Source organism: Harpegnathos saltator, unplaced genomic scaffold (assembly GCF_003227715.2).
Source record: "Harpegnathos saltator strain DR-91 unplaced genomic scaffold, Hsal_v8.6 scaffold14, whole genome shotgun sequence".
Taxonomy (NCBI): domain Eukaryota; kingdom Metazoa; phylum Arthropoda; class Insecta; order Hymenoptera; family Formicidae; genus Harpegnathos; species Harpegnathos saltator.
The window spans coordinates 1,052,526-1,124,614 of record NW_020229917.1 but is presented as its reverse complement, the minus strand read 5'-3'; the positions used below and the strand labels follow the sequence as shown (position 1 = coordinate 1,124,614).

General features: G+C 43.4%; 1 protein-coding gene across 1 annotated transcript; it reads left to right on the top strand.

The window, feature by feature from the left end:
* Positions 1 to 47,344: 47,344 nt before the first annotated feature.
* Positions 47,345 to 48,488, top strand: LOC112590735 (circumsporozoite protein-like). The gene is made up of 2 exons (XM_025308151.1): positions 47,345 to 47,777; positions 47,845 to 48,488. Exons 1-2 carry the CDS (start codon positions 47,345 to 47,347, stop codon positions 48,486 to 48,488), a joined length of 1,077 nt encoding a protein of 358 aa, XP_025163936.1.
* The last annotated feature ends 23,601 nt before the right edge of the window (positions 48,489 to 72,089 follow it).

Below are 72,089 nucleotides of genomic sequence, written 5' to 3'. Positions count from 1 at the left end.
TAGAAAATCGCGCGGTGCGATTTAAGGCTCCTTCAAAGTATTACAAATTATGTCCTAATAAAATTTCTGTAAAATCGATAGTTTAGAAGTTATGGCTATTTGAATGTCTCGACTAATCAGGAAAAGGCATGTTTTTCTCAGTAACTATAAGGCCTAGAAGAAAAATCTTAATTGCTAACAATAGCATTAAAAGACCTCTATTTAACGACCATATTAACATTTTGAAAAACATTAACAATTAATAAGAAACCAACAATGTTACTTATCAGTAGACTTCAGAAAATTCTAAAATTCATACGCAGGGACTATTGGGACATCAGTAATGCGTACCTTCCGTGAAAATTAAGAAAAGTCAATTTAAAATATTTTTAACACCTACGTACATAGAGAACATTTTAGTGAAACATAAGCAAATGTCAAAACCTCAGAATATTAATTACAAAAGGAAATAATGCCAAACGAAAACAATTAATTCTTGCCCACAAACAGAGAATCCTTCTGACAGTACATTCTCAAAATTTGGTAATTTTTACTTAAAATTTAATAAACCTCATTTATTTAAGTTCAGGGGTCGTTTAAATACCCTATTTAGCTTGGAAATCCACCATTTTTGCCTTGGTCACGTTTAAATACTTTATTTAATTTAATTTAAGCCTTCTGTCCACGTTCAAGCTCCTCTTAAATATTGCACTCTTTTAAATTCGTTCGTACAGTACAACGGCTTGAATTCATCACTAATAATAAAAATTAATTGTTCATCGAATCTTCTATTACCATAAGCTTCTATAAGGTCTAAAAGTCGGCAATTTATACATAAGAACCGTTTATAACAATTGTTAATTAATTACCGACGCCAATAATAACGAAACCTACCCAAGGGATCTATCTTACCGACATACGTAAGTAGAGAGCCCTATGGTAGAACTCAGCCTTGCCGAGAAACATTAATTTAACAACAGTAATAATAAGGATCCCTGTAATAAGAAATCCTAATTTTCCAGTTAACAATATTATAAATCTCTACACTCTAAAACCCACTGTTAACAATATGCATTTCTTATAATAATTCTTAATAACCACATTTAAACATTAATAACAAATATCTCTTTTATTATAACACATGCATATTGTCTTTATAAAAATCATAACTAATTAACATTATAACTTTCTATTACACTATTCATATAATACTAAATTAGGCGTATATTATAACCTTAAGAACCACACATATATAATATTAACCATTTCTTTTTATTAAATTATAATATTATAAGGCATAAATAATTACGAGCACATATAAATTAATAAGTCAGACTGGCGACAGGAAGTCTCAAAGATAAGGCACGCACGCAGCCGGGCCACCGAAGGTGCTCTGGAATCCCCGAGTAACCCGAGCCCATATCAGGTAACATAGGGCATCCTGTTGACCACGCTCCTTATCACATCCGGCGGCGCGCCGAGATGTCTCGATGCCCCGTCAGCATCACGCCACTCAGTCCCACTCTGAAAAACCTTGAACGCTCCTACTCTGGATCCCTCTCGTATAATCCCATTACTCCTACCATATAGCCTACCCCACTCTTGAGTTCCATTGTCCGGACCGAACGAGGCCCCGGGAGCAGCTCTCACCGCAGAGTCGACATCGGAAGTTCATACAGTACAGACGTGCCTCTTAGGAGAGCCTCCAAGACATCTTTGTTAATTTGACGCAAAGAGGAAAAGTGTCTCTGAGCGACCGTGCCACCACGGACAACGGTCGTCTCGCATAAGAGCCTCTTCCTACGCTCCTTCAGAGCCTTTGCCTTGTGCTATTCAAAATCTGGAAGATTTCTTAGGAAACTTGCCAGAACATCCACGGTGTTTTATAATACTCAAAGTGTGCGGATAAGTCGACTCCCCGCTCGAGTTGTGCCGTGGCTAGAGTGGTCCCAACAGTACTGAGAGTATTCTGGAATAAAAAAGCCTGTTCTTTGAGATTTCTCTGCAAAAGTCTGAGCTATTGAAATAAATAGTAAGTATATAATATTTTAATGCACAACACTCACATACACCGCGTTTCGCGCAAGTGAAATACAATCGCGATCTAAGCCTTAGGAACATTGTTACGCGAGTGAACCAGTGACGTTTCACCATACGCCAAGTCGAATTATTTAACAGATACCATAGCGTCACGCTGAAATTTTCGTTCATGTCGGTTCGTAACTGCCTTACATAAGGACCATTCATTATAATCCGAATAGTGTATTATCTACGTTTAGTTTGTCAAACCGCTCTTAGAATTTCGTTCCGATTTCCTTAGGATACGCTATACAAGCTAGGATATATATAAAGAGAGAGAGAGAGAGAAACAATCTTCAGATTCTTCTTTTTCTAAATCGTGATTACGAAACCCCAGTGTCTGTCAACGCAGTGAACTACCCTCACACACTTATTATTCCCTTTCCATTCCTCCTTGCGGGCGCATGACATCGGTGCTAAGCACAGGGTTACGCGCGCACGGCATCGGTGCCAAGCACAGAGCCGTATTGGTATAGTCAGAATCCTTATCAGCAGTGGCATCCCACCACTCTGACATCGTCTCCAGGCGAATTCCTTACGCCGGAGACTCTGCTTTGAAAATCTGCTTACTCCAACCTCCTAGGCCTTCACCTCGTTAATAGACATTGAATAAAAATAAAAATTACAATTATCTCGTAACAAGGACCCACAGAGACGTTCCTTCATGTTAGCCTTCTATCTATCTCTCTCATTAGCTATTTTAGTTATAAGACATTTATATGCCTTTATAATTTCATGTATAATTATGTACTTGATATAATATTCCCACTGTTTCCACTGTAACCTGCACTTGCACATATAAAATATACTGCGTTCTGCTATTACCATTATCCGTAAAGACTATTCTATATTAAACAATCAAGTTACTAAGGTTTCAGATTAATAATATTTTTACAATCTCATTGTTTATTTAGACGAAAGTATATTCTTAATAACGACAAGATCTTGACATTATCCATTATAAAAGCTGGAATAATATAAATCATTTCATGAAGTGCATCCTTCCCCACCCACATATATATATGTATATGCATTTATTGAATTGTAACTGATTTTATTGTGTATGTGTAGACGTGTGCCATTGCATCGGCATACGCCTTAATCACCTCACTGTGTTACTTGCTATTGTACAATTCCATTAAAATCACCGATTCTCTTGTACAACGAACATATGCCATTGCATCGGCATACAATTCTTCAATATTTTCTACTAAGCATTTTAATTTTATGCAGCATCCTTGTTTTATCGGCAGCCTTTTTCCTCTTATTCGAACATTTTCTTGAAAGGAAGATATTAAGCATTCATAAATCTTTGTCCTTTTTATTCAGTTACTTAAATCAATTGGTGCTATAACATCTCTTGTCAGCGGAATTTATAGTTCATTAACCATTAAATCTGAATCTTACATTATTAAGCATAGATCTTGCTCACTTTTAGGGAAGCGCCTTACTGGAGCTACCCGCCTCTATCCTTGTCCAGACTGAGGAGCGCCTTACGGGTGCCTCTCGGCTCAAGCATCCTATCCATCCCGTCCAACTCATAAGACCACCCCTTTTCCATCAAGATCAGGAAATTTAACTTGTGAATTAATAACCTGTACAGTGCTTAGCATCCTTCAATCTCAGGGGCGCAGCTGACAGCCGCCACCCGCCTCAATTATCCTTCTCCTACAATCCGCATAACCTAACCCTGCCAAAGCATGGTAGTAAGCATTAATTATTAGTACTTTTACAGTACTCTGGCAACGGATAACTAAAGTCACAAGAGTCCTTTTCACTCAATAATTAATTTTATCAATTGCTATTTTAACTTGTCCAACCAAAAATGTTATTCTTAAACTCAATCCGTTAGATGCCAAATAAACATCGCGGGGGCGTTAAACAGAAGGCAAGGCAGCTACGTAAGGAAGCTTGCCGACGAGCGGCCCTGTTGTCTCAACACATGGACCCCACCAAACCCCGTATAATACAAGATATCACGGGGCACGATCTAGTTCCTCCATCGTACATCAAGTTTTTATTACAAAACAGACTCATAAGCACATTTAAATACGCTCCACGTCCATTACATTCCGCACAAAGACACTTCATTCCGGATTCGCATTCTTTACCAAGCTCTTACAGGGCTCACACGCGCAACCCTCGGCTGGTTAAACAGCGTTCGACGACAGAAACTCTAGACATAGAATTGATAGATTTAACACAGGACGACACTTTCAACAACAAGACAGCCACCTACATTTACCAACTGGAGTCCTATTCTCTCACTGGAACTCCTCGCAAATTACCGTACCACCTTCATTACTTCCACCGGGCAGGATAACTGTACATTTTCTCAACACTTCATTGTAACTCATTACTAGCAGCTATATAATGTAAACCACATTTGTATTCATTAATTATATAACTATAAGTATTATCACTCATTTATATTACACTTTTAACTATCATATTGTCTCATTGTTAAATAAACAATTGTTTAGTCTCTATTCCTATCAATAGCCATAATCTTTATATCACCTACAATCACCATATTTCCCCCCTTTCACCATCTGTCCGGAAAAGCTCTCGGCATCCCAGGCAGTGCCGGTGTAAGCAGGTAGGCCTAAATAAATAGAGAGCAGGCGGATCACGATCCCTAGGGAGACGCGAGACGTTACAACACCTGTCCCTGTCCCAGTTATAGAACCACCCAGGATACACACTCCTGTTACACTACAAAATACCCACGTCATACCAGAAATCGACACTGACGACGAATCTTTATTATCGGACCATCTGGACGACAGCTCTGATTCTAGCGAAGAAATATTTGATGCCCTCTCCATACCCGCCGAAATAGGCGACGTCGTAAGAAATCCTACCCTATTAAAAGTTAAACTCACTCGAGATTCCCTGATGTCACAAAAGGACAATCACGTAGTATTTATAAAAGGTGACAGTACACCTTCCGATAATGGCTCAAACGAGTACGAGAAAACAAACAAACTGCCAAGTTATACCAATATTATCCTTGAAAGAGCTAAAGTAAACTCTATAGGGAAAAATGTTCTCATATCTTTACCAGTAAAGCTAGATGACAGAATAATGATAGAGCACGAGACATAAAGAATTGTATAAAATCTCTTGTAGATGTAGTGAACGAAATGCAACTAAAATCTTTTTCTATCAAACGAACACATTATTTAAACGCGATCCCTTGGGATTATGTGCAACGACAAATTTTGAAACACTTTGAAGACACATCCTTGCGAATTACAATATGCGAAGGAGTAATACAGACACCCAAGTTAGAAGATAGGGAAAATTTAATTCTGGAAAATCACGCGAGCGCTTTAGGCGGACACAAAGGTGTCACCAAGACTTACAACAGGCTACGAATGTCATACTATTGGAATACGATGAAAAGGGACGTACAAGCTTTTATTCAACAATGTCGTACATGCCAACTTAAGAAACTTACCCGCGTAAAGATCAAGCAACCTATGGTCATCACCGACACTCCTGGTGCTGCCTTTGACAAAATTTCCATGGACATTATGAGTCCTTTGCCTATTACCGATACCGGTAATTCTTATATCCTTACTATCCAAGACCTCCTCACTAAATACTCTCTTGCCATACCTCTTGCTGAAACTTCATCAATCACAATAGCTGACGCATTTGTTAAACATTTCATTTGTATTTACGGAGCGCCGCGAGCTCTTCTAACCGATCAAGGTTCCAATTTCCTAACTTCCCTAATGAAAAATATTGCCAGAAAATTTGGGATACAACAATACAAAACAACCGCCTATCATCCACAATCCAACGGATCAATTGAACGATCGCATCATGTGCTAATGGAATACCTCAAAACTCAAATCACTCGCGACACCAACTGGGATGAACACTTACATTTAGCAATGTTTTCATATAATACAAGTTGTAACGAGGCGCAGATGCACCTCGTTACTACCGGCCCGACCGACCACCTGTCGGGCCGAAGAACGGCACTTTGCGCCACCCTAAAAGTACGGAAACGATCGCGCCGCTGCTATCACGCGCCGCCGCTATCGCGCGCCGCGGCGTTCACGCGCTGCCGCTAGCGCGCGCGGCCGCGATCACGCGCCGTCACCGTGCCTCGCGCCGATAGGCGCGCCGCTCGATCGCCGCCGTATCAATCGTAGCGCGATTAACTATAAAACGGCAGCGTTCGAGCTTCTAGTCACCAGACCGATCCGTACCGCCGATTCGATCTAGAGGCTTCATGCCGAAAGAGAGAATATCCGGACCGTTTTGCTCTGCTTTCCGTATTCCGACTACCCGACCGGCGACTAAGCAAACGGGATTGTGCGTCCGCAGTCTCGATCGAGCGTTCTCGATACTTGGCCGTCTCCCGTCTTCCTGAGTTCGTGCGTGCGCGTGCTCAGTCGAGCGTACTCGACAGTCTCTCGCCTTTACCCGCCGCCTTGAGTCAGGGGTTCGTCCGTCGGCGAACTCCGCTGAGCGTACTCAGCCTTTAAGCGATCCGTCTAGCGACCAAGAGCCCGGGACGGTGCGTCCGCCGTCTCCGCTGAGTGTCCGCAGCACTTGGTCGCTTCCCTCCGCGAACGTAGGGAAAAGGGAAGGTCCATACGCCTTCTCTGTCGAGAGTCCTCGGCCCCGACGGACGAAATCATTTCGCGTATCCCGCAACTTGCGTGCGTGCGTTCGACCGAGAATCGAGATCTCCGATCCGGCCACCATTTATACGCGAGCGATTTCGAAGCAAGTATTGGGCGATAATTGTTAGAGACGCCCAGCGTCGCGCAGCGTGACCGATCACCGCATCGTTACCGTCGTTACCGTCTACACGCGTCGCATAATAGGCCCCGCCTTCCGCACGGCCTATCCGTTTATACGAGCGCCTGTACCGCTCACCGCACCGCACCGTACCGTACCGACGCGCCTTATAGACGCAACCCGCGACAACGCCTTCGGGGCCGAACTCTTGTATCTCAATAAGCACACAATAAAACTAAGTTATTTTAATTGCCGTTATCAAGTGTCCCGCTGCTTTATTCCTCCTCGAATCAGGACTCCGACGAGCCTTATCCGCGCGAAACGCGTAGCAGCGAACGAACCGCGGAGTTCGGCCGTTATAAAGTATTCACGAAAATACTAAATATTCACCTTTTAAATTAATTTTTGGTAAAATACCTAGGCTTCCTTCCTCTTATATTTCTATTGAAGATTACTCCGAGCCAACCTACGCCTCTTACCTCACTGACCTTTTTAACAGACTTCAAGACACGCAACTAGAGGCTAGAGAAAATCTAACGAGGTCAAAAGAGAAAAATAAATATTACTATGATAAGCGCTAGAAACCCTGGAATTTTAGGGAAGGAGATTCAGTCTTTTAAGAAAGAACTTAATAAAAGAAAACTCAGCGATCAATACACAGGCCCTTACAAAATCGTACAAATACTCCCTAATAATAATGTTAAGATACTTTATAAAAATCATTTTAGAATCGTGCATGCGGACAAACTCAAGGTCTCGCACATTGACCTGGGATGAATACTAATATATTGCATCTGTTTCAGGATGCATTGGATACGAGATAAATCTAGGTGCGCCTCAGAAAGCACCAAGGAACCACAGCAGTTACCCAACCTCCGCATACCTGTGTGCCATAGGGCAAAAGGATATTCTAACTCCCTCCTCAACATCATATTATGCTCATCCTGCTACTACACCGCCAATCCTACTGTCAATGACGATTATTACTCATTTGCTATTCTACACGCTTTTGTTGATGGGCAAGAATACGAACTTGAAATATGTCACATGTGCTTCGCCCCCATAACAGAGACACAGCCAATCCTAAACTGCTATTATTGTACAAGAGCTTACAATCACTTGCTAGAATTACTGCGACAACGCGGTAAAACGCTCGACGATCTTGAAGACCCCATAGTTCTCCAACATTCACTACGTACCTATTGAACCATATCACGACTAACTCCAGCCCACAAAACCTAACAAAATCATAATGTGTACATGCAAAACCTTTAAACAAAAGGTACACCCCTTATTAATCTTGTTCTCGGGAATATATACAAGCCAGTGTATGATTACAGTCGCACATACTAACTACAACGGAACCACCGTTTACTGTACCTCCTGCTACTCTAATCTAAAGTTTCCACTCGGTTATTCGTACGGCACATTTCACGGTTTTGTAGAAGGCAGGCCAAACCCTCACCATTGCTCGCGTTGTCAAACACTAATCACCAAATTCAAACCTGTCACTCAATGTGCCGATTGTTCATCTAAATATTTAGAAGTAATTTCCGGATTGCGCATACAAGGCTTCGACTTAAATAACCTATCTCACTTATGTTATGATCATATAAAAAATCTTATTGTAAACTTAGTAATAATTGAAAACGACGCACCCAGAACTATTATATATCCGCTTTCCACAGCTTAGCATTATACGATATCCTACTCTACAATATACCATTTCTTTTTATACTACATCTTTTACATATCTATTATGTGCATTCATAAGCGATTTACATATAATCCACACGCGCTTATACATACATGCTCTAGAATTACTATCAGTATGTGCATGACTGGACGAGGATATTCCTCCAACAGTACAGGATGTTTCTATTGCGAAAAACGTCACATGGAAAATAAAAGTCCTTATGACGCAAAATTGTCTCATTTTCATGGATTTATTGACGGCAGAGGTTGTGTGGCAGCATGCCAAGTCTGCGAAAAGATAATGATCAAATTTCGTCCCGTCATGGACTGCGTTGAATGTTTTACCAGCTACTTATTAGCCATAGGAAACCTACTTAACCAGGGGCATGAGCTCGCTGATATACGATTACTCGTGTTCGACGTCATACGTGATCGCTTACTAATACTAGAATTATGGCCCAGCGAACGGGAATTCTTAATTAATGATGAATACATCGAGCAATTGTAATAGCCTCGTTTTAGAGCTTATATATATATTAATCTACATATACTACAATATCCATGTATTATTATAGTAACGCCGACGAAAGCTTAGGCCAGTCGACGTACATTATATATACTTATTACATTAATCATTGAAAGCGTTTATATACTTACCCAATTTTACTTTTCTCCTGCGAAATACATATTTTATCTTTTGCTTTACAGACTATGTTACTACTACTTTTATTCGTATTCATAACTACATCGCATGCTTTGATCGGATTCGATTGCAGAGGACAATCTTTGAATATAACAACAGTCTCCCTATTAGAGGCTGGAGCGTGCGACATACAAGTAAAAACTACAAACAATACAAACGTTCATATACAGCTATTACAGCTGTCTGAATATAATTATGCTGAAGTTAAACAATGTAAAATCGAGATCAAGCGTACGATCTATCATTGCGGTATGCACTCTCATATATCTGTGGTGCACAACGGGCACGGTGAATACTTACAATATGTGACTAGTTATCGGTGCAACCATATGCAGAAGGATGGAGTCGCGGTCCTAGGAAACAATAACGTCATCCCCGGACACAAACCGAACTCTATGGAGAGTTACAGCATCACCCTGGCAGGAGAAATAGGAGTCGATGGCCACTGCAAGGGCAACCTCTACTCCGACCCTTACGGCTCATGGACCGATGTCGTTGTCCAGGGAGTCGCTACTGCTGATTAGCCAGACCATGCGTCATCGAACGGAACAAGTAATAATCGGACGGCGCAATATCTGGGGAATATGGCGGGTGGGGTAGGACTTCCCATTTGAGCGTTTCTAAGTAGGTTTTAACGGGTTTAGCAACGTGAGGCCGAGCGTTGTCATGCTGTAGAATCACTTTTCGTGCCTCTGCTCGAATTGTGGCCGCTTTTCGCGCAGTGCTCCGCTTAATCGCATCAATTGAGTTCGATACCGTTCCCCAGTGATGGTTTCGTTCGGTTTCAACAGCTCATAATAAATAACACCGCCCTGGTCCCACCAAATACACAGCAAAACCTTCGCAGCGTGAATATTCGACCGAGCCGACGACGTAGAAGCATGACCGGGCAGTCCCCATGATTTTGTTCTCTTTGGATTGCTGTAATGAATTCATTTTTCATCACCCGTAACGATGCGATGAAGAAAACTTTTCCTTTTTTGCCGCTGGAGCAGTTGTTCACAGGTGAAAAAACGACGCTCAACGTCTCTTGGCTCCAAATCATAAGGAACCCAAGTTCCTTGTTTTTGAATCATTCCTAACGCATGCAATCGCTTGGAAATGGCTTGGCGGGTATCTCCTAATGGTGAAGCAAGCTCATTTTGCGTTTGGCACGGATCCTCATCGAGCAATGCCTCCAATTCAGCGTCTTCGAATGTTTTTGGTCTTCCTTCACGCGAACGGTCGTCAACATCGAAATCACCGTCTTTGAAGCGACGGAACCAATCACGGCACGTTGTTTCACTTAGAGCAGCATCTCCGTAAACTTTTAGGAGTTCTCGATGCGCTTCAGCCGCCGTTTTCTTCGAATGAAAGAAGAAAAGCAACACTTCCCGCAAATGACGATTATTTGGCACAAAATCAGACATTTTCACACAACCAAAAGTATATGACGCAAAAACAAAATCACTAATGTGTCAAAGCGGTTTGTTTACCATATGTCTAAGCTTGGTTCATGATGTTTTGGTTATGTCACAATCGACCAGCACTTACTACTGGAGCCATCTCTTGAAAAACAGCGGGAACTTAATTGCGCACCTAATAGAATTATAGCCCAGTGAACAGGAATTCTTAATTAATGATGAATACATCGAGCAATTGTAATAGCCTCGTTTTAGCGCTCATATATATTAACCTAATCCACATATACCAGAATATCCATATATTACTATAGTAACGCCGACAAAGGCTTAGGCCACTCGACGTGCATTATATACACTTATTACGTTAATCATTGAAAGCGTTTATATACTTACCCAATTTTACTTTTCTCCTGCGAAATACATATTTTATCTTTTGCTTTACAGACTATGTTACTACTACTTTTATTCGTATTCGTAACTACATCGCATGCTTTGATCGGATTCGATTGCAGAGGACAATCTTTGAATATAACAACAGTCTCCCTATTAGAGACTGGAGCGTGCGACATACAAGTAAAAACTACAAACAATACAAACGTTCATATACAGCTATTACAGCTGTCTGAATATAATTATACCGAAGTTAAACAATGTAGAAACGAGATCAAGCATATGATCTATCATTACGGTATGCACTCTCATATATCCGTGGTGCACAACGGGCACGGTGAATACTTACAATATGTGACTAGTAATCGGTGCAACCATATGCAGAAGGACGGAGTCGCCGTCCTAGGAAATAACAACGTCATCTCCGGACTCAAACCGAACTCCACGGAAAGCTACAGCATCACCCTGGCAGGAGAAATAGGAGTCGATGGCCACTGCAAGGGCATCCCCTATTCCGACCCTTACGGCTCATGGACCGGCTCGTTGTCCAGGGAGCTACCCTATTTCTACGACCCTCTTATGTATCAGTTCATATCAACACGGGGAAAATTCATCTTAAGTCAGGAACCATTTGCACCCTGAGCGACGGACACTGCGTCGACTCAGAACATGGCTACACATACTGGCAGCCAATGCCTACATCCAGCTGCGATTTTCATCAGTACGACATTCTATACGAGGGATAAGCTATAAAAATTCAGGAGGACTCTATCAACCAAAGGGGCGACATCCCGATTGTCAATCCCTCCACCGTTTATTTTCTCACCACACAGGACATCACGTTTGCACTAACTACCACTAAGGCTCGACAACTCTGCGGATATACAATCCTACAGACCGAGCATCCCAAGCTTTTTATTGTGGAAACCACTAAAGGAGATACTGTCAAGCCACGAGGAAGCGTCCCTGTGGACAATCTGGACATCTTCTCGTACGTCAATTCCAAATTTGTATACGTGGAGAAACACGTGCGTAGCCAAATCATCAGCCTTTATTACAACGTCATGAAGCAGAGGTATGACCTAGAGCAGGAAGTTCTTAAAAATACACTGTCTCTGACAACTCTTCTACTCAACGAGTTCGCCTATCGTTTAATGAAAGGTCCAGGATACATGGCCGTTACAGCAGGCGAAGCAATTCATGTCATCCAGTGCATCCCAGTCGAAGTAAAGATCAGGAGAACTAAAGACTGCTATGCCGAACTTCCAGTCACTGTCAGGAACTCATCAATGTTCCTCACACCAAAATCTCCTGTGCTCACTAAATATGGCACGTTAAGAGAATGTAGTTATCAACTACCAACCTTATACCGTCTAGAGGACACTTGGGTACAGTTTACACCCGAACCTCACGAACGTCTTTCTCCACCATAACACCTGCAGCCTACCACTACTATATCTTGGAAATATTTAACACCAAGACCTCTAGCAGTAAGCGGTATTTACTCGCAGCAGGACATCGACAAGCTGAGGGACCACATCATGTTTCCCGCCGAAAAGCCTGCTCTCTTGAACTCTCTCGCTAGAGGAATTACCGGTCACACTACAGGAGACGGATCCGCTTCGTTGTATAATCTACTGAACGAGTAAGATCTTAACAAAATTGCTGAAAGTACTCCCTCAAAAATCTGGGAAGGATTCGTCGCTTTTGGCTCTGCAACTGCAGGAGTATTTGGCATCTTCATCATCATCCGCATAGTAAAATTACCCATCGATACTGCCCTCCATGGATACGCCCTTCATACAGCGCACGGATGCAGCCTTCACCTTTTAGGAGCCTTATGGAGCTCCTTGACTCACCTCCTGCTGCACCTGGCTCATCGGCCACCTAAACGTACCAACAAAGTAACAGTCGATTCTTCAACCAACACACCGCTTCAACAACCCACCCCGTCGAGCAACAGCCTCAACCACTTCCAAGGTCAGTACCTAGACCAGCCGCACCTCCACATCACCTCATCGAGGAGGGACCGCACACATCCATCGCCTACAGAGAACTCAATGAACGCCTGAACCAGGTAGTCGTTCACGATCAAATTCCTAACAAAAGTTTCGGAAGTTTGCTCTTAAAAGGGGGGGAGGTGTAACGTCCTGCGACGTTCTCTCCACCATATCATTTTTTCGCCTCTACAGCAAAAGGTCAGCGAGACATATAAATAGATTCAACCATCAAAAGTAACTGTTACTATTAAAATTTATCGATAAAAGTTCATATCTTTTAAAATAATAATAATTTTAGAAAATCGCAGAGTGCGATTTAAGGCTCTTTCAAAGTATTACAAATTATGTCCTAATAAAATTTCTGTAAGATCAATAGTTTAGAAGTTACGGCCATCTGAATGTCTCGACCAATCAGGAAAAGGCATGTTTTTCTCAGTAACTATAAGGCCTAGAAGAAAAATCTTAATTGCTAACAATAGCATTAAAAGACCTCTATTTAACGACCATATTAACATTTTGAAAAACATTAAAATTAATAAAAAATCAACAATGTTACTTACCAATAGACTTCAGAAAATTCTAAAATTCATACGCAGGGACTATTGGGACCCAGTAATGCGTACCTTCCGTGAAAATTAAGAAATGTCAATTTAAAATATTTTTAACACCTACGTACATAGAGAACATTTAGTGAATCATAAGCAAATGTCAAAACCTCAGAATATTAATTACAAAAGAAATAATGCCAAACGAAAACAATTAATTCTTGCCACAGACAGAGAATCCTTCTGATAGTACATTCTCAAAATTTGGTAACTCTTACTTAAAATTTAATAAAACTCATTTATTTAAGTTCAGGGGTCGCTTAAATACTTTACTTAGCTTGGAAATCCACCATTTTGCCTTGGTCACGTTTAAATACGTTATTTAATTTAATTTAAGCCTTCTGTCCACGTTCAAGCTCTTCTTAAATACTGCACTCTTTTAAATTCGTTCGTACAGTACAACGGCTTGAACTCATCACTAATAGTGAAAATTAATTGTTCATTGAATCTTCTATTATCGTAAGCTTCTATAAGGTCCAAAAGCAGGTAATTTATACATAGGAACCGTCTATAATAATTGTTAATTAATTACCAACGCCAATAATAACGAAACCTACCCAAGAGGCTTACCTTACCGACATACGCAAGTAGAGAGCCCTATGGTAGAACTCAGCCTTGCCGAGAAACATTAATTTAACAACAATAATAATAAGGATCTCTATAATAAGGAATCCTATTTTTCCAGTTAACAATATTATAAATCTCTACATTCTAATACCCACTGTTAACAATATGCATTTCTTATAATAATTCTTAATAACCACATTTAAACATCAATAATAAATATTTCTTGTATTATAACACATGTATATTGTCTTTATAAAATTATAACTAATTAATATTATAACATTCTATTACGCTATCCATATAATACTAAATTAGGCGTATATTATAACCTTAAAAATTACACACACATTATATTAATAATTATATTAATATTATAATAGCACATAAGTACACAATTACGTTAATTAATTAGTAAGGCTGGCGACAGGAAGTCTGGGAGATAAGCCGGGCGAGAAAAACAGGCCACCGTGTGCGCTCTGGAATCCTCGAGTAACCCGATCTCATATCAGGTAACATAGGGCATCCTGTTGACCATGCTCCTTATCACATCCGGCGGCTCGCCGAGATGTCTCGACGCCCCGTCAGCATCACGCCACTCAGTCCCACTCTGAAAAACCTTGAACGCTCCTACTCTGGATCCCTCTCGTATAATCCCATTACTCCTACCATATAGCCTACTCCACTCTTGAGTTCCATTGTCCGGACCGAACGAGGCCCCGGGAGCCGCTCCCACCGCAGAGTCGACTTCCATCTTCCAAGCAGTAAAGACGTGCCTCTCTAGAGAGCTCTCAGTCGCCTGTCATAATACTAGTGAAGCGAAAGAGTGTCTCCGAGCAGATGTGCCACCAAGGACAACGATCTGTCTCATTAAGAGCCTCTGACTACGCTCCTTCAGCGCCTTCACAGTAGACATTATACGCATCTTCGGGCTGTTCTTAGGAATACTCCGTGAGAAGTGTTTTTTATTTGTGCTACGTGAACCAGTCGACTTCGGCTCCGATCATCGCGTCCGAGCCGTTCGCGTCAGTATACAGTTTTATTCAATCGCTGAACCAGCCATTCTCCAGGATTTCCAAGCCAAGCTTAGGCTAGTGGCATATTGACGAACATTATATACAATAAGAACGTTGCAGAATAAGATAATAATCGTAAGTACTCCTTTTATTTTACACACCATATACACACCTCATAACGCGATTCATATAAGGCCAGTGCGATTATAATATCCGCGAGTGATTCTCTCCAAATATTGCGTCGTGAGTGAATAAGTGTCGTACTCTTTATAATACGGTACAGACACTTGACAATTCCAATAATTGTATACCCATAAGTTATCGTTTGCTTTCGTTGACATCAACATATATTATTCATTTGCTTTTTATATTCTTCATATTTGCATTCGCATATACGCTCTAACCGTTTTCCAAGTACTACTTTTGAATTTTCGATTTACGATACACTATAAGGTGTTAGAGGAAAGAGAGACATCCTTGTGATTTGGGTTTATTCCATTTTTTTTTGTTGGAGTACCATGATACAGTACCTGTCGAGCCAGTGAGCCACTCATACAATATTCATTATTCCTCCTTTCTTGCGAGCGCACGGCAACGGTACAAGGCACAGGGCCATAGCGCACGGCATCGGTGCAAAGCACAGGGCCGATCATTAGATGTAAGATCCTCGTCAGCTGTGGTATCCCACCACACTGACATCGTCTTCAGGCGAACTCCTCGCGCCGGAGACTCTGCTTATTACAACTCGCTTACTCCAACCTCCCAGATTCTCACACTTTTGACAGGTAGTGATATTATCAATTTAACCATAATCTTGTAAAAGACTCGGGAAAAGCCGTCTTTTAGCATATGTGCTCTCTCTCTCTTCCCTTACAATACACTAGTTATAAGACTTCTTTATATATATATATATATATATATATATATATATATGAATACATAGAATAAGATTACATATATATATACATATATATATATGTAATCTTATTCTATGTATTCATGTATTTGAAATTATTCATCCTTTATCTCCTTTTTGACCTGCACTTGCGTACGTTCAGTTTGCTATATTCTTACATTATTAAAAGTTTTAAGATTATACTCTACTTATCAGTACATTACAAGGCTTTGTTCAGATATCTATTCCCCCGCATATAATAAGAATAATTAATAAAATTGCATTTCACTCTAAATTTTGATATTCTGCTTTGACTCTACATATGCATCAACTATCTTATGTTACTTTCATTCAATGAATTTAGTGCATCCTACCTCACCTCATTTTACATGTGATTTTTGCTATGTATCTATGATATTTTGATATTTGATTGATATTTGGTTATTGTGTATCTTTGACATTCTTGAACCTGTGTGTACTCATGTGCGCCATTGCACCGGCGTGCGTGTTAATAATTCTTATACGCTGTGAATTTGTCATTTTCCTATAAGCCTTGAATTTTTGTATCCATGCCGTTACACAGGCTCATGATATTTCGGTATTTTACATTATGTATCCTAGTTTTATCTAGTATCCTCCTCGCTTTTGTTACTACATTCCTTCTAGTTGAACATTTTCTCGGGATTCAGTCAGTCAAGATAAATCGAGCTCTTTCACTTTCATTCATTTATTTAATTCAATCCATGCGCTACTATAGTCTCTTGCCAGAAGGTTCGTTACGAATCGAGTAACCAATTTACCTTTTTGCACAATATTTTTGCGACCCTGCTAACCTTCGGGGAGCGCCTCACGGGTGCCACCCGCCTCTTTCCTTACCTGACTGAGGAGCCCCTCACGGGCGCCACTCGGCTCTCTCTATCCCAACCCTCCAATCATAAGACAACCTCTCATCCAGCTAGAATAGAACTTGGCAAGTAAAATCAGACGTCTACACGGTGCATAGTATCCTTCATAATTAGGGGCGCAGCTAACGGCCGCCACCCTACTCTTTCATCCAAAACCATTGCCCCAACACAACCTAACCCTACTACAGCAACCGTGAGAAGAGCATAATAACAAGTTATTTGACAATCAAACCCTGGCATTGTAACGTCTCGTCTTTCCTAAGAGCGACGATAACGGTTGTCCTCTGTTTTATTTTAGGCCTACCTGCATTCACCGGCAATAGCCAGGGGCGCCGAGGATAATATCGAAAGAGAGAGGTATTCCAATATTATCTGCTTGTTTGGAGTTTGGAACAAGATGGTTATTCATTCAATAATGTGGTAGGCTAAATGTGCTGGATATATATATATATATATGTATTTGTAGATTATATAAAAGCAACGGTCATACATAATATTCCTGAATAGAGATAGGTATATACGTGTGAAAGATATATGTCGGTTAAATAATAGCTTCCAATTCTAATGGTTAGATCTATTGCTCAAAAAGGGTGATACATTAGCAATGTAATAAGCCTTGTCCGCTTCGTTTTCTTGGTCAGAAAGGGTAATAGCTTCTATATCTGATTGTTCTCCAAAGGAACGAGGTCTAATATTTGTGGTGTTTTGGGTGTGCGCGTATGAGTAGTATGTTGACAAAGTGAGGCTAGCTTGGCTGGTTGTGTCCGTAAATGAAACCTGCCCTAATTCTGAGGACGAAATATCGCCCGTTGTACTTTGGTTACATAAGGTCGTCACATCCGAGATAGACCTATCGTATACATGTTTGAATGATTCTTTTAATTGTTCGTTTTCTATTTCCTTCGTTGAGCTTGCTGGTTCTGTCGCGTGATCTGATTTTAGTTGTTTGTTTTGTTCCTCTATCCACGCTCTAGTACGAGCTATTTTAACTAAGTTTCGCCTACGTACGGCGACTCCACTACGCTTTGGCATCTATTGGAGGGTTTGTTATCTTATTTCGAATATATTACTATAGAGGGTGATCCAGGTGCACTAATTTACTCACTGTTGGAGGATTGGATACAGGATGCAGTTATCCGCGTTGGAACAGTATCAGGTTGTTGGAGCTCTACCCCTTTGGAGCTACCAGGAAAGTCTGTGGAGAGAATGGAGCTCAATTATTAGAGCTGCCAGAAGGATTCTTAAAATTTAAATTCGTTCTAGAGCATCAACATGCGGGCAAAGCGGCCTGACATAGGAGCTCAACGACGCATGGAGCTGCCTGATTATGGCTCGACAATGCATGGTGCTACCAGATCCGATTTGTATGGAATGCAAAGGGAATGTTATCCTGAAGGGAGTTTCTGATAGATAAGTTGCGAGGAAACCGGGAGCTCGACAACGCTGGGAGCTGCCTGGTTAACAAGGATATTTTAGAGCAAATTAATGAAAATGGGTCCCTACTGCGTTATGGCGTGTGCAATTAGGCAGAGTATATAAAAGCGTGATATATATATATATTCAATAAATTATTTATGCTTTAAAAGGTTCCACCTTTCAGAGGTCAGCCAAACTAACCAATGACCTTTGTAATTGTCTGTTGTGTCAGCCCCTTGTACAAGGGAACGAGAAAATATTTTAAATCTATGATGCGTATAGAATAACTTACTTTTAACAATGTGGCGCCCGAAGGGGCGGTTAGTGAGAATAAGTGAAGGACCTTTAAATGGCGCGAGACTGTCTGTCGGCTTGGGACCTCCAGGAGCGACCGACTGGTTCGGCTATCGGGGACTGACTGACTCTCTGACTTCTCTATTCTCAACTCGTCAGGTCGGGGATATAGGTGTGGAGGGGAAAAGGCTCTGGTAGGGATATCCGCTTATGGGAGGATAGTAGAAAGAGAGAGAGAGAGAGAGAGAGAGTCGCTCGGAGATGATTTCATGCATGAGTTATCATGAATACTTCCGTTGTTATCTTTGTCCTTCACGTATTCTCTTACATATATTTTTACGCTGCGCATTCTTATAAATATCGATTAAGTGTTCTTGGAATGGTAGGTTAAATAACATTTTATGACGCTTATCTATTGAAGCTCCGCACGAACTTTTGCACACAATCAGTACATTTTGCTCCTTTTCTCGGTGTTCTATTTGTTTTTTCGGGAAAGTAAGTGTAATACTATTAGTTTTATTGCCGTTGCGCGTCACATGGCGTCGAGATAATCCATAGTTAATAATGTAAATTTTAGGGGAACGAAAAAATGTTTGGTGATTTTGTTAGCAAGAGGGATCATTGGTATCTCGAGGTGTTGTTACTTCAAAGATGAATACAGTGATATGCATTATGTTGGGTTTCTGGCTTGTAATAAATTTATTATATTTTTTGCAATTAATTATTATTAGCTGTTGATGTACTTCTTTTATGTGTTTTCTATCCGTTGTGTGAAACAGAATATTATGCGGGTAGCGTGATTTTTCGCGCTCTATTGGTTAAGCTGTTATTCATTTGTTAATTAGTGTATGTGTAATTTCGAACTGTTGATGAAATGTTAGAGGATTTTGTGTTCTGGAAAAGTTGTTTTATAATATTAAAGGAATTTTGTGGGCTTATTATAATGAGCATCTGTTATTTGTCATATTTGTTATAAACAATAACCTCAAATTTTAAATAATAACTAAAACGTTATTTCTCTTTATTTATAACTACACTCCGATATCTTTATGGTAAGGTGGATCCGCGGTGATTTGATTGTTATTTGTCTGATTGTTTAAATTAACAAATTAAAATATTGCAGCTACCTAATTTTCGAGTTCGGGGGTACCATATTAAGAGTGTCCGCTGTAATTTTATCGATAGTGAAAATTCAAAATTTGTTTGCAAAATTATTTTGTTTATTTATAATTTCGTCATTTTCATGCTCCAGGGGTGATATCAATATTGTTCCTGAGGTTTTTAAGACCAAAGAAAAATAATTTCCTTATTTTGCACTGATTTTGGAATTTTAATTTTCAGTGATATTTTTATATAATATGGAGCGTTAGAGGTGTGTGATTTGTTAATATCGTTGTTTTTATTGCGTACCTTTACTTGGGTATTACTTTATTGAAATTTTGTCCAATTCTGAATCCTATTTTATATAGGGATATGCTTGATAGGGGAGTGGTGATTCTAGGTTTATGCTACGTTCATGTCTGTTATCCAATCCTAGGTGCTAGTTCCATGCGGGGATATTTGCTCGGCGTTAGTGCATATAGGTGGTAGTAGTTATCTGAGGGAGGGTGTTTAGCTATTTCGAGGTTGGTTACTTGTCGGTTCCCATTTTATGTGCTCATAAGTCAGCTATCAGTTGCGAATGATCAGTCGTGTATGTAAGAAAGAAAGAGGAGAAAATATGTATCCCTTCCGTCAACGTTTTCCTCGGCGAAGGTACTTCCGACCGGTGCCGGCGATAATAGTAAGTATATGTCAGGGTGTTGCATGCATGGATGTAAGCTCAATTGGATGCACATTAGGATATTTGGTTATACTACTAAGGTATGTTACTACAGTGCTTCTGCAATGGGGATGTGACCTTGAAGACAAATATTCAGATTCCCGGTCTGCTGTCTATCCATTAAATATATTGAAAATGAAGCTGTAAATTACATATGACTTATTACTGTCTTCCAGGCCTTCCTGCAATTGTTTGGCAGTTTAGAAGGTCGCCATCAAATATTTTTAAAGAAATAAATTATTAGGTCAGATGTATATATATGTATATATCATAGATGAAGTGTATTATTTCATATAATAGGATACAATATACTGGTTATGTATATATATATATATATATAAGAAAAGGTATAACGAAATCGAGATATTATATAAAAATATCGGTTATATAGGGTGTTAAATAAGTGAGTGTGGTGCAATTTCAAAAGTGTAGTTATGTACGTATACTATATGCGCATAAGTGCGTCATTGGAAAGAGTAGGGTATTAAAATATTATTGTTACAGGTTCCGACGAATATAGAAGGCGCTTGAGATGTAGGATACAGATAGCTCGTGACCTGTTGGTTAGCCAAAAACAGTGACAAAGAAAGGTGCGTGCCTGACGACCTTGTTTCTTTTCTTGATTCAGTTATCCATTAAGTGAATATCTTTACGGCAATTAGATTTTGGAAGAAAAATTTCCTTCTTTATGCCTCGGAATAGCGGGATGTTACAGCATCAGACCTTTTAGTTGATTAATTCATTCCTGGAATCTCCATGGTTTAGACACGTAATCAAAACCGTTTTGATCATCATATTTTTCTTTTTTCTTCCTTTCTCAATGCGCGATCACAATACTATTTAAGAAACGAAATCTATGGATGCCGAATAAACATCGCGGCGGCCAAAGACAAAAGGCCAGACTGCAAAGAAAAGAGGTCTGCAAGAGAGCGGAGCTGTTAAGACAGCATATGGACCCCACTAAACCGAGGATCATACACGACGTCACTGGGCGCGAACTGATTCCCTCATCATATGTCAAATTTTTATTGCAAAATCGTCTCATTAGCACTTTTAAACTCTCTCCACATCCAACACACTCTATCCCGAAACGTTTCATACCAGAGTTAGAACACTATCACAAACATCCTCTACTACACGCTTGCGTAAAACTCGGTCCAATTATAGGCACACTACTACAGAAACACTCGATATAGAAGTCATCGGTTTAACGCAGGGCGACGAGTTTAATAACAAAACGGCAACATATATTTATCAGTTAGAGTCTTACTCCACTACTGAACCCCCTCGTACAGTAATAGTCGTCCGAAGTCATATGGCGCGCTCGAACGAAAAGAGTACGAAGAGCGTGCGACTGAACAAATCGATCGAGATGTTGACGAACGCGCGGATCACGAGATCCAGAATACCCAGGCCGAACATTCGACCACCGACGGAAGCCGGCAATTCGATATCGAGGATATGGCGCATAATCGCGCACGTACAATGGACTCGAGTCACAAATCTGTCCATTCTACGAACATTGCGGATCGTTGCGCGAGTGAACAAACGTACGATGTGACTTCTCGCATGGTGGTCGAACGTTTGTTAGCCGGAGAAAATGATCGCGTGCTGACAGATACTACGATACGTAGAAGCGGCGATTGGTACGCGCGCAATAGCGTTTCGCACAAATCGCATAGCGACATTGGAAAACGCGCTAGCGATGCAAATCAGCGCAAATCAGTCACCAATGTTCGTAGGGATAATTCGCGCGAGGAATCTCAGTTCGAATCGGACCATCGGTCCGAAAGTCTCGAGTCTTTACGGTCGAACCTTCAGAACGAACGAAGCGGCGACGCTCAAACGTCATTGCTGTTGACGCGTCAAGCGCAATAAGCAATTGTCAATATGGACATAGACGCTCCTCCGTCGAGCAATATCGCGCGTCGCGGTCGAAAACGTTCGTCGGATCGGCTCGAAGCCGAGAACATGCCAATTGAGCTGAAACGTGCGCGTTTTGACGATGTGATGTTTGATCACGGTGGCCGAAAACGACGACAACGGGGATGACGAGGAGGAGTACGACGACGAGTCGTTGATTAAACGAGCGCGACTCGATAATCGAGCCAGCAGTAGAGGCGATGAAGATGTCGATTCGTCGCGAAAAATTGTTCCTACCCGAAAGCATGGGACAAAGCGACATCGAAGCGTCGAGCGTTACGCTGATGATGTCGAGGACAACGAGTCGTCGGTCAAACGAGCGCGACTCGAAAATCGTGCCACTGGTAGCGACGACGAAGATGTCGATTCGTCGTCGTCCTCGTCGTCGTCGCGAGAAATTGTCCCAAAGTGAACACATGGCGTAAAGCGACATCGAAGCGTAGCAGATAACAAGGACGACGAGTCGTCGATCAAACGAGCGCGTTTCGAGCATCGCGCCATTAGTAGAGGCGACGACGATGACGATTCGTCGTCCTCGTCGTCGTCGTCGCGAGAAGAAATCACCCCGAATCGAACGCATGGAGTGAAGCGACCTCGAGACGTCGATCATCATCACTCAGGTAACGAGGAGAACGAACCGAAGCGAGCGCGTTTTGACGAGGACCTGGTGGTTCAACGCACCGATCGTGTCGCGCATCCAATGACCAAACGCACGACAATGGCATCCAATACGGCGTCCAGTAGCGGACACGGTAGTGGCTCGCATAATTGGACAAAACGCGCGCATCTCGACAACAGCGACACGCTAACAGCGACACGCTGACGTCCAATAACTTTAGCGGTGGTGACGACGTGATGGTGTCCGTTGCGCTGGAAAACGATCGTGCGAGAGCCTCGACGATGCTGAGCGACGGTACGCGATATCGAGCAGCACCGAGACGACAGTCTCGATAGCTCGGTGACGAGAACGCATATTGTAACGTCTCGCGTCTCCCTTCGTGATCTGCTTGCTCTCTATTTATTTAGGCCTACCTGCTTACACCGGCACTGCCTGGGATGCCGAAAGCTTTTCCGGACAGATGGTGAAAGAGGGAAATATGGTGATTGTAGGTAGTACAATGATAATGGCTATTTTTGGAACTAATCTAAGGCTAAGTGAGGAAGAAAGTAGTCAGATGAAAGAAAGAAATATGAATTTATTCTTACGAAGTAGGTGAGAGATGAAAGGTTACAGAAGGTCTTCAGAAAGAAACATTTCTAATATATATATATTTAGACTGATTTACTGGTATGATACAAATAATATGGTAGTGTACGAGGACTGACGTTGCCGATATCGGAGGAGAAGAAGGAACCGACAATACTGTCATCTTGCACTGGACAATCGTGATGAGAAACGAACCAATCGCGCAATGTAACGGCCAATTGTCGATTTACATTGAGAACGCGATCGTCGCACGATCTAGCGCGCTTCAAAGAGGTCGGTATGTGAGCGGTGGGTTGCCATTGCGCAAGATCAGCGCGTTCATTCGCCAAATGCGCGAATTCGCGTTCGCACAGGTCGCCGCTCCGCGATCCGGGCGTAGTAAAAATTACAGTCGTCGAGTCGCACGGCTGTCTGACCGTGCGAGCATAACGTTCCGAATTGATTGTTCTTTTCGCGCAACGTCGCAAATGTTTGCGCGTTTCACGGTCACCTGGAATTGCCTTCAACCACATGGAGCAATTGTCATCGAACGCGAGACAGTGTACAAATTGCGATTGTATACAAGCGCTGTTCGGAAGCACCATTGTCCTAGTGACCGGGATCATTATTTCCGCTATTGATCAAGTTACATAATGGTTCCAATGAGCAGTCACTACGTACGCGCAGCTGTATGTTCTTTTTCAGATATCTTATCTTTCGAGTAGTAACTCAGTAACAGAATGAGAACAACACTCTAGCGAGAGGGTATATAACGAGCGTGCGCCACATCGACCGGCATCAGACCATCAAGACATATTGAACGAGCAAGCAAGCAGCATGAGCGCAATCGAAGCTTTAATTGACCAATAAATAACGTTTAGCACGCTCCCACTATTGTGCAAAATGTGCTGTATGGAGAGGGTAAAATGTATATAACGAGGCGTTCCATCGCGCGGCCGGTACTATTGTACAGTACATAGTACGGAGCAGTCAGAGGTACAATAGGACCAGGAACGCTACTGCTCCGTACTACGTACGGGGGACGTTACTACTGTACAATTTCTCGAATCGCGCGATCGCTTCGCGGACTCGAGCGCTTCGGAGTCGAACGAACGCGCGAGAGCGTGCGATCGAGCAACGTTGAACGAAGTTGCATCGTTCGCAATCACAGACGTGCAATTGTACAATAGTACGAAGCGGTAGCATTCCCTGTCCTATTGTGCACACCCTTCATGTTGGACCATTTGTACAAATGTATGAACGTTGTAAACGTCGTTTTATCGGTCGCTTTGCTTGTTTCGTACAAAGAATGACGTTTCGGTCATATTGTCGAATTTGCGCCTAGAGACAGAACATCGAACAGCGATTCGTTGCTCGTATGTGCGAATGCGACGTGCGTTCGTTGAAAAATCGCTAATTTGTGCGTCAGCGATCTCATCGCTCGACGACATTTTTGCGGTCAAGCATCCGGCCGCACTCAATACATCGAATATTTCGAAAAAATCGCTCGAGTCTAGCGTGCCGTCGTATGTAGCGCTCCTTCGATCACGCTCGAGGAACGCTCGCAAACGTTTGGTCACTAGTTTTCGACGTCGATTTGTCGCCGAGTCGTTCACGGTTATTAGCGCCCGCAATGATTTTGTTCGAAGAGGCGTCATCGGGCTCGAGCGCTCCAACGTCACTCAGCAATGACAGCATGACGATCGCAATGTGATCGTGTGACAGCGTGACGACGTCAGTTGACGGTGTCGCATTGTGTTTTTTCATCATCGCGGATTCTCGAGCAAGCAATTGTCGCAGAGCGTCATCCGCTCCGTTGGAATCGAGGTTCTCGATTCGCTCGAGCGCATCGTCCAGCGTCAATAGCGGTCCGCACACGATGACCGATCGTTCGATCGCACGTACAATCGATTCTCGTAGTCCCGGTGGTACGTGCGTTTCGTTCATAGCGAACTAGGCGTGACCGATCCTTCCCCCCCGATCTAATGTCTAAGAGTGATTGTCAATTTTGGTCGATCGATCAAACGCGTTGACGCGCTGATTTCGTCCCTTAACGTTGTAGATCGATCGAGCAACTGGAAAAAAAATTCATCATGCATTCGGTCTTGTTCTTCCACGAGATGGTTCGTCAGAACCGATGGTTGTTGGACGGTGACAAGTTGGCATTATCGTCACCACCGAGCGCGTTCATTATGCATCGTAACGAAACGAACGACACGTGCAATCTCACGTTTACTCGCACCATGCGCATGAATCAAGCGATTCCGGGAATAATAGTTACGCCGTCGGGCTTGCACGTGTCGCCGAGCATAAAGGTGGAACTGACGCCGCGAGTAGTAGCGTACCAGTCGCAGCGTCAAAAATGAGACGCTCGCGAACGAGAAGTGTTGCCCGTGATCACCACAGCGACCGACAATGTGTCTCGTCAGTTCGGTAAAGATGTGATGTATGTGATGTTGCCGCGAAGCGCCAGAACGTACAATCTGTACGGGTTGAGCGGACAACGGGCGAAACCGCGTTGCATACGTCTATCGATGCGAATTGACGGTCGCATAACGCATGACAATGTCAATTGCGACGATCGTCCGTTGATCGGTCACGTGAAGCCCCTCAACGGCGAAAGTACGTTTGATGATGCGGTTGAGTCATCCGACAAGAGCAGTGTCGTTACAGTGTCGCGTCCTGTTACAGCAGCGATCGCCAGAGGAGCGATGGATGCGGAGGCGGATTCGTCGCTGGTAGTTTCCAGCAGTACCGATGCACTAGCGGCCATGCCACCAGTGACACCCGTAACACCACGCGACAACGAGGAAAACAATGATGCGAATAACGAATCGGTCGATGCGAGACGCGCTGCTCACGATGACGAGTTGTCGATGCTGTATCTGGCCGATCAGTTTCAAGAAGGTGGCGGCACCAACACTGTAGCAGCACCGCGTGATTTGGTAATAAACGCGTGAAAGGAAAACGTAATTTCGCGATGATCGTTTTTTTTTCGCCTCGTTACCTAATAAGAGAGAAAGGAGACAATCGCAACTTTTGCGTTTAGATTTTTCCGTTCTTTTCGCAATTTCTCTCTCTCTCTCCTCGATTCGACGTGTGTGTCGCGCAAATGTCGGGCGGCGGTAACGATCAACGCAAGAGCGAGCGTTTGAATGTACGCGATACGTTCAACAATCTTTGTCGCACACTGGCGCCCGGTCTTGCCAAAATGTCGGCAACATGGTCCGACTGCAAGACGGTGTTGTGGAACACGCGAAATGTCACGTACATTATATGCTTGTTGGCTATCGTGCTGCTGATCGCGTTGATTCTGTCGTGGAGTAAGAATTTCGTGGTGTTTCTGTGCGGTTCTTTGACGATATTCTCCGTATACGGCGCGCTCGTGGTCAGCAAACAGTCGTATTTCTCGGTGTTTGACAACGCGATCGTCAGTTCGTTCACCAGCACCGAGGAGGAGGAGCGCGAAGAACGAGATCGAAACGCCGTCGCTCAGGCGTACTCGATGGCTCTGCGCAGTAGATGATTGGTGTGTGTTTTCGTTCAGGTGTTGTTACGCTCTTCAATGTATCGTTGCTGTGTGTGTGTAAGTGTCGCGTGATCTGCGCAAATTATCACGTTATTCTGTCCGACGCAATGGTGATTGCGCGATTCACGCCGTCTTGGGTCGTCGTTTGTGTGCCGTAATAGAGAATCACGTCGTCGTCGAGTGACATCGTCCGGAATCAACGAGGACACGAGTACCTGATTAGCGAACGAGCGATTGTACCTACTAGGACGAGCCAACCAATACCAAACAGCGAATCAGTTTCATCATCATCATCGTCGTCGTCGTTGTCATCGCGATATATTGATCACGCTCAGATCGTTTCGAAACCAATGCGTCTGGCGACGATTCGCGGTACTCGGTGCGATACACCGCGACGCGTCGACGATAGGTAACACACACACACACTAGAGGATCATCCGAAAAAAACAAATAAAAAGAAATACGTCAATGGGTCCGTTTGCGCTAATCGCGATTGTAGCGATCTCGATCGTCACGGCGCGCATTTTGTCGTATATCGCGAGCGCGCGTTTGGTCTTTGACGAGGCACGATTGATCGACGTGTCGTCGTTGTTGCGGCGCGACAATAACGCCACGGAGAAAAATGCTCTCGATTATTATTTGTCATTGGCTCAAATTGGCCTAAGTCATCTACAGACGATTCCGAGTCTCGACATCGAACTTGTGAAACCCATGATCGACCGCTAGACCCCGTGCCGTCGTACGGTGAGATCCCGACTACGGGCGATGGGGCCATGCGGCAAACCGGGCTCGTGCGACGAGCGGCCCTTGGACCGGTCGCCTAGTAGTGTCACATCGTTTTGAGCCTTTCGACTCACGAGACTCCTAGAAATATCATTGCCTCCTTTGACTAGAGAGGATACGGCCTTAGAGGCGTTCAGGCATAATCCCACGGATAGTAGCTTCGCACCACCGGCCGCTCGACCGAGTGCGTGAACCAAATGTCCGAACTTGCGGTTCCTCTCGTACTGAGCAGGATTACTATCGCAATGACTGGTCACCAGTAGGGTAAAACTAACCTGTCTCACGACGGTCAAAATTCCTGGTGGCTGGGTCAGCGTGCCGCGGAACGCGTTCTCGGCGAGTACGTCGACGGTGTCGGCCCGTCGATGTTGCGAGCTGAGGTGTTTCGGCGCAAACGCGACGGACTGATTATCGTGCATCCGCTGGAATGGTACGTGTACTATCGTCCGAACGATCAGTTTTACTTTTTGACCAATACCGGCGGCGGAGTCGCTCGTTGTCGACGAAACGAATGTTCGGTGTTGATGCTGAAGCCGCGTCCGATCGACGCTATCTCGTACGAGGACACCGTGAGCTCATCCGCCGCGGTGTACAACGCCGGTTGTCTAGAATGAGGTCGCCTCGAGCTGGTGCGTTCGTTTATGCTCGACGTCGAATCGGACGACCGTATCTGCGCCGAATCGAATCGCACGCGAGTTGTCGTATCGCTCGAATCTTTGCTGAACGAGCGAGACTCTTCGAGCGCGGTGACGCTGATCGATGTGCTAAATCATCTGATGGATACGGATGTGCTATAAAAAAATGAACACGCTAAAGTCTCGTGAGGCCAGAGGAGCTTCCGCAACAATTTGGCGATCGCGTCGCGCTCAGGCGGCCGCAAATATGGTCGAGTGTGTAAACAGCGGCGGTGTGCTCGTCGCGTCGTGCGTGCGAACAATGATTGCGAACATTGAACGGAACGTGCTACTGCTGATCGTGCGACGACGCAACGGCGATGAGTTGCGCGAGAAGGCGCTACGGGAACTGAGACTATGGCGTATTTATCGTCACACAGCAAACTTGTTTGACAGTATGGTGCAATTGACTCGCGCGTATAAATGTCTTTTGCTCCTACGATTGTCAGCCGAGCGCGGTGCGTTTGCGATCGTTCAGAAATGCGCGATCGCCCGGTGTACGGTGGCCGCGATAGAATACGTGCGCGAGTTGGTACTGCGTACCACCGCGACTATTGTGAACGAGCGACGCGGTCGATCGTTGCTTCTCATTGACGCGAGAGACGTTGCGTTTTGGCGTACATTAACAAGAAACTGCTGTCCCGAAGCGCTCGATTGGTGGCCCGGCAGATGACGTTACCGTTTCATCGCGAACGATCGCGACGTGATACGCATCTGCGCGATGCGTCATCTGCTACTGCTACCACCGCTACGTTACCGTGTTATCGCCAACGATCGCAACGCAATATGCATCTGCGCGATGTGTCATCTGCTGCTGCTACGACAACGAACACCGTTTTGCAATGTCACGTGTGTCATCGCGTGTTCGACAAAACGTTATCTGCAGCACATTCGCGTGCATTATCGATTGAATCTGTATCTATACGAGCGTTGCGGCGATTCATTCGTGCAGCAGAACGGTTTGAATTATCACGTCGCTCACTGTTGTCGCGGATCCGCCAAATTGTCAGTCGTCGCCGCTGACTCGGCGTCGATCGTCACGCATTACGAAATGTGCGACAATTGCGGCAAATTTTATAAAAATGGTCGCGAATTGCGAAATCATGACTTGCACACGCATGCGATCTACAATGTCGAACTGGGTATCAATCACACGCAGCAAGAATACGTGCGCGATTGCGCGTTCTCAGTCGTGCTACAGCAGCGTGGTGTAACGTCTCGCGTCTCCCTAGGGATCGTGATCCGCCTGCTCTCTATTTATTTAGGCCTACCTGCTTACACCGGCACTGCCTGGGATGCCGAGAGCTTTTCCGGACAGATGGTGAAAGGGGGAAATATGGTGATTGTAGGTGATATAAAGATTATGGCTATTGATAGGAATAGAGACTAAACAATTGTTTATTTGGCATCTAACGGATTGAGTTTAAGAATAACATTTTTGGTCGGACAAGTTAAAATAGCAATTGATAAAAGTAATTATTGAGTGAAAAGGACTCTTGTGACTTTAGTTATCCGTTGCCAGAGTACTGTAAAAGTACTAATAATTAATGCTTACTACCATGCTTTGGCAGGGTTAGGTTATGCGGATTGTAGGAGAAGGATAATTGAGGCGGGTGGCGGCTGTCAGCTGCGCCCCTGAGATTGAAGGATGCTAAGCACTGTACAGGTTATTAATACACAAGTTAAATTTCCTGATCTTGATGGAAAAGGGGTGGTCTTATGTGTTGGACGGGATGGATAGGATGCTTGAGCCGAGAGGCACCCGTAAGGCGCTCCTCAGTCTGGACAAGGATAGAGGCGGGTAGCTCCAGTAAGGCGCTTCCCTAAAAGTGAGCAAGATCTATGCTTAATAATGTAAGATTCAGATTTAATGGTTAATGAACTATAAATTCCTCTGGCAAGAGATGTTATGGCACCAATTGATTTAAGTAACTGAATAAAAAGGACAAAGATTTATGAATGCTTAATATCTTCCTTTCAAGAAAATGCTCGAACAAGAGGAAAAAGGCTGCCGATAAAACAAGGATGCTGCATAAAATTAAAATGCTTAGTAGAAAATATTGAAGAATTGTATGCCGATGCAATGGCATATGTTCGTTGTACAAGAGAATCGGTGATTTTAATGGAATTGTACAATAGCAAGTAACACAGTGAGGTAATTAAGGCGTATGCCGATGCAATGGCACACGTCTACACATACACAATAAAATCAGTTACAATTCAATAAATGCATATACATATATATATGTGGGTGGGGAAGGATGCACTTCATGAAATGATTTATATTATTCCAGCTTTTATAATGGATAATGTCAAGATCTTGTCGTTATTAAGAATATACTTTCGTCTAAATAAACAATGAGATTGTAAAAATATTATTAATCTGAAACCTTAGTAATTTGATTGTTTAATATAGAATAGTCTTTACGGATAATGGTAATAGCAGAACGCAGTATATTTTATATGTGCAAGTGCAGGTTACAGTGGAAACAGTGGGAATATTATATCAAGTACATAATTATACATGAAATTATAAAGGCATATAAATGTCTTATAACTAAAATAGCTAATGAGAGAGATAGATAGAAAGCTAACATGAAGGAACGTCTCTGTGAGTCCTTGTTACGAGATAATTGTAATTTTTATTTTTATTCAATATCTATTAACGAGGTGAAGGCCTAGGAGGTTGGAGTAAGCAGATTTTCAAAGCAGAGTCTCCGGCGTAAGGAATCCGCCTGGAGACGATGTCAGAGTGGTGGGATGCCACTGCTGATAAGGATTCTGACTATACCAATACGGCTCTGTGCTTGGCACCGATGCCGTGCGCGCGTAACCCTGTGCTTAGCACCGATGTCATGCGCCCGCAAAGAGGAATGGAAAGGGAATAATAAGTGTGTGAGCGTAGTTCACTGCGTTGACAGACACTGGGGTTTCGTAATCACGATTTAGAAAAAGAAGAATCTGAAGATTGTCTCTCTCTCTCTCTCTTTATATATATACTAGCTTGTATAGCGTATCCTAAGGAAATCGGAACGAAATTCTAAGAGCGATTTGACAAACTAAACGTAGATAATACACTATTCGGATTATAATGAATGGTCCTTATGTAAAGCAGTTACGAACCGACATGAACGAAAATTTCAGCGTGACGCTATGGTATCTGTTAAATAATTCGACTTGGCGTATGGTGAAACGTCACTGGTTCACTCGCGTAACAATGTTCCTAAGGCTTAGATCGCGATTGTATTTCACTTGCGCGAAACGCGGTGTAGGTGAGTGTTGTGCATTAAAATATTATATACTTACTATTTATTTCAGTAGCTCAGACTTTTGCAGAGAAATCTCAAAGAACAGGCTTTTTTATTCCAGAATACTCTCAGTACTGTTGGGACCACTCTAGCCACGGCACAACTCGAGCGGGGAGTCGACTTATCCGCACACTTTGAGTATTATAAAACACCGTGGATGTTCTGGCAAGTTTCCTAAGAAATCTTCCAGATTTTGAATAGCACAAGGCAAAGGCTCTGAAGGAGCGTAGGAAGAGGCTCTTATGCGAGACGACCGTTGTCCGTGGTGGCACGGTCGCTCAGAGACACTTTTCCTCTTTGCGTCAAATTAACAAAGATGTCTTGGAGGCTCTCCTAAGAGGCACGTCTGTACTGTATGAACTTCCGATGTCGACTCTGCGGTGGGAGTTGCTCCCGGGGCCTCGTTCGGTCCGGACAATGGAACTCAAGAGTGGGGTAGGCTATATGGTAGGAGTAATGGGATTATACGAGAGGGATCCAGAGTAGGAGCGTTCAAGGTTTTTCAGAGTGGGACTGAGTGGCGTGATGCTGACGGGGCATCGAGACATCTCGGCGCGCCGCCGGATGTGATAAGGAGCGTGGTCAACAGGATGCCCTATGTTACCTGATATGGGCTCGGGTTACTCGGGGATTCCAGAGCACCTTCGGTGGCCCGGCTGCGTGCGTGCCTTATCTTTGAGACTTCCTGTCGCCAGTCTGACTTATTAATTTATATGTGCTCGTAATTATTTATGCCTTATAATATTATAATTTAATAAAAAGAAATGGTTAATATTATATATGTGTGGTTCTTAAGGTTATAATATACGCCTAATTTAGTATTATATGAATAGTGTAATAGAAAGTTATAATGTTAATTAGTTATGATTTTTATAAAGACAATATGCATGTGTTATAATAAAAGAGATATTTGTTATTAATGTTTAAATGTGGTTATTAAGAATTATTATAAGAAATGCATATTGTTAACAGTGGGTTTTAGAGTGTAGAGATTTATAATATTGTTAACTGGAAAATTAGGATTTCTTATTACAGGGATCCTTATTATTACTGTTGTTAAATTAATGTTTCTCGGCAAGGCTGAGTTCTACCATAGGGCTCTCTACTTACGTATGTCGGTAAGGTAGATCCCTTGGGTAGGTTTCGTTATTATTGGCGTCGGTAATTAATTAACAATTGTTATAAACGGTTCTTATGTATAAATTACCGAGTTTTAGACCTTATAGAAGCTTATGGTAATAGAAGATTCGATGAACAATTAATTTTTATTATTAGTGATGAGTTCAAGCCGTTGTACTGTACGAACGAATTTAAAAGAGTGCAATATTTAAGAAGAGCTTGAACGTGAACAGAAGGCTTAAATTAAATTAAATAAAGTATTTAAACGTGACCAAGGCAAAAATGGTGGATTTCCAAGCTAAATAGAGTATTTAAGTGACCCCTGAACTTAAATAAATGAGGTTTATTAAATTGTAAGTAAGAATTACCAAATTTTGAGAATGTACTGTCAGAAGGATTCTCTGTTTGTGGGCAAGAATTAATTGTTTTCGTTTGGCATTATTTCCTTTTGTAATTAATATTCTGAGGTTTTGACATTTGCTTATGTTTCACTAAAATGTTCTCTATGTACGTAGGTGTTAAAAATATTTTAAATTGACTTTTCTTAATTTTCACGGAAGGTACGCATTACTGATGTCCCAATAGTCCCTGCGTATGAATTTTAGAATTTTCTGAAGTCTACTGGTAAGTAACATTGTTGGTTTCTTATTAATTGTTAATGTTTTTCAAAATGTTAATATGGTCGTTAAATAGAGGTCTTTTAATGCTATTGTTAGCAATTAAGATTTTTCTTCTAGGCCTTATAGTTACTGAGAAAAACATGCCTTTTCCTGATTGGTCGAGACATTCAAATAGCCATAACTTCTAAACTATCGATTTTACAGAAATTTTATTAGGACATAATTTGTAATACTTTGAAGGAGCCTTAAATCGCACCGCGCGATTTTCTAAAATTATTATTATTTTAAAAGATATGAACTTTTATCGATAAATTTTAATAGTAACAATTACCCTCTATGGTTGAATCTACCTATATGTCTCGCTGGCCCTCCAATGCAGAGGCGAAAAAATGATATGGTGGAGAGAACGTCGCAGGACGTTACACAAGCGCAGAGTTAGGCGTATGTGGCCAATCGAGCTCTGTTGTTTCAATTATGGGACCTGGCCACGTACTATCCCAATATAGCCAGCAAGATTGAGGTGCGCGTGAGACGCTCCGATCCCAAGCGATATTATACGTACGAGGCCGAAAACGAGGCCTTTCGAGACGCCGCGATCGTGGTCAACTTGCGTTGGATGAACGAACGCACCGCTTGCGAATATCTCAGCTGTAGAGCAAAATACGCGAGAACGGGCACGTGCGTGCCGGGCGATATGCCTCGCGTGTGGGCGTCCGGCGATAATACGACGTTAACGTCTTGCGAACCAGCGTGCTACATGGTGCGTGATAGTCGTGTCACAGGGCATTCGGCCGTAGGTGACACCGTGGCCAAACGCTACGAAGGAACGACGTATCTCGTGATGAACGTGGCCACGGGCGAGTACAAACCGTATACGGCACAATCGTTTTACATCAGCCCAACAACAAACGAGTCGCCGCCGCCTCCGCCGCCGCCGGTCCTGTATAAGCGATTACTGCCAAACCATGAGCGAAACGTTGATGCAACGCGCCAGGAACCCGACATGCCGCAATTAGAATATGACCCCGCGAGCGACTCGTGCGAATTGGCCAATCTCACGCTCGAAATGTTTGCCACACTGCCGGCACTTCGTACGGCGCCGGGCGAGAAACCGGTGTGTCGTTTGAGCAATTTTGCCATAGGTGACGATTTGGTTCGAGCTCGGCCAGACAAGAGCATCTTGTATCATTCGCTCGCGCCAAACGCTCTGGACCGCGCGATCGTTACCGCGCGGCATTCTCGTTCGTACTGTGAGGCTTTTTACAAGAACTTCGATCCCAAGACACGTACGTGCAAAGAGTCAACCTTCGATCGAATATTATCGTACACATTCATCGGTTCTGCTCTGGTGCGTCTGATGCGCCACGCGATCTACGATGACAGTTGCGACACAGTGCTCCCGGCTTCGACGAAGAGGAGCGCTGTAGATGCGAGCGCGGTACCTTTGACGAAACGTTCTCGAGCTCATTGGTATACGGACGTGGACAAAACGTGGTGCCTTCCATCACCGAATGTGCTCTTGAGCGATCTGGGTCTAACGGACGATGATCACATGTGGACGAATCAAGGCGGCGGTCGCATCGAACGAGCCACTCCCGCGTACTTTCGCACGGGTGGCGACAATTCGCACACTGCGCGCGACGACCGCCGGCGGACGCGTCGAGACACAAAGGTGGTTGCGGCAGTGGTAACGCCGCAACAATGACAACATCGTCGCGTAAAAATGCTGCGACGCAACGATGCAGCACCTGGTCGTTCGCTGAGCGAGACCGATGCACGTGCCTCAGCCCGCAAAATGATACAGATGAACGACCACGCGATCGTTGGTGAAAAACATACGGTGAAAACGACGACAACACATGTTCGTCGCAATGCCACCAATGTCAGTTCTCAGTCGATCAATTGGCACAAACCTGTGGTGGGAATACGGCTGCACGATGACGATTATGCGAATAGAGGCGGCGGCGGCGTCAGCGACGATGACGATCGCAGGTTGCTGGATTTCGATCAATTGTACGAAGAGATCCGCGGCAATATGCTGCGCGGTTCGGCCATCAACGCTGATATACTGAATACATTGTCTGCAGAGGTGCGAAACATTCTGATTTCGATCACCATGGAGACTTTTGTGCGCAAAATGCTCAAGCTAGGTTTCAATCGAGCGCTTCGCTTCGTAGGCCAACATCTATCAGGTGTTGTCTCGCGCCAGGTGTTAGCGCTAGCAGTGCGCGAAAGCACGGCGCGTATGCTGTCATTTGCACTGTCTCGCATCACCACGCGATTGCTTCTTGCATTGGATACCACAGCTAGCGGCATCGGCGTGGTGATTGGCCTGACTGAACTAGTGACCATTCTGCTCGACATTATGCTCATATTCGGCTGGGATCCGGGGAATTACAAGTCGGAATTTGACAACGCGTCATACGATAACATAGCGATCGGCTGGCTGCGAGAGCGCGAGCGTTGCAACGTGCCGCGTTACGATCTGCTGTTGGCATTCTTCTTGCGCGATCGCGAAAGTCCGATGGCCGAAGTCAAGGAAGACGCATCTGCGAGCACGACACCGCAACCGGACGAGCGATTTTTGATTCTCGATCAAACGGACACTCCATGGTACTTTGCCCAATTTCGCGACGCTGCAGATGGCATGATCAGGGACAATCGTGGTCTCAAACGCCAAATCGGCGCCACTGCTCTCGCAGGTGGCGGCGAACAACAATCAGCAGCGACAACATCGCCGATAATGCAAACATTGGACGATAGGTCTCGCGAAAAACTGCATTCACGAGTACCCAGCTTTCATCTCGGTGGAGCGCACGTCGAACATGAGAATGAACACTGCCAAAATGACGAAGCCAGCCGTATTCGTTACAAACGTAGCAATGACGGCGGCCAGATCGAGAAAGAGGATCCATTGAAGCGCAGCAGACCAATCGTGTCGGATAACCCGATGGTCTGCTCAATGCTCTGGAGCTTGCATTACTTTGCCAACAGGCGTTACAATTCGTTAGGACAGCGCGTCAATACGGATGACGACGTATTGAACGTGAACGATGCTACGGTGGAGCGCGCGGTGCGAGACAACTAATTGGCCGCGTTACTGGCCAGCGCATATACAGCCGACGTGTTACCGCGCAATAGCGTGTTGGATGCAGCACGGCGCAACATAACATCCAAATGCACAGATCTCGCGGTAAACACGGCCACTATGTGTGGCGGTGTCGTCATTTCCGTGGCATATCTCGCGATAACACTCGTGAGCAATGGCGGCGGCGGCGGCGGCGCAGCGTATCATCTCGCGTTATTGCTTCTCGCGATAATGGTCATATTGTTGCCTCTCGCCATGTTTACCTTGTTCGTAGATCTCGTAATGGCTCGAAGGCGTACGTACGGCAACGATCGACAAGGTGGCACTTCGGCCGCCGATGTGGATGATTTGGATCGATTGTGCGATGCCTTAAGCGATTTTGTACTGAACGGTGTGCATGATACCGACGACGACTCACCCGCGGATGATGAGTCAGCTACTGCCATCTCTAACTCGTGGCTAAGCCGCATCCTCGAGTCCGCTCCTTTCCGTTTGATCAATTACATGCGATCGGAGTTGCGAGTAGTACGCGACGTCTAGTGCTTTAGAAAAACGCAGTGCAAAGAAAACAACGTGTACGAAAGAACGCGATTGCAATGTGTACCGAATCTCGCGAAGGCTCGAAGAGGAAAAGATTTTCAGTAACTTGAAGACGCTGCAACACACTCTTGCGTATGAGGCGTTCGAATTCGTTCTGGGTATCATTGTTATAGATCTATTCTTACGGTATTTGAACAGCGATTGACGCGTGAGGCACGAAATGACCATCGCAGCAACAACATGCGCGTTTCAACTATGCGATACGCATGCCTCAATGTTCGACTTATTGCTCTCGAAAACGAGCAGAGAAAACGATGGCTACGGAGGTAGCAATAACGCAGGTTGGTATCTCACACATCTCGGTCGTTCGTTCGTTCGCACAGGACAAATGTTACGTCGCAGGAGAACAGCGAAGCGATTGCGCAACGACGTGCGTAACTCAAGCGACGATGATAACGACGACGACGACGATGACGAGGCGCAGGTAGTAACCAGTGAAGAAACGGACGATTCACGACGAGACACAATGATGTTCATAGCCAACAATCGACGCCTATTTACCATCGGAGGATCACACTCGGTGATACGAGTGTACAGGGCATTGCATCGAAGAATCTACAGCGAAGCTTGGTCGGTGGTTGTGAACGCAGATGCTCCTATCGCGACGGTCGGCACGAACATTGTAACGTCCTGCGACGTTCTCTCCACCATATCATTTTTTCGCCTCTACATTAAAAGGCCAGCGAGACATATAGGTAGATTCAACCATAAAAAGTAATTGTTACTATTAAAATTTATCGATAAAAGTTCATATCTTTTAAAATAATAATAATTTTAGAAAATCGCGCGGTGCGATTTAAGGCTCCTTCAAAGTATTACAAATTATGTCCTAATAAAATTTCTGTAAAATCGATAGTTTAGAAGTTATGGCTATTTGAATGTCTCGACCAATCAGGAAAAGGCATGTTTTTCTCAGTAACTATAAGGCCTAGAAGAAAAATCTTAATTGCTAACAATAGCATTAAAAGACCTCTATTTAACGACCATATTAACATTTTGAAAAACATTAACAATTAATAAGAAACCAACAATGTTACTTACCAGTAGACTTCAGAAAATTCTAAAATTCATACGCAGGGACTATTGGGACATCAGTAATGCGTACCTTCCGTGAAAATTAAGAAAAGTCAATTTAAAATATTTTTAACACCTACGTACATAGAGAACATTTTAGTGAAACATAAGCAAATGTCAATACCTCAGAATATTAATTACAAAAGGAAATAATGCCAAACGAAAACAATTAATTCTTGCCCACAAACAGAGAATCCTTCTGACAGTACATTCTCAAAATTTGGTAATTCTTACTTAAAATTTAATGAACCTCATTTATTTAAGTTCAGGGGTCACTTAAATACTCTATTTAGCTTGGAAATCCACCATTTTTGCCTTGGTCACGTTTAAATACTTTATTTAATTTAATTTAAGCCTTCTGTCCACGTTCAAGCTCCTCTTAAATATTGCACTCTTTTAAATTCGTTCGTACAGTACAACGGCTTGAACTCATCACTAATAATAAAAATTAATTGTTCATCGAATCTTCTATTACCATAAGCTTCTATAAGGTCTAAAAGTCGGTAATTTATACATAAGAACCGTTTATAACAATTGTTAATTAATTACCGACGCCAATAATAACGAAACCTACCCAAGGGATCTATCTTACCGACATACGTAAGTAGAGAGCCCTATGGTAGAACTCAGCCTTGCCGAGAAACATTAATTTAACAACAGTAATAATAAGGATCCCTGTAATAAGAAATCCTAATTTTCCAGTTAACAATATTATAAATCTCTACACTCTAAAACCCACTGTTAACAATATGCATTTCTTATAATAATTCTTAATAACCACATTTAAACATTAATAACAAATATCTCTTTTATTATAACACATGCATATTGTCTTTATAAAAATCATAACTAATTAACATTATAACTTTCTATTACACTATTCATATAATACTAAATTAGGCGTATATTATAACCTTAAGAACCACACATATATAATATTAACCATTTCTTTTTATTAAATTATAATATTATAAGGCATAAATAATTACGAGCACATATAAATTAATAAGTCAGACTGGCGACAGGAAGTCTCAAAGATAAGGCACGCACGCAGCCGGGCCACCGAAGGTGCTCTGGAATCCCCGAGTAACCCGAGCCCATATCAGGTAACATAGGGCATCCTGTTGACCACGCTCCTTATCACATCCGGCGGCGCGCCGAGATGTCTCGATGCCCCGTCAGCATCACGCCACTCAGTCCCACTCTGAAAAACCTTGAACGCTCCTACTCTGGATCCCTCTCGTATAATCCCATTACTCCTACCATATAGCCTACCCCACTCTTGAGTTCCATTGTCCGGACCGAACGAGGCCCCGGGAGCAGCTCTCACCGCAGAGTCGACATCGGAAGTTCATACAGTACAGACGTGCCTCTTAGGAGAGCCTCCAAGACATCTTTGTTAATTTGACGCAAAGAGGAAAAGTGTCTCTGAGCGACCGTGCCACCACGGACAACGGTCGTCTCGCATAAGAGCCTCTTCCTACGCTCCTTCAGAGCCTTTGCCTTGTGCTATTCAAAATCTGGAAGATTTCTTAGGAAACTTGCCAGAACATCCACGGTGTTTTATAATACTCAAAGTGTGCGGATAAGTCGACTCCCCGCTCGAGTTGTGCCGTGGCTAGAGTGGTCCCAACAGTACTGAGAGTATTCTGGAATAAAAAAGCCTGTTCTTTGAGATTTCTCTGCAAAAGTCTGAGCTATTGAAATAAATAGTAAGTATATAATATTTTAATGCACAACACTCACATACACCGCGTTTCGCGCAAGTGAAATACAATCGCGATCTAAGCCTTAGGAACATTGTTACGCGAGTGAACCAGTGACGTTTCACCATACGCCAAGTCGAATTATTTAACAGATACCATAGCGTCACGCTGAAATTTTCGTTCATGTCGGTTCGTAACTGCCTTACATAAGGACCATTCATTATAATCCGAATAGTGTATTATCTACGTTTAGTTTGTCAAACTGCTCTTAGAATTTCGTTCCGATTTCCTTAGGATACGCTATACAAGCTAGTATATATATAAAGAGAGAGAGAGAGAGACAATCTTCAGATTCTTCTTTTTCTAAATCGTGATTACGAAACCCCAGTGTCTGTCAACGCAGTGAACTACCCTCACACACTTATTATTCCCTTTCCATTCCTCCTTGCGGGCGCATGACATCGGTGCTAAGCACAGGGTTACGCGCGCACGGCATCGGTGCCAAGCACAGAGCCGTATTGGTATAGTCAGAATCCTTATCAGCAGTGGCATCCCACCACTCTGACATCGTCTCCAGGCGAATTCCTTACGCCGGAGACTCTGCTTTGAAAATCTGCTTACTCCAACCTCCTAGGCCTTCACCTCGTTAATAGACATTGAATAAAAATAAAAATTACAATTATCTCGTAACAAGGACTCACAGAGACGTTCCTTCATGTTAGCCTTCTATCTATCTCTCTCATTAGCTATTTTAGTTATAAGACATTTATATGCCTTTATAATTTCATGTATAATTATGTACTTGATATAATATTCCCACTGTTTCCACTGTAACCTGCAGCACATATAAAATTGCACATATAAAATATACTGCGTTCTGCTATTACCATTATCCGTAAAGACTATTCTATATTAAACAATCAAATTACTAAGGTTTCAGATTAATAATATTTTTACAATCTCATTGTTTATTTAGACGAAAGTATATTCTTAATAACGACAAGATCTTGACATTATCCATTATAAAAGCTGGAATAATATAAATCATTTCATGAAGTGCATCCTTCCCCACCCACATATATATATGTATATGCATTTATTGAATTGTAACTGATTTTATTGTGTATGTGTAGACGTGTGCCATTGCATCGGCATACGCCTTAATTACCTCACTGTGTTACTTGCTATTGTACAATTCCATTAAAATCACCGATTCTCTTGTACAACGAACATATGCCATTGCATCGGCATACAATCCTTCAATATTTTCTACTAAGCATTTTAATTTTATGCAGCATCCTTGTTTTATCGGCAGCCTTTTTCCTCTTATTCGAACAATTTCTTGAAAGGAAGATATTAAGCATTCATAAATCTTTGTCCTTTTTATTCAGTTACTTAAATCAATTGGTGCCATAACATCTCTTGCCAGAGGAATTTATAGTTTATTAACCATTAAATCTGAATCTTACATTATTAAGCATAGATCTTGCTCACTTTTAGGGAAGCGCCTTACTGGAGCTACCCGCCTCTATCCTTGTCCAGACTGAGGAGCGCCTTACGGGTGCCTCTCGGCTCAAGCATCCTATCCATCCCGTCCAACTCATAAGACCACCCCTTTTCCATCAAGATCAGGAAATTTAACTTGTGAATTAATAACCTGTACAGTGCTTAGCATCCTTCAATCTCAGGGGCGCAGCTGACAGCCGCCACCCGCCTCAATTATCCTTCTCCTACAATCCGCATAACCTAACCCTGCCAAAGCATGGTAGTAAGCATTAATTATTAATACTTTTACAGTACTCTGGCAACGGATAACTAAAGTCACAAGAGTCCTTTTCACTCAATAATTACTTTTATCAATTGCTATTTTAACTTGTCCGACCAAAAATGTTATTCTTAAACTCAATCCGTTAGATGCCAAATAAACATCGCGGGGGCGTTAAACAGAAGGCAAGGCAGCTACTTAAGGAAGCTTGCCGACGAGCGGCCCTGTTGTCTCAACACATGGACCCCACCAAACCCCGTATAATACAAGATATCACGGGGCACGATCTAGTTCCTCCATCGTACATCAAGTTTTTATTACAAAACAGACTCATAAGCACATTTAAATACGCTCCACGTCCATTACATTCCACACAAAGACACTTCATTCCGGATTCGCATTCTTTACCAAGCTCTTACAGGGCTCACACGCGCAACCCTCGGCTGGTTAAACAGCGTTCGATGACAGAAACTCTAGACATAGAATTGATAGATTTAACACAGGACGACACTTTCAACAACAAGACAGCCACCTACATTTACCAACTGGAGTCCTATTCTCTCACTGGAACTCCTCGCAAATTACCGTACCACCTTCATTACTTCCACCGGGCAGGATAACTGTACATTTTCTCAACACTTCACTGTAACTCATTACTAGCAGCTATATAATGTAAACCACATTTATATTCATTAACTATAAGTATTATCACTCATTTATATTACACTTTTAACTATCATATTGTCTCATTGTTAAATAAACAATTGTTTAGTCTCTATTCCTATCAATAGCCATAATCTTTATATCACCTATAATCACCATATTTCCCCCTTTCACCATCTGTCCGGAAAAGCTCTCGGCATCCCAGGCAGTGCCGGTGTAAGCAGGTAGGCCTAAATAAATAGAGAGCAGGCGGATCACGATCCCTAGGGAGACGCGAGACGTTACAGAAGTACTCAATAAAACGTAACTTTATTATAGTGTTTTGGAAAGCTCTCGAGATAATCTACAAGAATATGTAATAAAAAATAGGAGTTTCCGTTTGAAAAAAACATTAATGACGACCTGATTTTGACAAGGTCACTTAAGGTCAAGTCCACATTTCCATCATATGTCCCCCTTCAAGCCATGCAACTTTCATTTGAAAAAGTTTTCAATAAAATCACCGACTTGCGAGACAATCGCCCATATCACTTAAAATGAGGCACCCTATATACAGCCAAAGTCAAATATTTTACTCCGTCCGTACTCCGAGATCTGTTTACATAAAACGAGAGTGACAAATGCAATGTAAATATCGACGATTTAGCGGTGATTGCGAAGAAGTACCTGCAAAGTCGCTACACGATCGATCATTGTATTGGAATACGATAACTTATATCCGTCGTAACGTGATTCGATAATCTATATTCGTCACGATGTGGTCGACGAATGTGATATTGATTATGGCTTTCATTATGAGTATCGAACGCTTGATTCATGATGATCTGAAGCATGCATCAAACGAATGAACGTTCGCTGAAATAATATTCGCCGATGAAAAGTAATTGCGCGGTAGGTGCGAAACTCGAGCTATTGGGTGTGTGAATATGACTCCGCCCTTTCCCAACAGATGTTGCTTTTAGTATTGTTAACGTGTACTAATAACTGGCAACACTTGTATTCGATAGTACTTCATGTCAACTTTCAAACGCACTACGTGAAATTTGGTTTAAGTGTAAGCAACAAGTGTTTTACCCTACTTGAAAATGTCGGTTTTCGTTCCAAACAAACATTATTTGCGGGAAGTATTATTACACTATTTTATTGTAAAGAAAAGTGCAGCGGAAACTTATCATTTGCTTGTGGAGATTTACGGTGATCATGCTCAATCTAATACAACTTGTAAGGAATGGTTTCGACGATTTCAAAATAATGATTTCGGATCTGAGGACAGAGAACATGGAAACCCCCAAAAAAATTTGAAGATGCTGAATTGGAAGCATTATTGACAGAGGATTGTTGCCAAAATATTAAAGGAAAGTTTACCGACGATAACTAATGCGTGTGAAGCGAGCCATAGAAGAAAAACGGCCAGAATGGGTGAATAGACACAGCAAATTAATTCTTCAGCATGATAATGCCAAACCGTATACCGCAGAAGTCGTGAAAAGATATTTAGACGTGTACTAATAACTGGCAACACTTGTATTCGATAGTACTTCATGTCAACTTTCAAACGCACTACGTGAAATTTGGTTTAAGTGTAAGCAACAAGTGTTTTACCCTACTTGAAAATGTCGGATGCGAATTAGCATATAAAATGGCAAAAAAAAAATTTACCGACGATAACTAATGCGTGTGAAGCGAGCCATAGAAGAAAAACGGCCAGAATGGGTGAATAGACACAGCAAATTAATTCTTCAGCATGATAATGCCAAACCGTATACCGCAGAAGTCGTGAAAAGATATTTAGATGAACAGGACTGGGAAGTGCTACTCCACCCGCCATATTCGCCAGACATAGCTCCTTCAGATTACTACTTATTCCGGACGATGCAGTCAGATTTTACGGGAGAACGGTTCACTTCATACGAAAGTATCAAAATTTGGCTTGATAATTGGATCAGCTCAAAAAACCAGCACTTCTTCAGGCAAAGAATACATAAATTACCTGAAAAATGGGCGAAGGTTGCAGCTGCAGATGGAGCATACTTTCAATAAACGTTTCTTTAATTTTCTAAACAAGCAAATGTGTTTTATTTTAACAAAAAAGGGCGGAGTTATATTCACACACCCAATATTGTATCGTCAACTGTGACGGAGCAAACGAAAAAGTCGCAGGAGCGTTGTAACGTCGTCTGTGGTGACAACAGATTAATCAACGAAAGAAATCTACTATGAGTTCCTATGAGGAATCGCGACTACTAAGATGCAACAGAAGGTACGAGTCTAACGATGGATTCGATTCAAACATCTCGAGATAAATGTCGATATCGAAATGATAACTGTGGTAAACTGGCGTGGTCGTTTCGTTTGCACATTTTTTCTATAATTTTTCTCCTTGGTACCATCGTAGCTTTGATTGTATATATGTCGATTGCGCATGGTAACACTGAAAATTTCGATCGCGACATGGAAAATGCACACGACGGTGTCGCTACGAACGATGCTCTTGAGCGCGCTCCTAATGCTGCTCGGAACGAAATAAGCGACACTGACAGGGGCAAAGAATAGAACAAGGAGTTTGAGGGTGCCCCTGCTTCGCGTTCCAGTTTCGTGGCTACCGATTTGGACGAACGTGAAGGTGTGAGCAACCGTAAGGATACAAACGCGCATGGCGACGAGAGCGCAGATTCTGAAGCGGAGGAAAGAAAGTTACTTCTAGCGCTGAAAAAAGCACAGAGTGTTGCTTTGAGAAAGGCTCCAATTGGAGTGAGAAAGCGACTGTAGATTTCAGCGGCAAAGCGTACGACAACATAGCGATGTAAACAGCGATACTGTTCTGAATGCTGACATTGTGACACTCCACGCGGCAAATGTAAAGTTGGTTGAGGTTACAACGATGATGATAGAAATATTAGATAGTGTTTTAGCCATAGCGAAGGTCGTAATGAGCCAATTAGAATCATTTTGAACGTGTCTTACGGACGAGATGAGATACTTTTGTAACACAATAATTCGTCAAAGTCGAATATATTATTCTGCCCGTATTTCTTCACATAAAACGAGAGCGACAGACTAATGAAAATATCGATGACTTAGACTTGATGATTGCGAAGAAGTAGCCAAAAATTACAACGAAACACAAATAGGCGCATGTATTCAGACAAAACTTGGCAAGACCAAAGACAATTAATGCTAAAATTAAAGCATATGCGCGACCCCCGATCCCTTCGCATGAAACGAATTTTCTACCAACATCTCTCACACGTACAGATTGGCAACCTACCGTTCCCTCTGCGCCGAATCGGGACACTCCTCAGGCATCTCCTCTATCATAGAACAGTCAAGAAGTACAATAGAATCACGGATTACTGCTCTGTACTCCGGTACTTGCGTTAAAATATATAGAATGGGCGATTTTTTGCGCGGGCTCACGTTGTCAACCGGCGCGACTCGATAGAACGAAACGTGAGCGACCGCGATGCGAAAAATATATGCCGCGACTGCCTACAATATGGGGCAGTTCTGAAGTCACGCTTCTCGTTATGGCCATGAGTGAATAATAAGTTGAGAGAGAGAGAGAGAGAGAGAGAGAGAGAGAGAGAACATGCACAACATGTCTTTGCAAGTCACGAATGAATGTAAAAAGGGACCTAAGGAGGTTCATCGTTGGCGGTATCAGCGGGCTATACGTGCGCGTCGTCTCGTCCCAGGGCGAAGCCGTCGAATCGAATATGAACGGCAATCCATCGAGAAACCACTGCGTGAATTGCGAATCATGTACGCGATAGGACGTGATTTCGACAGAGAACTGTTGATGCGTTCGTTATTCGTGGAAGAGACATTGCGCTATCGCGATAGGCAGTATTCAGACCAATTTGGACAACTGTCTCACAGATGCGCGGATCCTGCAAGCCAGTGTCAGGGAGGAACCGAATGCCTAATTGGCACATTATCCATCGGATCCGAGCACGAATACGTTCTCCAATGCGCCTCCTTGTACTTTTCATATTTCTATGACATCGAGAAAGTCTATCGCGTGTCGGACGTGGCGTTACGTCGCGCAGGTTACTCGTCAACAGAATATCGAAATGCGCTTGGTTAGATGCGAATACGCGAAAACTTTATATCGTGTGCGATCCGATCAATGTGGAGCGTGGCGTTCTGTTGGCCGAAGGTATCCGAGACGATCGAATAGCTGTAAACGATGAACCTGCAAAGCCGCTACATGACCGATCATCATATTGGAATGATAATCTATATTCGTCGTAATGTGACCGACGAGTGGCATCGATTATGGCTTTCATTATGAGTATCGAACGTTTGATTCACGATGATCTGAAACATGCGTCAAATGAACGAACGCTCGCTGAAATGATATTCGCTGATGAAAAGGAATTGCGCGGTAGGTGCGAAACTTGAGCTATTGTATCGTCAACTGTGACGAAGCAAACGAAAAGTCGTAGAAGCGTTGTAACGCCGCCTTTGGTGATAAAAGATTTATCAACGAAAGAAACCCACGACTTCCTGTGAGGAGTCGCGATTACTAAGGTCAGATGGTGTTTGTGTACAGCAGAAGGTGCAAATCGAACAATGAATTCTACGCAAACATCTCGAGATGAACGCGGTCATCTAAATAGCGACCGTGATAAACCGGTGTGGTCGTCTCGTTTGATCATTCTTTCTCTAATTTTGCTTCTCGGTATCGTCGTAATTTTGATTGTGCATATATCAATTACGCATGATAACTCGGCTCAAGATCAAATTTGTATGTACATTAAGCGACTGTCTAAAATGAACACGCGTCTCGTAAATTGGGTACGTTTTTGGAAGAATAGCGAATACGCGCGCCATTATGTGAATGCTGAAAATTTCAATCGTAACAAGCAAAATGCGCACTACAATAGCGCTTCGGACGAGCAAGGAGGTGTGAGCAATCGTATCGATATTACTGTGCATGGCGATGCAAAAGACAGCATGAGCTACGTAAACAATGAAATTCCTCGCGCGAGCGCAGATCTCAGCGGTGACATGAGCGTAGATCTCAGCAGCGATAAAAGCTACGTAAATGACGAAACTCCTCTCATTGACTTGAACGCGTATCTCAACGGCGGCAAAACCGCAGATCTCAACGACGACATGAGCGCAAATCTCAGCGACGATAAGAGCTACGTAAATAACGAAACTCCCCGCATTGACGTGAGCGCAGATTTCAGCAGCGGCAAGAGTGCAGATCTCAACGGCGATAAAAGCTACGTAAAATAACGAAGTACCCCACATTGACGCGAGCGCAGATCTCAACGGCGACAAGAGCGCAGATCTCAACGACGACATAAGCATAGATCTCAGCGACGATAAGAGCTACGTAAATAACGAAATTCCCCGCATTGACGCGAGCGCAGATCTCAACGACGATAAAAGCTACGTGAATGACGAAACTCCTCACATTAATGCGAGTGCAGATTTCAATGGCGACAAGAGCGCAGACTTTAACGGCGACATGAGCGTAGATCTCAGCGGCGATAACAGCAACGTAAATGACGAAACTGCTCAGATTGACGCGAGTGCAGATCCCAACGGCGACATGAGCGCAGATTTCAGCGGCGATAAGAGCTACGTAAATGACGAAACTCCTCACATTGACGCGAGTGCAGATCCTAACGGCGACATGAGCGCAGATCTCAGCGGTGACAAAAGTGCAGACCTCAGCGGCGACAAGAGCGCAGATCTCAACGGCGACATGAGCGCAAATCTCAGCGATGATATGAGCTACATAAAGAACGAAACTCCTCGCATTGAAGCGAGCGCAGATCTCAATGGCGACAAGAGTACAGATTTTAACGGCGACAAAAAGCATAGATTTCAACGGCGACAAAAGCGTAGTTCTCAGCAGCGACAAGAGCATATTTCTAAGCAGCGAGAGCGCATATTGTCGTGACAGTAGTAAAGTTGCATGGATATCGCTTCGGACGAACATGGAGGTGTGAGTAACCGTATGGATACAAACGAGCATGGCGACGAGAGCGCAGATTTTGAAGCGGAGGGAAGAAAGTTAGTTCTAGCACTGAGAAGAGCGCAGAGTGATGCGATGAGAAATGCGCCAATTAGAGTGGGAAGGCGACTGTAGATTTCAGCGGCAAAGTGTACGACAACGTTGGCGATGTAAACAGCGATACTGTTCTGAATGCTGACATTGTGACACTCCACGCGGCAAATGTAAAGTTGGTTGAGGCCGTAAATGTAGACGACGACGACGATGATAGAAATATTAAATAGTGCTTTAGACGTAGCGAAGGTCGTAAGCCAACTAGAACTTGAACTTGCCGTACGAGATGAGGCATCTGCTGAAATTTTTCCAGTTGAAAATGCTGATACGTTAAACAGAAATATAGAAGATGGGCAACGCAGGCGATCACCACCAGATACATCGTTGTCTAGATTGAATAGAGCTAAGCTAAGAGAATAAGCTAAGAGAAAACGTAGAGATATCAAAAGTAATCGTTTTATTGGTTAATGTGGTACATTGGATTCTTATTTATTTTTATTCGAATCGTATAATATGGGAAAGAGACTTTCGTTGTCCAGCCCGTTCGATTACATCAGGCGAAGCATTATGTAGCTGCGATATCACGCTTACATTACGGCCCAATGAAATTCGACGATTGCAAAGAACTGAGCATGTGACGTCATTCAAAAAGCGTTCAATAACTTCGGCCTCCTATTCGCAAAGTAGAAAGTAATCATAAGCGTTGCCTGTCCAATATAGTTTGACCAGTATAATTATACGATATGGCCACGTTAGCAGTGGTAACGTAAGTTCCATTATTTCTCTTAATTTATAGCGTATCTGCAATCTGTAACAACAAGGTGCACAATAAAATACGATTGAAAAAAAATATCGCAATTAAATCCTTACCGAGCAACTCAATACGATGGCGAGTTCATGATGTAGCAATTTGTCAAACTTATTGTATAGAAGCTATTGTTCTACGAACAGTAGACTCAAACCTAGAACTGTGCCTCAGATATCATTTACGGTCAGGATAATTGTCGTTCGACAATACACCATTGATGCGTGCGTAGTTGATCAGGCATCATTGACGGGTAGCTAGAATGCATGGTTCATCTGTAACTTGGTTTGTCACGGCGTATCTCACTGGACGTGAACGATAAAATAATTAATGAGCGCTGATAAATAATCAGAAACACAACGTTAAATCAAAAAACTATTTCAGACAAAAGTTGTTTGGTTTAAAGAGGGAACATGAGATAGCGATAGCATTTTGTTTATAGGTGGCGTCACTTTCGAGATATTTATTGATTATTAATTTTCTTAAGTGTAAATCTCAATTTTTTATTATATCGTCTTTTCCTACCAATTAATTTGAACAACTTTCATTAGAACAACTTTCATTAGAAATATTTTTTTATTTACCTAATATTTTTTGAGATATTTAAGGATAACTCTTTCAACATTTAACTTATGATATATCGTTAATTACTTGTCGGAAGAAAAAGTAATATTAAACTTTGTTATTCCATTTAGTCTCTAGAATATATTGTTACAATAGTGCCCTAATTTTTTATTAACTTATCGACCTTTCTGAAAATTTCTAAATCATCAAATTAACAAAAAATTAGGGCACTATTATAGCAATATATTCTAGAGACTAAATAGAATAAAAAAGTCTAATACCACTTTCCCTTCCGACAAATAGTTAGCGATATATCGCAAGTTAAATGTTGAAAGCGTTTTCCTTAAATATTATATTAAAAAAAATAGGCAAATAAAAAAATGTTTCGAACAAAAGTTGTTCCAATTGAGTAGTAAAATAAGATAATACAATGAAAAATTAGTATTTCCATTAAAAAATAATTATTAGTTAATATTGTAACGGCCGATCTCCGCGGTTCGGTCGCTGCTACGCGTTTCGCGCGGATAATGCTCGTCGGAGTCCGGATTCGAGGAGGAGTAAAGCAGCGAGACACTTGACAATGGAAATCGAAATAACTTTATTGTAGGTTTATTGTATGCTTACTGGGATACGAGTTCGGCCCCGAAGGCGGTGTTGCGGGTTGCGTCTATAAAGCGCGTCGGTACGGTACGGTACGGTGCGGTGCGGTGAGCGGTACAAGCGCTCGTACGGACGGATAGGCCGTGCGGAAGGCGGGGCCTATTGCGCGACGCGTGTAGACGGTAACGACGGTAACGGTGCGGTGATCGGTCTCGCTTCGCGACGCTGGGCGTCTCGGACAATTATCGCCCAATACTCGTCTCGAAATCGCTCGCGTATAAATGGTCGCCGGACCGGAGATTTCGATTATCGGTCGAACGCACGCATGCGAGTCGCGGGAGACGCGAAATGATTTCGTCCGTCGGGGCCGAGGATTCTCGACAGAGAAGGGAAGGTGCGTACGCACCTTCCCTTTTCCCTACGTTCGCGGAGGAAAGCGACCAAGTACTGCGGACACTCAGCGGAGACGGCGGACACACCGTTCCGGGTTCTTGGTCGCTAGACGGTTCGCCTAAAGGCTGAGTACGCTCAGCGGAGTTCTCCGACGGACGAACCCTTGACTCAAGGCGGCGGGTAAAGGCGAGAGACTGTCGAGTACGCTCGATTGAGCACGCGCACGCACGAGCCCAGGAAGACGGGAGACGGCCAAATATCGAGTACGCTCGATCGAGACTGCAGACGCACAATCCCGTTTGCTTAGTCGCTGGTCGGGTAGTCGGAATACGGAAAGCAGAGCGAAACGGTTCGGATATTCTCTCTTTCGGCATGAAGCGTCTAGATCGAATCGGCGGTACGGATCGGTCTGGTGACTAGAAGCTCGATCGCCGCCGTTTTATAGTTGAACGCACTACGATTGATACGGCGGCGATCGAGCGGCGCGCCTATCGGTGCGAGGCACGGTGACGGCGCGTGATCGCGGCCGCGCGCGCTAGCGGCAGCGCGTGATCGCCGCGGCGCGCGATAGCGACGGCGCGTGATAGCGGCGGCGCGTGATAGCGGCGGCGCGTGATAGCGGCGGCGCGATCGTCTCGGTTCTTTAGGGTGACGCAATGCGCCGTTGTTCGGCCCGACAGGTGGTCGGTCGGACCGGTAGTAACGAGGTGCATCTGCGCCTCGTTACAATATCTTGAAAGTGACGCCATCTGTAAACAAAACACTATCACTGTCTTATGTCCCATTTGAAATTATACAACTTTTGTCTGAAACATTTTCTCCTAAAATGTCGCGTTTACAAAAAGAGCGTGGAAGGGAGACTTGAATGACAGCGTAGGGCGGCCATTTATACGGGAGCGTGAAGCTGAAGAAGTTATCAAGCTTTGCTTAAATATCTCAGAAAATATTAGGCAAATAGAAAAATGTTTCAGACAAAAGTTGTTAAAGTTAATTCGTGGAAAAAGATGATAAAATAAAAAATTGGGGTTTCCACTTAAGAAAAGCAATGATCAGTGAATATCTCGAAAATAGTGTCATCTATAAACAAACCACTATCGCTGTCTTAAGTACCCTTTGAAATTGTACAACTTTTGTCCGAAACATTTGTCCATATAATGTCGCATTTACAAAAAGATCGGGTGGTACGGGTGGTCTGTGACACCACATATATTATATGTTACACATATAGCACATTTTGCATAAAAAGAGAATATCTTCTACTATTAAATCGAAAATAATTCTATCAAATCGAAAATCTAAGCTGTCTCCAGCTAATTTAGCTAATACACGAGTTCGCAATAGCTTCAAAGGCTGCGCAAAGGTTTCCCAGGCCATTCGATTATCGGATGATAGATGCTCGGATTAGAACAGGTTTCCCGGATTTTAGACGAAAACTAACGACTGCATTATGTTCAGCAGGTCAAAATCCTCTGGAAATGATATGTTTTGTCCGTGTTTCCCACGATGAGATAAAATTGACCCTTTTTACCCATTGCTCTTTTCAAAGATTCATATTTCAATAAAAATTAGGGCACTATCGTAGTAATATATTTTAGAGACCAAATAGAGTAAAAAGTCTAATATCACTTTTTCTTCCGACAAATAGTTAGCGAAATATCGTTGGTTAAATGTTGAAAAGTTTTTCTTAAATATCTCAAAAAATATTAGGCAGATGAAACAGTAGACTTCGTAAGAACCAGTCCCAGCTCACCATATTTACATATTTTAATTGTTGTATAAACAAAAGTATATTTCAAGCCATCAATATAATTAAAAATTATTATTTTTAATATAAAGATTCTAAATAAATTGTTGCAATCATAATACAATGATTTATTAATATAACAAATTTACTAATATAACATTATATATACGTCTGATTTATTTTACTTTTGACTATCAAAAACTGAAAATGTTTTCTGTCTCCGAAAATACATTAATTAGCCTGAAATAACTTATTACAAGCTGAGCGCAATGTTTTTACTATATTTTTTATGAATTTTATCGTTTGTCATTTTGCAATAATTTTAAATGTATCAACGTGCCCCAGATATTAACTATCCTCGGTTTCCCCTACCTTTTCAGCCCGGCGCCAGACAATTGCTTCTACGTGCACAAGTGCATACGTCCTATTTCTGGAAAGTTGTTGATGATGTTGTTGCAACCTGAAAAAAGGAGCGGTGGGGGGGAGGGAATAAAAATATTCATTATAAAGTATCTATTGTGGTTTATTTTTTGACAATTTTGCAGCGAGTATATATCACATGTCAAATATGCTGCGTCAAATACGAATTATAAATTTACAAAAAGAATGTGTTGCACTCGCTCATTTTCGAGACGCTACATTCATTCTTCGCAACCGCGTTCGCGAAAGTAGATCCGTTGTAATTTGAAAACTCAAAATTTATAGCGAACCGTACGTTGTGCTTTCGATTTAAATACGATTTTCGCGGTGCCTGTTGGGTTTCTTCACCTTCAAATTCGTGTGTAGCATCTGTTACTTGATAAAAATCTTTTAGCTTAGAATTGAACAATGATACGAAGCGCTCATTGTTCATGTCGCAATTCGACGCTTCTGGAACAGTAAGTACATCACATTCCTGAAACGATTTTTGTTGTTGCTGCTGTTCCAAAAGCGCCGCTACTTTACGCTGTGAAGAAGGAAGCGTCTCGTATAATATTTTTTTTATTGTCTTTACTCTTTTATTGTCAATAGTTTTTTTATTGTCTTCTCATTATGTTTAGCGTGTATTGTGCCGCACCGCATTGGATAACGATCGAGCGACTTCAGTGTTACGTCATAAAACAATGTGCCGTTAGATTTACGTGCTAAGCTAAGTATTCCTAAGTTTGCCAGAAAAATAGGTGTGACCAATACGCAAAAGCCGTCATTGCGAACACAAAGTATAGTATACTTTCGACTCGCATCAAACGGCTGGTCGCGCAACATTTTGATTGGCTCTACGGTCCAATGACAAATGTTAAAATGTAGTGTACGGACAATTTTTTGAATAATCGCAACAGCGTTTACGGACAAACGATTTGGTTTTTTTAATAACGCGGCAGTGCGAGTTATTCCGCATGACAAAATGGTGAACGAAAATGGCAATTCGTTTAATACGTTTTGCGATGATTCCTTTATCGTTTCTTGCAATAGTGACGACCATTTGTCCTTCGTTCGCTTTAAGCGCTTTATTCTCATGTAATCGATTGTTTGAAAGTCTTTATTATAACACGACATGCTAGGTTCTCTGCTATATATGTTGACAATGCCTTCGGGTAACAATTCATAGGTTATAAGTTTAGGTGTTTGCATCTCGATACTTACAGAATTTGATAAATCAAAACCGACTCTATTGATCAAGCACCAGGGTACAACGTGACTAAATTGGCACAATAGATTGTCTAGAAGTTCTCGACAATGTTCCCGATTAGGCGATGAAGAGATCGCACTCACTTGCTGCAAGGCATCCTCGTGGCACGCGCGTCGATATTTGTCCAGGTGCGCTTCGATGTAAGCCTCGGACTCTGCATTCGGACACTTAACGATCACTGCTTCACTCAACATTCCCCAAGAACGAGCGTTGTTATGCGATGAAACGATAGCCATATCTTCTGCGGGTCCGTTGAGAAAAAGGTCACTTGCTTCCGCCACTTGTGGAATGTCTGTAACATTTTGCGCACTGAACTCATGTTCGAGATTTTCATTGGATGTAATACCTAATTGCTTCATCCAACTTGTCGTACTGATGTCCAAATTAACGTAGTTCATATTATCACACACTTGCGGAGGTTGTGCCGATTGTAGCTGCAATGACGGCCTCAGCTCACTCACTGGCGTAATCGATGTCTGACGGATACGGGTACTCTGGTACAGATGTTGTTGAGTGCAGCACTTATTCTGGTCGCCTTTGAGGAGGCGATGTTTCGTATGTAAAATTAGGCGACGCGAACTGTTCGACAATGATGCCTCGGCTAACGATGAAAATGACGCCAATGGTATTTCAGCCTCTTTATTCTGCGAAGCGACCCGAAATCCGTGCGCGTCGCGCTTCAGCAAAATAGATATGTTATCGGCCAATATATCATCATTTGAGCATGCGGCAGACTTAGATTCGGTAGAGTTGAGCATAATGTCCGAGCTAACGTTACTCTGCTGCTCAGTTGGTATCACCGTTTCAATAGTGACTTCTTGAATCAACGCATCCACATTAGTAATATTTTCACATTTACATAAACTGTCAGTCGTATCCTTCATGGTGATCACTGATATGATTTCTTCCACCGCTGTTACATTATTTTCTTTTTTATTTTCAGAAAGCAAGAAATTGCCATCATGCCCCCGATAACACACCTTCTCTAGATGCTCTATATTCGTGATGTTTGGTAAATTGCAGTCCGCTTACTTTTGTGGCGCTTTGTTATCGAGTGAAGCCAGAATTGTTTTGTGTTCAAAAGTTTCAGTTTCACTTATCACGTGAGCGCCTATTTTCATCGCTTCGACGTCGTCGTTTAATGTAACGAATGTAGTATCGTTGTACACTTTAATACTCTTGAGGTTGGAACTGAAGTCATTTAGCACTTTGCATAAGTTACAATCGTGAGTCTCCATTGATATTTCACGAAAATCGTTGAAGTCTTCTCGCGAGAAATATTGTAACATTTCATAGCGAATATTGTTTATTTGGCTCAATTCCTCACACATACGCTCGTACACTCGTTTGACGTAATCGTCGTGATGTTCGCGTATCCATCGAGCCCTAGGTGATGTGTCTGTTTTATCGAAGACATTACTGTGTCCTTCGTACATTGAAAATGTAACGGCACTAACGACTTTTTTTCGGTGTTGCTCGGGAACAAACATTTTTTTTCTAACGAGTAGTTAACACTGACTGACACGTACGCGCAACTCATATTCAACACTCGCGATTGCTATCTTGTCTCAAAGTGACTGTAACGTCTCGCGTCTCCCTAGGGATCGTGATCCGCCTGCTCTCTATTTATTTAGGCCTGCTTACACCGGCACTGCCTGGGATGCCGAGAGCTTTTCCGGACAGATGGTGAAAGGGGGAAATATGGTGATGTAGGTGATATAAAGATTATGGCTATTGATAGGAATAGAGACTAAACAATTGTTTATTTAACAATGAGACAATATGATAGTTAAAAGTGTAATATAAATGATAATACTTACTTAATAATTACTATAAGTGATAATACTTATAGTTATATAATTAATGAATACAAATGTGGTTTACATTATATAGCTGCTGGTAATGAGTTACAATGAAGTGTTGAGAGAATGTACAGTTATCCTGCCCGGTGGAGGTAATGAAGGTGGTACGGTAATTTGCGAGGAGTTCCAGTGAGAGAATAGGACTCCAGTTGGTAAATGTAAGTGGCTGTCTTGTTGTTGAAAGTGTCGTCCTGTGTTAAATCTATCAATTCTATGTCTAGAGTTTCTGTCGTCGAACGCTGTTTAACCAGCCGAGGGTTGCGCGTGTGAGCCCTGTAAGAGCTTGGTAAAGAATGCGAATCCGGAATGAAGTGTCTATGTGTGGAATGTAATGGACGTGGAGCGTATTTAAATGTGCTTATGAGTCTGTTTTGTAATAAAAACTTGATGTACGATGGAGGAACTAGATCGTGCCCCGTGATATCTTGTATTATACGGGATTTGGTGGGGTCCATGTGTTGAGACAACAGGGCCGCTCGTCGGCAAGCTTCCTTACGTAGCTGCCTTGCCTTCTGTTTAACGCCACCGCGATGTTTATTTGGCATCTAACGGATTGAGGTTAAGAATAACATTTTTGGTCGGACAAGTTAAAATAGCAATTGATAAAATTAATTATTGAGTGAAAAGGACTCTTGTGACTTTAGTTATCCGTTGCCAGAGTACTGTAAAAGTACTAATAATTAATGCCTACTACCAATGCTTTGGCAGGGTTAGGTTATGCGGGTTGTAGGAGAAGGATAATTGAGGCGGGTGGCGGCTGTCAGCTGCGCCCCTGAGATTGAAGGATGCTAAGCACTGTACAGGTTATTAATTCACAAGTTAAATTTCCTGATCTTGATGGAGAAGGGGTGGTCTTATGAGTTGGACGGGATGGATAGGATGCTTGAGCCGAGAGGCACCCGTAAGGCGCTCCTCAGTCTGGACAAGGATAGAGGCGGGTAGCTCCAGTAAGGCGCTTCCCTAAAAGTGAGCAAGATCTATGCTTAATAATGTAAGATTCAGATTTAATGGTTAATGAACTATAAATTCCTCTGGCAAGAGATGTTATGGCACCAATTGATTTAAGTAACTGAATAAAAAGGACAAAGATTTATGAATGCTTAATATCTTCCTTTCAAGAAAATGCTCGAATAAGAGGAAAAAGGCTGCCGATAAAACAAGGATGCTACATAAAATTAAAATGCTTAGTAGAAAATATTGAAGGATTGTATGCCGATGCAATGGCATATGTTCGTTGTACAAGAGAATCGGTGATTTTAATGGAATTGTACAATAGCAAGTAACACAGTGAGGTAATTAAGGCGTATGCCGATGCAATGGCACACGTCTACACATACACAATAAAATCAGTTACAATACAATAAATGCATATACATATATATATATGTGAGTGGGGAAGGATGCACTTCATGAGATGATTTATATTATTCTAGCTTTTATAATGGATAATGTCAAGATCTTGTCGTTATTAAGAATATACTTTCGTCTAAGTAAACAATGAGATTGTAAAAGTATTATTAATCTGAAACCTTAGTAACTTGATTGTTTAATATAGAATAGTCTTTACGGATAATGGTAGCAGCATAGATAATAGCAGAACGCAATATATTTTATATGTGCAAGTGCAGGTTACAGTGGAAACAGTGGGAATATTATATCAAGTACATAATTATACATGAAATTATAAAAGCATATAAATGTCTTATAACTAAAATAGCTAATGAGAGAGATAGATAGAAGGCTAACATGAAGGAACGTCTCTGTGCGTCCTTGTTACGAGATAATTGTAATTTTTATTTTTTATTCAATGTCTATTAACGAGGTGAAGGCCTAGGAGGTTGGAGTAAGCTGATTTTCAAAGCAGAGTCTCCGGCGTAAGGAATTCGCCTGGAGACGATGTCAGAGTGGTGGGATGCCACTGCTGATAAGGATTCTGACTATGCCAATACGGCTCTGTGCTTGGCACCGATGCCGTGCGCGCGTAACCCTGTGCTTAGCACCGATGTCATGCGCCCGCAAGGAGGAATGGAAAGGGAATAATAAGTGTGTGAGCGTAGTTCACTGCGTTGACAGACACTGGGGTTTCGTAATCACGATTTAGAAAAAGAAGAATCTGAAGATTGTCTCTCTCTCTCTCTCTTTATATATATACTAGCTTGTATAGCGTATCCTAAGGAAATCGGAACGAAATTCTAAGAGCGGTTTGACAAACTAAACGTAGATAATACACTATTCGGATTATAATGAATGGTCCTTATGTAAGGCAGTTACGAACCGACATGAACGAAAATTTCAGCGTGACGCTATTGTATCTGTTAAATAATTCGACTTGACGTATGATGAAACGTCACTGGTTCACTCGCGTGACAATGTTCCTAATGCTTAGATCGCGATTGTATTTCACTTGCGCGAAACGCGATGTATGTGAGTGTTGTGCATTAAAATATTATATACTTATTATTTATTTCAGTAGTTCAGACTTTTGCAGAGAAATCTCAAAGAACAGGCTTTTTATTCCAGAATACTCTCAATACTGTGGGGACCACTCTAGTCACGGCACAACTCGAGCGGGGAGTCGACTTATCCGCACAATTTTGAGTATTATAAAACACCGTAGATGTTCTGGCAAGTTTCCTAAGAAATCTTCCAGATTTTGAATAACACAAGGCAAAGGCTCTGAAGGAGCTTAGGAAGAGGCTCTTATGCGAGACGACCGTTGTCCGTGGTGGCACGGTCGCTCAGAAACACTTTTCCTCTTTGCGTCAAATTAACAATGATGTCTTGGAGGCACTCCTAAGAGGCACGTCTGTACTGTATGAACATCCGATGTCGACTCTGCGGTGGGAGCTGCTCCCGGGGCCTCGTTCGGTCCGGACAATGGAACTCAAGAGTGGGGTAGGTTATATGGTAGGAGTAATGGGATTATACGAGAGGGATCCAGAGTAGGAGCGTTCAAGGTTTTTCAGAGTGGGACTGAGTGGCGTGATGCTGACGGGGCGTCGAGACATCTCGGCGCGCCGCCGGATGTGATAAGGAGCGTGGTCAACAGGATGCCCTATGTTACCTGATATGGGCTCGGGTTACTCGGGGATTCCCGAGCACCCACGGTGGCCTGGCTGCGTGCGTGCCTTATCTTTGAGACTTCCTGTCGCCAGTCTGACTTATTAAATTATACGTGCGCGTAATTATTTATGCCTTATAATATTATAATATAATAATAAAAATGGTTAATATTATATATGTGCGGTTCTTAAGGTTATAATATACGCCTAATTTAGTATTATATGAATAGTGTAATATAAAGTTGTAATATTATTAGATGCGCAACTAAGTTCCCGCTGTTTTTCAAGAGATGGCTCCAGTAGTAAGTGCTGGTCGATTGTGACATAACCAAAACATCATGAACCAAGCTTAGACATATGGTAAACAAACCGCTTTGACACATTAGTGATTTTGTTTTTGCGTCATATGCTTTTGGTTGTGTGAAAATGTCTGATTTTGTGCCAAATAATCGTCATTTGCGGGAAGTGTTGCTTTTCTTCTTTCATTCGAAGAAAACGGCGGCTGAAGCGCATCGAGAACTCCTAAAAGTTTACGGAGATGCTGCTCTAAGTGAAACAACGTGCCGTGATTGGTTCCGTCGCTTCAAAGACGGTGATTTCGATGTTGACGACCGTTCGCGTGAAGGAAGACCAAAAACCTTCGAAGACGCTGAATTGGAGGCATTGCTCGATGAGGATCCGTGCCAAACGCAAAATGAGCTTGCTTCACCATTAGGAGATACCCGCCAAGCCATTTCCAAGCGATTGCATGCGTTAGGAATGATTCAAAAACAAGGAACTTGGGTTCCTTATGATTTGGAGCCAAGAGACGTTGAGCGTCGTTTTTTCACCTGTGAACAACTGCTCCAGCGGCAAAAAAGGAAAAGTTTTCTTCATCGCATCGTTACGGGTGATGAAAAATGAATTCATTACAGCAATCCAAAGAGAACAAAATCATGGGGACTGCCCGGTCATGCTTCTACGTCGTCGGCTCGGTCGAATATTCACGCTGCGAAGGTTTTGCTGTGTATTTGGTGGGACCAGGGCGGTGTTATTTATTATGAGCTGTTGAAACCGAACGAAACCATCACTGGGGAACGGTATCGAACTCAATTGATGCGATTGAGTCGAGCACTGCGCGAAAAGCGGACACAATACGAGCAGAGGCACGAAAAAGTGATTCTACAGCATGACAACGCTCGGCCTCACGTTGCCAAACCCGTTAAAACCTACTTAGAAACGCTCAAATGGGAAGTCCTACCCCACCCGCCATATTCCCCAGATATTGCGCCGTCCGATTATTACTTGTTCCGTTCGATGGCATATGGTCTGACTAATCAGCAGTTCCGCTCATATGAAGACATCTCAAAATGGCTTGATTCGCGGATAGGCTCAAAAGACGAACACTTCTATCGTGACGGTATTCGAGCTCTGCCAGAAAGATGGGAAAAAGTTGTCGCTAGCGATGGGTAATATTTTGAATGATTTGTAACCATTTTTTCACAATAAAATTGCATTTTCATAAAAAAAACAGCGAGAACTTAGTTGTGCACTTAATAATTAGTTATGATTTTTATAAAGACAATATGCATGTGTTATAATAAAAGAGATATTTGTTATTAATGTTTAAATGTGGTTATTAAGAATTATTACAAGAAATGCATATTATTAACAGTGGGTATTAGAATGTAGAGATTTATAATATTGTTAACTGGAAAAATAGGATTCCTTATTACAGGGATCCTTACTATTACTGTTGTTAAATTAATGTTTCTCGGCAAGGCTGAGTTCTACCATAGGGCTCTCTACTTACGTATGTCGGTAGGACTCTTGGGTAGGTTTCATTATTATTGGCGTCGGTAATTAGTTAATAATTGTTATAAATGGTTCCTATGTATAAATTACCGGCTTTTGGACCTTATAGAAGCTTATGGTAATAGAAGGTTCGATGAACAATTAATTTTTATTATTAGTGACGAGTTCAAGCCGTTGTACTGTACGAACGAATACAAAAGAGTGCAGTATTTAAGTGGAGCTTGAACGTGGACAAAAGACTTAGATTAAATTAAATAACGTATTTAAACGTGACCAAAGCAAAAATGGTGGATTTCCAAGCTAAGTAAAGTATTTAAGCGACCCCTGAACTTAACGAAATGAGTTTTATTAAATTTTAAGTAAGAATTACCAAATTTTGAGAATGTACTATCAGAATGATTCTCTGTCTGTGGACAAGAATTAATTGTTATCGTTTAGCCTTATTTCCTTTTGTAATTAATATTTGAGGTTTTGACATTCGCTTATGTTTCACTAAGATGTTCTCTAGGTATGTAGGTGTTAAAAATATTTTAAATTGACTTTTCTTAATTTTTACGGAAGGTACGCATTACTGGCGTCCCAATAGTTCCTGCGTATCAATTTTAGAATTTTCTGAAGTCTATTGGTAAGTAACATTGTTGGTTTTCTATTAATTGTTAATGTTTTTCAAAATGTTAATATGATCGTTAAATAGAGGTCTTTTAATGCTATTGTTAGCGATTAAGATTTTTCTTCTAGGCCTTATAGTTACTGAGAAAAACATGCCTTTTCCTGATTGGCCGAGACATTCAGATGGCCGTAACTTCTAAACTATTGATCTTACAGAAATTTTGTTAGGACATAATTTGTAGTACTTTGAAGGAGCCTTAAATCGCACTCCGCGATTTTCTAAAATTATTATTATTTTAAAAGATATGAACTTTTGCTGAAAAATTTTGATAGTAACAATTACTTTTGATGGTTGAATCTACCTCGCTGAATATGTCTCGCTGACCTTTTGACGTAGAGGCGAAAAAATGATATGGTGGAGAGAACGTCGCAGGACGTTACACGATTCGTCGTACGCGTAATCCTCGAGCGGATCGGCACGACGCACGCGAATCTCGATCTCTGTCGCGATCGACGGATAGGACAGGGCCAAATTCCATAGATGCAGCAACAGAGCTCGATTGTCCACATACGCGTTGGCCTGGGTCTCGTCGTAACGCGTGTACACGGCCTCGGCTATTTTGGACTGCGACATTTTTTTCGGAAGGGGTGATCGTCGTCGCTAATCTAATCGCGCACACGATCGATGAAGCGGTCGGCTTATTGACCACAGCCGAATTATCGGCGACGGCTTATCTCCAGACGCGTGCTCCGATACACCACCGATCAGCGAGAGAGATATCTCGCGATTGCGCGACATTCGAGCTATAAAATCGCAAAGGTCCTAATGTCATTTCGTACTATTTTCTCTTGTCGCAATCGGCACACATCCAGTCACGTCGTTTCGCGTTTTGACAGCAACGAAGATGAACTTATGCCAGTGCTCAGAATGCAACAATAACAGCAGCAGCAGCAGCAGCAAGGTACTCGACACATTTAATATTCCGTACAAAATAAACTACCTGTTTACTAGCAGGTCAACGTTATGAAACCTGTATTTTAATCGACAGATTACCGAAACCTTTGACGTGGAATTTGACGGCAGCGATGTCGATAGTGCTAATGAGGACGAGGAGTTCGGTGCAACAACAACGCCAAACACCGCCCAAAGTGTGAGGCAATCGCCAACACTGACCCTGCACATGTCCAGAGTTATGCACGAATTCAGTGAGATTCGCGTGCACGGAGAAGCGATCGATGGTCGACGACCTAGGGTGACGGTTTTGCGCTGTGACAACGGCGATTGGATCATTCGTATCAAATAAAGGAACGTTTTCACAAAAAAAATGATTTTTTTATTTCAATCTTGTCCCGAATACAGCAGACGCACCGACCAATAGCCGTCGGATCGCTCGCGCAAATGCACACTCGGTCGTTGTTTGCATCCGGTATCGATCTCAACGTCGCTCGATCCGTCGAGCGTCAATCGCATCACCATACGTTTCTCGCACGCGTTCATCGCCACCGACAGATCGATCGTCAAGCAAGAACAATTGGCACTGCAGTGGCAGCGATGCTCCTCCTCGCTTGTTGGTCTAATCACCGATTCGGTGCGCGCTGTCGCATCGATCGCGCTCGAACTCTCGACGGACGAGCGATACGCATCCATGTCGTGCGAATGATTCAGCCACTCGAAGAAATCATCAATGGGTCGTCGCGACGACTGAAATCATCATCGATAATGCCGATCGAAGAAAAGAAAGTTCACCGTGAAATAGATAGAGAAGCGGTAGTACGCGCGCGCTCACCTCGTTGATCTCTTCGCGATCGTCCTCTCGACAAACTACTATCTCCGCGTCATCGCCGTACGACAGAGTCGCAAAGACACGCTGCGAGTCGATCTCTTCCCCATCTTCGGCAGCATCGTTGCTACGACAAAAATTGCGTTCACTTCCGGCGTCCTCGCCACGGTCGTTACCAGCAGTTTTGTTGTTCGTGGCGGACATGTCGCTCGTAAAAACATGAACAAGAGCACAGGCCAGCTAGTACGAAGGCGCTATTATATCTCTCCCACTGTAGCAAATTTGCCCCTCTTTTTTTCATTACGGAACTAATGTTTACATTTATCGCGAGAATCAATCGCGTGCAAAATATCACGAAATGCTTTAATGGGGCGGGGGAGGGGGGAAAAGAAACGAAACTTTGAAATGTTTGCTTTTGTTTATTGATCGTTCGTATTATCATAGGCCACGCTGCTGTAGCACGACTGGGAACGCGCAATCGCGCACGTATTCTTGCTGCGTGCGATTGATACCCAGTTCGACATTGTAGATCGCATGCGTGTGCAAGTCATAATTTCGCAATTCGCGACCATTTTTATAAAATTTGCCGCAATTATCGCACATTTCGTAATGCGTGACGATCGACGCCGAGTCAGCGGCGACGACTGACAATTTGGCGGATCCGCGACAACAGTGAGCGACGTGATAATTCAAACCGTTCTGCTGCACGAATGAATCGCCGCAACGCTCGTATAGATACAGATTCAATCGATAATGCACGCGAATGTGCTGCAGATAACGTTTTGTCGAACACGCGATGACACACGTGACATTGCAAAACGGTGTTCGTTGTCGTAGCAGCAGCAGATGACACATCGCGCAGATGCATATTGCGTTGCGATCGTTGGCGATAACACGGTAACGTAGCGGTGATAGCAGTAGCAGATGACGCATCGCGCAGATGCGTATCACGTCGCGATCGTTCGCGATGAAACGATAACGTCATCTGCCGGGCCACCAATCGAGCGCTTCGGGACAGCAGTTTCTTGTTAATGTACGCCAAAACGCAACGTCTCTCGCGTCAATGAGAAGCAACGATCGACCGCGTCGCTCGTTCACAATAGTCGCGGTGGTACGCAGTACCAACTCGCGCACGTATTCTATCGCGGCCACCGTACACCGGGCGATCGCGCATTTCTGAACGATCGCAGACGCACCGCGCTCGGCTGACAATCGTTGGAGCAAAAGACGTTTATACGCGCGAGTCAGTCGCACCATACTGTCAAACAGGTTCGCGGTGTGACGATAAATACGCCATAGTCTCAGTTCCTGTAGCGCCTTCTCGCGCAACTCATCGCCGTTGCGTCGTCGCACGATCAGCAGTAGCACGTTCCGTTCAATGTTCGCAATCATTGTTCGCACGCACGACGCGACGAGCACACCGCCGCTGTTTACACACTCGACCATATTTGCGGCCGCCTGAGCGCGACGCGATCGCCAAATTGTTGCGGAACTCCTCTGGCCTCACGAGACTCTAGCGTGTTCATTTTTTTATAGCACATCCGTATCCATCAGATGATTTAGCACATCGATCAGCGTCACCGCGCTCGAAGAGTCTCGCTCGTTCAGCAAAGATTCGAGCGATACGACAACTCGCGTGCGATTCGATTCGAGCGTTCGTAGAATGACGTAAATATGTCATCGCGTTCAACTCGTCTTTGATGCGCTCTAACGCTCTCTCAGCAATTTTTGCATTATGCGCGGTAAACTATGATGACGATTCAACATTTCCTCCACGTCAAAATCGAGCTTGTCGTACAACTCGTATGCGACGTTTAAAGCGTGTCGATCGATTCGAAAGATCTCTGACGTATTGTAATCTAGGTCGCTTTTTGTAGGAGGACTCGACTCTATCGCAATCGTCACCGCGACGACTATCGATGCTTGTTTTTCTTACAAATCTAACCGAAACGACGTTCTCCGAGATAAGATCTCGTTCGTTTAGGCAACTCAGAGCACTCGACTACACTCGTGCGTGTTGCCAGATTCATGTTCAACAGGATGAAATCGTCGATACTTTCGTTGATCTGATTTTCTCGTAACATGCGCGAAATGTATCAAAAATCGCCAAAATCGTGCTCCAGGTTACAACAGCAACACGTCCCCCCACCACTGTGATTTTCGACCAATAAACAAACAAAGCTTCCCTCACCGCTGTGATTTTCGACCAATGAACAAGCGAAACTTCCCCCTCTACTGTACAATTTGTACAATTTTCCAGTACGTACCTAGCCGTGCCAGGCGCGCGCCGGTACTATTGTACGTACCGTAGTACAGAGCAGTCAGAGGTACAATAGGACCAGGGGCTACTGCTCTATACTCCGGTACTTTCGTTAACATATATAGAACGGATGGTATTTTCTGTGGTCTCGTGCTTCGTTCGTTCCACTCGACTCGATCGAACGAAGTGCGAGTGGACGCGATGCGAAAAGTGTATGCTGGGACTGCCTACAATATGAGGTAATTCTGAAGTCACGCTCGGCTTCGTTTGTTTTCTCCTCCCATCATCGAATCCCTTTGAAAAAAAATGTATAGCGACATTCGGCAAAGCTGGCGAGCAACTCTCGCATCGTTCGTTTTCTCCCCGCTCTTGGAAAGAATACGAAAACCTCGATTCGGCTAAGCTGATGGGGCATCTCCTGCATCGTTCGTTTTCTCCCCTCTCTTGGAAAAAAACGAGAAACCTCGATTCGGCAAGGTTAACATGCATCTCTTGCGTCGTTCGCTTTCTCCTCCCCATCGAAATCTTTTTGGAGAGAAACATGCAGAGCTCGAATCGACAAGGCTGACGTACGCCTTTCGTTCGTTTTCTACCTCCCTTCAGCGAAATCACATAGAAAAAAAAACGAACAGCTCAATTCGGCAAAGCTGACGGACATATCTGGCATGGTTCGTTCTCTACCCTCCATCGAAATCTCTTAGAAAAAAACATGCAGAGCTCGATTCGACAAGGCTGAGGTGCACCTTTCGTATTGTTCGTTTTCTCCCCCTCATTGAAATTTTTTGAAGAAAAGCATGCAGAGTCCGATTCGGCAAAGCTACCGGGCAACTCTCGCATCGTTCGTTTTTTCCCTCCTCAGTGAAACCTCCTGGAAAAAAACGGAACTCGATTCGGAAAAGCTGCCTGGCATTCCTCGCATTGTCCGTCTTCTTCGCTACATGCGCGAAATGTATCAAAAATCGCCAATATCGCGATCCAAGTCACAACAGCAACACGTCGCGCAGCATTACGTTAAAGTCGCCGATTGTCGCCGTGGTGGGCGTACATTGTACCTGATTGGAGGTATTTCCCGCCCCCTCTGATTTTCGACCAATGAACAAGCAAAGCTTCCCCCTCTACTGTACAAGTTGTACAATTTTCCAGTACGTACCTAGCCGTACCAGGCGCGCGTCGGTACTATTGTACGTACCGTAGTACAGAGCAGTCAGAGGTACAATAGAACCAGGGGTTACTGCTCTGTACTCCGGCATTTTCGTTAATATATATATAGAACGTGTGGTTTTCCGCGCGATATCTCGCTGTCGATCGACAAGACTCGATCGAACGAATTGCTAGCGAACGCGATGCGGCAAACCTCTTTGAAAAAAAAGAACAGTTGGACTCGGCAGGATGACGTGCACCTCTCGCATCGTTCGCTTCCGCCCAAACCCCTCCCAATGAATCTGTCTGGAAAAAAATGGACAGCGACATGCGGAACGGCCGACAGGCACATCTCTTCTCGTTCGTTTCCCGCGCCCCACTTCCCCTCAATAAATCGAAATTTCTCTACAGAAAAATGTACAGCGACGATCGCAAGGCTAACGGGCATCTCTCGCTGCGTTCGTTTCCTCTCTACATCAGCGAATCTATTCGTAAAAAAAACGAACATCCGGATTCGGCAAGGCAGACGGGCATTTCTGCTATCGTTCATTTTCTCCTTTCCTTTTCGAAAAAGAATGAACATGATTCAGCAAGTATAACGGGCATCTTTCGCCTCGTTTTGTTTCATCCCCTCCTCCCTCCCCCCTCTTCGAAGAAAAACAAACACCAACTTTCGGCGAAGCTGACATGTATCTTTCGCATCGTTCGTTTCATCCCCCTTCTTGGAAAAAAAACGGACACCTCGATTCGACATGAATGACGCATCTCTCGCATAGCTCGTTTCATCCCGCCTCTTCGAAAACAAACGAACAGCAAGTTTCGGCGAGGCTGAAATGCATCTTTCGCTTCGTTCGTTTCACCCCCCCCCCTCTAGAAAAAAGACGAACACCCTGTTTCGGAAAGTATGACGCGCATCTCTCGCATCGGCCGTTTCATCCCCCCTCTTCGGAAAGAAAACGAACAGCAAGTTTCGGCGAGGCTGACGGACATCTCTCGCATCGTTCGTTTCATCCACCCTCTTTGAAAAAAAAAAACGAACAAGTTTCGGCGAGGTTGACGTGAATCTTTCACATCGTTCGTTTCATCCCCCCCCTCTTGGAAAAAAACGAATACCCCGACCAGGCAAGTATGATGTGCATCTTTCACGTCGTTCGTTTCATGCCCCCTCTTCGAAAAAGAACGATCAGCAAGTTTCGGCGAGGCTGACGGACATCTCTCGCATCGGTCGTTTCATCCCCCCTCTTCGAAAAAAAAACGAACAGCAAGTTTCGACGAGGTTGACATGCATTTTTCGCTTCGTTCGTTTCATCCCCCCTCTTTGAAAAAGGAAACGAATACCCCGATTCGGAAAGTATGACGGGCATCTCTCACTTCGTTCGTTTCATCCCCCCTCTTGGAAAAAAACGAATACCCCGATTCGTCATGTATGACGGGCATCTCTCGCATAGTTCGTTTCACCCCGCCTCTTCGAAAAAGAAAACGAACAAGTTTCGGCGAGGTTGACATATATCTTTCACATCGTTCGTTTCATCCCCCCCCCTCTTGGAAGAAAACGAATACCCCGAGCAGGCAAGTATGATGTGCATCTTTCACCTCGTTCGTTTTATCCCCTCTTTTCGAGAAATAACGATTAGCAAGTTTCGGCGAGGCTGACGGACATCTCTCGCATCGTTCGTTTCATCTCCCCTCTTAGAAAAAAAACGAACAGCAAGTTTCGACGAGGTTGACATGCATTTTTCGCTTCGTTCGTTTCATCCCCCCTCTTGGAAAAAAACGAATATCCCGATTCGGAAAGTATGACGGGCATCTCTCACTTCGTTCGTTTCATCCCCCCTCTTGGAAAAAAACGAATATCCCGATTCGGAAAGTATGACGCGCATCTCTCGCATCGGTCATTTCATCCTCCCTCTTCGAAAAGAAAACGGACAGCAAGTTTCGACGAGGCTGACATGCATCTCTCGCATCGTTCGTTTCACCCCCCCTCTTCAAAGAAAAAGTGGACACCTCGACTCAGCAAGGCTGACATGTATCCCTCGCATGGTTTTCTCTCACTTTTTGGAAAAAAAACAAATACCCCGTTTCGGCAAGTCTGACGGGCATTTCTCGCATCGTCCGTTTTCTCACCCCTCGGCGAAATCTCTTGGAAAAGAAACAGGCACCTCGTCACAGCAAGGCTGATGTGTATCTCTAGAATCGTTCGCTTTCACCCCCCCCCTCCCCTACTCTCAGCGAATCTCGTTGGAAAGAAATGTACAAGGGCTTTCGGAATAGCCGACGGGCAACCGAGGAAATGAACGAACGGAAAAGAAAAGAAGGAAAAAATTGAATGAAAGGTGCATCAATTTTTTATTTGCATTCCATTGCTACATGTTGATACAATAACGTCAACAACAACAACGATAGTGAACAACTATATTTTCATCGCATTCCTTGCATCTATCGGTTGCAATAGTTGCCAGGCCTTCCACTTTCGGCATTGTTGTGGACGAACAGGCTTAACGACGATGTTTAGGCAGCGCCGGCCGTGCGTACGGCAATTGTGATTTACCCGCTTTGATATTTTCATGCAGTGCATACTGAAGTATTCGTCCCTCGGCCTTGGTGTCGATGGCAATTTCGCACGTGCCGTCCACGTAGCAGTTGCATCCTCGTGGATCAACGAGTTTGCTTCGCTCTTGCGCCGATGTCTTCGGGGCACGTGTGGACGTGAGATTTTTCGTCGGTCGTCGATACGGATCCACGTCGGCGAATGCTTCCGTGGGATTTCGTACAAATTCTTCCGATTTACGCAGAGCGCCTATTCCTCTATTAACGCGACGACGCTTCCGACTCCTGTGTTTTTTCATTGTTACACTGCGGCGTTTGCTGCGATCACGACAGCCGTTATGGCCGTTGTTCAATGGCAGAAACTTCCCCTTAGCGTCGTGTGGACGATTCATGTTTCTTTCCTCGCTCGCGTTCGTCCACTCGCCACGCTATCTCTTACAGTAGCCTACCACCATGGCGTTCAAACGATGACGAGTGCGCGGGCGAGCGCTGCTCGATCGATACCTTGTTACTCCGGCAATCGCACAAGTGCCGTCTCAGCTGCACCGCATTGATGCCTATACGAGACACTTTGCCCAAGTATCGATTGACTTGATGTCCGCGAGTCGCAAAGGTGGCTGCTTCGGTACCCCCGCGGATTTTGCGAATTTATTGAATGCTGTTTTCTGCAAACATATGGTAATCGGCATCGTTGTACGCTTTTCCGATACTCTGCATATTGAGCGCCAAGTTGAGATTGCGACCGTCGCTAACGCGTAGCATTTCAGCGTTAATGACAGCCAAGAGGAAGAGCAAAGAACGCATGTGCCTCCGCTTGTTTCCAAATTGCTGTTCGTCGAAAGTGTCTTCGCTTTCCGTGATACGCGTGATAGGCCGTAAAGTTTGCTACGTATAACAGCCTGCGCGAAAGCTCGTCGGCCGCCGCCGTGGTATTGCGAGCAGCAGAGGCGGCGGCCGCAATGATACACCGCGATACACGAGACTTTTGCAGCTGACAAATATCAATCGAGGCAATTTGCGCAAACGAGCGAGCGTTGCCGCGATCCCACGACGATCCATTGTGAAACGAACAATGGCTCGTGACTTTCCGCGCGCAACCACTTCAAACTCGAAACTTGAATTCCGAAGTTGCACCAGATCATCTTCGTCGCGTTTCGGGGTGTTCACGATGCAGCATATCTCGATGGTACGTCGCTGAGAACAGCGATTCTATTCAAACCAATGTACGATGATGTCGCGGCGTTTGTTGTCGTGGTGACATTGACACCATTGGTATCGTTCTCGTTTTCGCCATGAAAACGGTTGGCCCCGGCCGCTCTAACGTGTTTGGCGTTCAAACCTCGCTGTTTACATCTTGCATAACCATAGAGAGAGACGCAGCAGTAACGCGGTACCAGAATGAGGACAAGTTTGTAACGACGAGAGAGTCGTCCGGTGCTCGTTAGTCCGCCGTCGCTCATGACATTCAAAAGACGTTACGTGTTCATGTCTTATGCGTGTCATGGTAGCAGCATGCAACGCATCGGATTGGCCTGTTTGCCATACGCGCGTTGTTTTGCTCGCACCAGTGCCTGTCCTATTTCGACCGTCCAAAGATAGCATTTTGCGCGACACGAACAGTTGTTTCAGAAGAGAAGAATAGTCGTCATTGTCATTCATGTTTTGAAGAGCAGCATCGGGCGAACAAATTGNTGATCGTCGCATCGTCATCGTCTCGTAGATCGGGTTTCAAACGATGCAGAAAGAAGCACGCCGGCTCGCACGCCGTGACCTGTCGAGTCACCGGACGGAAATACTTGGGGACATCGCGCGTGTCGCACAGATGACCCGCGCCGTTCGATGGGTACGCGTTGTGGCAACATATGAATCGGCACACGTCCTCGGTGTTCATCCAGCGCAGCGTCACCACCAGCGCGGCATCGGCCATCGATTCGTCGTACGCGTAATCCTCGAGCGGATCGGCGTGACGCACGCGAATCTCAATCTTTGTCGCGATCGACGGATAGGACAGGGCCAAATTCCACAGATGCAGCAACAGAGCTCGATTGTCCACATACGCTTTGCCTGTGTCTCGTCGTAACGCGTGTACACGGCCTCGACTATTTTGGACCGCGACATTTTTTTGGAGGGGGGTGGTCCTCGTCGCTAATCTAATCGCACACACGATCGATGAAGCGGTCGGCTTGTTGACCACAGCCGAATTATCCGGCGACGGCATATCTCCGGACACGTGCTCCGATACACCACCGATTAGCGAGAGAGATATCTCGCGATTGCGTGACATTCGAGCTATAAAATCGCAAAGGTCCTAAATGTCATTTCGTACTATTTTCTCTTGTCGCAATCGGCACACATCCCGGTCACGTCGTTTCGCGTTTTGACAGCAACGGAAGATGAACTTATGCCAGTGCTCAGAATGCAACAACAGCAGCATCAGCAGCAGCAGCAGCAGCAGCAACAAGGTACTAGACACATTTAATATTCCGTACAAAATAAACTACCTGTTTACTAGCAGGTCAACGTTATGAAATCTGTATTTTAATCGACAGATTACCCGAAACCTTTGACGTGGAATTTGACGGCAGCGATTTCGATAGTGCTAATGAGCACGAGGAGTTCGATGCAATAACAACGCCAAATACCGCCCAAAGTGTGAGGCAATC

Excerpts from the sequence above, each read along its gene's own strand:
- LOC112590735 (XM_025308151.1), top strand. The coding sequence starts at position 47,345 with ATGAACACGCGTCTCGTAAATTGGGTACGTTTTTGGAAGAATAGCGAA. Across the intron at positions 47,778-47,844 it reads AGATTTCAGCAGCGGCAAGA|ATCTCAACGGCGACAAGAGC; the intron begins GTGCAGATCTCA and ends ACGCGAGCGCAG.